This window comes from Hevea brasiliensis, unplaced genomic scaffold, assembly GCF_030052815.1.
Source record: "Hevea brasiliensis isolate MT/VB/25A 57/8 unplaced genomic scaffold, ASM3005281v1 Scaf1, whole genome shotgun sequence".
Classification (NCBI taxonomy): Eukaryota; Viridiplantae; Streptophyta; class Magnoliopsida; order Malpighiales; family Euphorbiaceae; genus Hevea; species Hevea brasiliensis.
Genome location: NW_026614585.1, coordinates 7571413 through 7643501, shown reverse-complemented (window position 1 = coordinate 7643501; position 72089 = coordinate 7571413). Strand labels below are relative to the sequence as shown.

The following is a 72089-nucleotide window of genomic DNA, read 5'->3' as shown; positions in this document are numbered from 1 at the left end:
CTAGAACATTCACCACTTGGGAAAACCTCCCATAAGATTTTCTAGCAAGGTATTTCCCACCTATAAAGACTGCAAAGTTGAGAGTTAAACTCAATACCTTCAGACAAAAGGAAGGTGAATCACTTTATGACACATGGGAGAGGTATAAAGACTTGCAGAGGGAATGTCCACACCATGGCATAGAGGATTGGCTCTTAGTTCAGAATTTTTATAATGGGTTATTGCCTTCCACAAGGAGCACAGTAGATTCAGCTGTAAAAGGTGACCTAATGGAGAAAACGGTAATACAAGCACTTGAACTTCTGGAGAGGGTTGCGTATCACAACTACGAGTGGTCAAATGAAAAGAGAAATACAAAGAGAGCAGCAGGGGTCGTGGAAGTGGATGCCCTAAGCATGATAAATGCTCAATTTGATTAGCTCACAAAGAGGCTTGACAGAATGCAAGCCAACACTATTAGAACAAGCAACCAACACTGCGACAACTGCGGAGGAGGATATATGACTTCGAAATGCAACAACTTCAACAAATCCTCCATAGAATAGATGGACTATGTGAATAATGAAGGAAACTTCAACAAGAGGCAACTCAACAACTCATATTCAAATACTTACAACCCTGGATGGAAGAATCACCCCAATTTCTCATGGACTAACTTGCAGAATCAGCTAATGAATAAACAGCAAGGGTACAGACCACCAGCACCCCCTAGGTTTCATAACAGAGGACAAAACTTTACACAGCCACCACCACCTCCTCAACCTCAACAACCTGAAACGAAGATGACCATGGAATCCATGATGAAAGGCCTCCTGGCAGCTCAACAACAATAGAATGAAATGATCAAGCAGCTAACTTCCAGAATGGACCAACTTGCTACTCACAACAAGATATTTGAAAATCAAATTACTCAGCAAGCAGGTTTTTCAAGCAAAACTGCAGGAAAACTTCCTAGTCAACCAGAGATGAACCCAAAGGAGCATTGTAAAGCAGTTACATTAAGGAGTGGAAGAATTCTAGAACATCCAGAGGAAAAACCAACAGAGGAAACCTTTGATAAATCTGAAAGCCAAGCAAAGAAGAAAGAGGAAAAAGTCAAGAAGGATCAGGAAGAGGAAGCAAGGAAGAAAAAGAAGCTACCAAAGCCATATTAGCCTCCCCTACCTTTTTCTTAGATATTCCAAAAAGCCAAATTGGATAAGAAGTTTGGAAAGTTTTTAGAAGTTTTACAGAAACTCTACATCAATATTCCCTTCACAGAAGCACTTTCTCATATGCTATCCTATACCAAATTCCTTAAGAAAATTCTATCAAAGAAAAGAAAGTTAGAGGACTATGAGACTATTACTCTAACAGAGAATGCAGTGCCATACTGCAAAACAAACTACCTACAAAGCTGAAGGATCTAGGAAACTTCTCCATACCTTATCTCATTGGCGATAAAAAATAGACAAGGCCCTTTGTGATCTTGGGGCAAGTGTGAGTCTAATGCCTCTATCAATATGTCAAAAGCTAGAGATCGGAGAACTGAAATCCACAATAATTTCACTACAATTGACTAACCGATCTGTTAAATATCCCATGGCCATGCTTGAGAACATCCCTATCAAGGTAGGCTAATTCTTCATTCTAGTTGACTTTGTTGTCCTCGAAATGGAAGAAGATGTTCAAATCCCTATCATCTTGGAAAGACCTTTCTTGGCAACCATCGCAGAAATCATAGACGTAAAAAATGAGCAGCTAACTCTCAAGGTAGGAGATGAAGAAGTGGAATTCAACTTATTCAACATGATGAAACACAAATTTGAACCTGATGAATGCTTTAAAATTGATATGGTTGGTAAACAAATTGAAAAGGAATCACGTAAAGCGTATCCTATATATCCTCTTGAAGCATGCTTACTGCACACTCACACTGCAGTTTGCGTACAATATTTAGCGGCTCATCCACCCCTACCCTTGGCTTAAGCTTTCAAGGTGGAGGAGCTAAAGGAGGAACAACCTAAAAGCAAGCCAAAGAACAACACTGAATAGGTAGAACTTAAACCTCTCCCCTCCTCACTAAGGTACGTATTTTTGGACTCAAACTGTAAATATCCTGTTATTATCAATGCTAGCATGTCTGATATAAAAGAGAAAAAATTGCTAAGAGTACTCAGGACCCATAGCAAGGCTATAGGGTATAAAATAGAAGACCTGAAAGGAATTAATCCCTCGATTTGCATGCATAGGATACCTATGGAGAAAAAAATTGTAAACCCACTATTGAATACCAAAGAAGGCTTAACCTAAACATGAAAGAAGTAGTTAAGAAAGAAATTCTAAAACTATTAGACGTAGGTATTATATACCCAATTTCTGATAGTAAATGGATTAGTCCAGTACATATAGTGCCTAAGAAAGGCGGGACAACTGTCATCCAGAATGCAAACAATGAACTGATCCCTACTAGGGTAGTCACTAGTTGGCGCATGTGCATAGACTATAGGAAATGGAATAGTGCCACCAGAAAAGACCATTTTCCTTTAGAAAGGCTAGTAAAACATTCCTACTTTTGTTATCTAGATAGGTATTTGGGATTCTTTCAAATTCCTATTCACCCAGAAGATCAAGAAAAGACCATATTCACATGCCCTTACAAAACCTTTGCATATAAAAGAATGCCTTTTGGTCTTTGTAATGCCCCTGCTACCTTTCAAAGATGCATGATGGCTATTTTTTCAGATTATATTGAAAATATCATAGAAGTCTTTATGGATGATTTTTCTGTCTATAAAACTACTTTTGATGCTTGCTTAGCTAACTTATTCAAAGTGTTACAAAGATGTGAAGAATCGAACCTAGTCCTGAATTGGGCAAATGTCACTTCATGGTAAGAGAAGGCATAGTCTTTAGTCATCTGATATCAGAAAGAGGGATTGAAGTTGATAAGGCGAAAGTTGAGCAAATCGAAAAAATGTCACCACCAACATCAGTCAAAGAAGTGCAAAGTTTTTTGGGACATGCAGGCTTTTACAGAAGATTCATAAAGATTTTTCCAAAATAGCTAAACCATTGACAAATTTATTAAGTCAAGATGTTTCCTTTGATTTTGATAAAAATTATCTTGCTTCTTTCAACAGGATAAAAGAGGCCTTGATCTCAGCACCTATTATACAACTACCTAATTGGGAGCTACCATTCGAAATCATGTGTGATGCAAGTGATTATGCTGTGGGAGCAGTACTCGGACAAAGGAAAGATAGAAAACTCCATGCCATTTACTACGCCAGTAAGACACTTGGAGATGCACAAATTAACTATGCTACCACAGAAAAGGAATTCCTAATAGTAGTGTTTGTAATTGACAAATTTAGATCCTATCTTCTTGGATCAAAAGTCATTGTATACACAGACCATGCTGCTATCAGATACCTTTTGAATAAAAAGGAAGCGAAGCCAAGATTGATTCGATGGATCTTATTACTTCAGGAATTTGACCTTGAAATCAAGGACAAGAAGGGGGTCAAGAACATGGTAGCTGATCATCTCTCAAGGCTGAGACACGAGGACTTAGAAGAAGCTGAAGAGTTGCCAATAGATGACTTATTCCCAGATGATTACCTATTAGCCTTATCCCAAGTTCCATTGTATGTTGATTTTGTGAATTTTCTTGTATGCAGTGTTTTACCACCCAACATGTCTTACCAGCAAAGGAAGAAATTTCTACACAATGTGCGATTCTACACATGGGAGGAACTTCTACTATACAAGAGATGCAAAGACGGGCTAATAAGACGATGCATACTGGAGGAGGATATAGAGAGCATTCTCCAGCATTGCCATTCATCACCATATAGAGGACACTTTGGCACCACAAAAATAGTAGCTAAAATTTTGCAAGTAGGATTTTACTAGCCTAATCTGTTTAAAGATGTGAGATCATTCGTGCTAGCTTGTGATCAATGCCAAAGAACAGGTAACATTTCCAGAAGGAGTGAAATGCCATTACATGGTATACTTGAGGTAGAGCTATTTGATGTGTAGGGATAGACTTCATGGGCCCATTCTCCTCTTCCTTTGGAAACAAGTATATTTTAGTTGGTGTTGATTATGTGTAAAAATGGGTAGAAGTAATAGCCACGCCAACTAATGATGCCAGAGTGACCACAAGGTTCCTTAAGAAGAACATCTTTACAAGATTTGGCATGCCACGAGCAATAATCAGCGATGGAGGAAGTCACTTTCGCAACCAACAATTTGAAACACTATTGAAAAAGTATGGAGTGACTCACAAGGTGGTCACACCTTATCATCCTCAAACCAGTGGTCAAGCAGAAATTTCAAACAAGGAGCTGAAACGAATCCTAGAGAAAATAGTAAACCGCTCAAGGAAGGATTGGTCTGTGAAGTTAGATGATGCATTGTAGGCATACCACACTGCATATAAAACTCCAATTGGAACAACACCCTTTCGACTGATTTATGGGAAATCATGCCACCTCCCTATCGAACTTGAATATAAAGCCTACTGGACAATTCAGACCCTGAATTTTGACCTCAAAGCTGCTAGTGAAAAAAGACTCCTACAGCTCAATGAGTTTGATAAAATAAGGCAGGATGCATATGAGAATGCCAAAATCTTCAAAGATAAAATCAAAAGATGGCATGACAAATGCATAGCAGGAAAAGAAACAAAAGCAGGAGACCTTGTCCTGCTCTTCAACTCTAAGTTAAAACTTTTTCCAGGGAAGCTGAAGTCAAGATGGTCCGGGCCCTTTAAGGTTATGCAAGTCTTCCTGCATGGAGCCATAGAGATTTGGAGTGAAACCTCAAGTGCATTCAAAGTGAACGGGAAAAGGCTGAAGCCATATTTTTAGGGAGAACCCATAGAGAAGGGAGCCAACTGTGCCTTTGAAGGCACAGACCGTGAATAATGAAGGCAGAGTCGAGCTAATGACTATAAACAAGCGCTCTTTGGGAGGCAACCCAAAATTTCTAAATTTCCTTTATACTAGTTCTTATTTTATTCTTGTTTTCTGTTTACTCATGTTCTATTCCATAGGTACCCCAATTCATAACTCTGCAAAAGCAAAGAATCAAAGGCAAAGGAGGAGAGGAGACATCAAAGCACACAAAAAGAGACTGCATAAAATCGAGGAAGTAAACCTGTTGCTACTTTTTACATTCATTTCATTCATAGTGGTAGCATTATATTTTAACACAGGGAGAATTAGAGAGCCAGAAAATTACACGGGTAGTGTAAAAGTTTAACATGCCCCATGTAACCTTCTATTCTGTACAACTCCCAAAAACTTACACAGGATGACCTCGTGTAACATTACACGGGGCGTGCTTCGATAATAGAGAGAAAAATTTTAAGTTTAAGGGAGACAGAAAGTTACACTGGTCCCAAATCCAATTTACACGGGCCGTGTAACTTGGCTAGCAAAGTAACTTAGAGACAGGAAGTTACACGGGTCTCGTAATAGATTTACACGAGCCGTGTAACTTAGCAGAAAAAGGAAAATTTAGGACAGAAAGATACACGGGTCTGATAGTTGGGACCCGTGTAGTGATACACGCCCTGTGTATCATGTCGCAGACGTGATACCTAGGGCACGAAAAGCGCAAAAAGAAAGGTCACAATGACCTTTTAAATCTGCTAAACTCCCATTTAACTTCCCCTCACTCAGAAACTCTTTCTTTCCAAGCTTCCTTCCCTTCGAAAACCCCTCAAATCTCCTTTTTCTCTCACAAAACCCTAGCCTTTCCTTCTCCAAAATCTCCAATGGCACCTACAAAGAGACCAGCTAGACAAATGGGCTCCTCCTCCGAGCAAGAACATGACTCCTCACCTTCTCCTCCTCAGCCATCGCCCCAACACCTACAAACAAGGCAAACCCATCCACCACAACCCCAACCACCACTAGCACCTTAACAGTAACCTCCACAGCCACCACAACCCGAGTTCTCCATTACGTGGACATTCAGCACTTATGCCCACCGAGACTTGTGTGCACGGCTCAACAATCGAAGGATTATTTCTATGAATTATATGGATTTCGGGTTGTTGGAGCAACTCGACCTGCGTGAGGAGATTGATGGGCTACTTGACAGCATTGGGTAGACTAGATTCGCCAAACTTTAGTTTCTAGCCTACAAGGACACCACTTTGGAATTCCTTGGTAGTTTTAAGGCCACACTATTTCCCACACACCGGTAAGACAGGGGGAGGATCGAATTCCCGCTTCTTAGCATTGATCGAGTTATGAACATGGACGAGTTCAACGTGGTGTTTGGTTTTGACAGTATCGAATTCCAAGAGATTCTACAAAACCGAATGATCTACAATAGCATGGACTTTTGGCGCTCCATCGCACCAAACACCAACTTTTATAACTCTAGCAAATCCAAATCTTCCAGCATCACCAGTCCTACCTTGAGGTATATGCACCGACTTGCAGCCCACACCATCACGGGCCGCGGTGACAGCCTAAGCGTGGTAAATGCCAATGAGCTCTTCTTCCTCTGGTGTATGGTCACCGAGCAGTGATGCAGCAAGAGTTTCTTCTTGTGCAACCACCTTCGCGGCATCTCTCACCAGCCGATAGGCGACATAGTGCTTGGCAGACTCATTACAGCTATAGCACTCCACTTTGAATTCATTCCAGGTCATCATAGGCTGCGCTCCATTCCAGACACCTCTAATATTGACCAGACCATCTGCATATCCATGGGGATATGTAAGAAGGTCAGCAACACGTGCTATCTAACAGATGTCGAAGGGAATGTCATCCACAGGAGAGACAAAGCACAAGCAAACCCTGGTGAACCTTCACATCCATAGGAGGAAACCCAAGAGCCACTCCACCATGAGTCCATAGCATGAGTCCTCCCTACACTCCACCATGGATGGGCCCTAGCCTTGTATACCTTCAGCGAATGGAGACCACCATAAACAACAGGATGCAAGCACTTGAGGACAGTCTCCAGGAGGCCCACAACAAGCTTGACATGATCATGGAAAGACTCGATGGAGAGGGACTATCATCCTTATCAGAGGCTTTTTAGAGTTAGGACTACAGGATAGGTTCCTTCATGTAAAACTTTTATGCCTTAGTCCTGCATTACGCTCATAGGTCTCTAATTCTAGCTTTTTGTCCAAACTTTAAATTTTTAATACATAATATGCTTTTTGCTAATTTTGTGTGCTATACCTTAATTTTGTATGCTGTGTTGACATTGAGGACAATGTCAGATTTGAGTTTGGGGGTACAGATGCATTTCATGCACTGCATATCATTGCATTTCATTGCATTGCTTAATTATATTCATATTATACTTGTGTATCAAAATTTTAGAAAATTTTACAAATCTTGAAATTTTGAACTGGCTTTTAACTTAGAATTTTAACCACAAATATTAATAAGCTAATAATTGGACTCTATGGAATTGAGGAATGAATGTATCTGGATAGGCACAAAGGCTTTAATATGTCATTTATGAAAGACTTAATCACCTTAGCGGAGCTAGACTAGTTAAACCCCTTCATAGCTATTAATCTATCACACTGAACTTGCAAAATTGGGAGAAAAATTTTGAAATACAAATAAACCTAAAATTGCCTCACCAACTCTAGAACATGTCTCTTAGACCTATCGAGGTGAAATCCTAGCATATGTTTGAAAAAGAAATGATTAAGGCATTCTTTCATTCAGCCCCATTAAGCCTTAAGCCACCCTTATTTACAATATACCCTTTGCAACCAACTTGAGCCTATATTTTCACCTGTATGATTTTCCTTGTTTAACCACACATGTTTACCTAGCCCCTAGCCTAAACACATACCCTACCCTTTTGTGGAATCTAAACGCATAAGTAAAATGTATATTAGGTGCAAAAATTGAGAAAGGATGTAAAACTCAAGAAAGAGTGCAAGTGTACAATTGAATTAAAAGAAAAATTTGTCTTTCCAACCAAGCAGAAGCAATGAGTTTTGGGGAGAGAACAAAAGGGTGCGACAAAGAAGAAGAAGTCCCAAGATAAATATCATGGAAGCATGCTTGGCACTATAAAAACCAAAAGTCCCTCCTCTCCATACAAAATCAATAGAATAAACTTAGTATACTTAGTATTTTATGCATACATGCTATCCTCATATTTGCATTCCTAAAAACCTTTCATTGGCAACCAAGTCATTATCCTTTTAGCCCCATTACAACCCTTTTAAAGACCTTTTGATCCTTTGAAAGTATGTGCTACATTAGTGGAGATAGGAAATTGAGATATGCCTATGGAGTTTGAATTAAATCAATTTCAGCAATTTCCATAATAGAGGCTAAACTTGAGGTGAGTGAGTATTTTATAAATCTATCCTGGTAAAATAGGTTATTTGTGACTTATTAATAGCCATGCATAGAGGAGCAATTGGTTGAAACACCACAAAGGGGGTGAGGTTTTAAGCAGGTAATTATTGAAACCTTTATGCCTTGAAAGAGGGTATTTGGTATGAAGGTTGAAGGAGTTCAATTATATGCATATTGAACCTATGGTTGTGTTTCTGAGTTTTTCCCCTAAAAAAGTGTTCTAAAAAAGTTTTTTCAATTTGCTTGAGGATAAGCAAAAGTTTGAGTTTGGGGGTATTTGACACACATGTATCATATAGATGTTTTTAAGTACAATTGTATAGTATTTCATAGCATTTAGATAAGTAATCTCATGCATAATCATTGATTTCATCAACTTTTATAAATTCCATTGCCAAGCTCTAAATTCTATGTTTTCTGTATGTTTCCAGGTTTTTCGAAGAAGTTCCAAGGTGTAGGAGTAAAGAAGAAAGCTTAGAAAGATCAAAGGACAGAGAAATGTTGCTGATACACTTTAAATTTCTATTTATTGGATCTGAGTTCTTCCCTTTGATTTAATATTATGTGTTCTTAACGCATGCTATGTGTTGGTACCCACTTAGACATGGTAAAAGATACTAATTGAAGAACTGAAAGGTGAAGGTTAGTATTGGAAAATCAGAATATTAAACTTAGGAAATCTGACCTAGAGATAGGCTAAAATCTTTCGTGGAGTTTCATAATTAATCATAGATCTTAAAGAGTTTTTATAATTTAATCACCACGAAAGTTGGATTTAGGTTAATTAAAATACACCTTGGGTGCCTTGAGAGAGGACCTAGGATATCTTAGGATTAATTTCCATCAAAGCAATGATTCTTAATCTGATGAATAGACAAGATCAAAATCCATAGTAAGGTTGCAGTGTGAAATCTTAATTTTGGAATTACTTTTATAAATAGTTTAATTCAAAATTTACTTTCAGCATGCAAAACAGATTTAACTCACTCTTCATCTATATTCGGTAGCCTAAATAGTTAGAATTGTTGTGTAGCTTGGTGTTTGCTAACTAAATTCCTCATGAGAATGATACTTTACTCACTACTTTATTCCTTGTGCACTTGCGGTGGTTGTAAAACCAGCAAACATGCTCCTGTTTTATTTCTAAGGAAAAAAGATGGGTCATTGAGGTTATGTATAAATTATAAACAACTGAACAAGGTGACAATTAAGAATAAGTATATGTTCCTTCGGATTGATGACCTATTTGATCAACTATAAGGAGCAAGATACTTCTCTAAAATAGACCTATGATCAAGCTATCATCAGCTAAGGATAAGAAGTGAGGATGTGTTAAAAACAACATTCAGGACTAAGTATGGTCATTATGAGTTCTTGGTGATGTCATTTGGACACACTAATGCACCAACAGTCTTTATGGATCTAATGAATAAGGTGTTTAAACCATTTCATTTTTGGGACATGTGATCTCTAATGAAGGCATTCATGTGTATCCCAAGAAGATTGAAGTAGTAACTGATTGGCTGAGGCCTACTACAGTTATCGAGGTGCGAAGTTTTCTAGGCCTAGCAAGTTATTATTGGTGCTTTATACAGAACTTCTCCAGGAGAACAGCTCCTCTAACATGGTTGACTCGAAAGAATATCCCATTTTTCTAGTCAGATGAGTGTGAGGAAAGCTTCTGGAAGCTTAAGGACTGTTTAACTATAGCTCCTGTGTTGATTTTGCCTATGAGTGGAGAAGGATATACAGTGTACTACAATGCTTCTAGAGTTAGGTTGGGGTGTGTCTTGCTACAGCATGGCAAAGTGGTGGCTTGTGCTTTAAGGTAGTTAAAGAAGCACGAATAGAACTACCCCATTCATGATCTAGAAATGGTGGCCGTAGTCTTTGAAGTAAAAATTTGGAGGCACTATCTGTATGGTGAAATGTGTGAGATATACACCGACCATAAAAGTTTAAAGTATGTCTTTCAATAGAAGGATCTAAATTTGAGGCAAAGGAGATAGATGGAGCTTCTGAAGGACTATGATTGCACCATCTAGTACCACCCAGGTAAAGAAAATGTGGTGGCAGATGTTTTAAGCAGAAAGTCTTCTGGTAGCCTGGCACATATATTAGTAGAGAGGAGAACATTGATTCAGGAGTTGCATGAGTTATTGGATCAGGGTTTGATCCTAGAAATAACTGATTTGGGTGCACTTTTGGCACATTTCAGAGTAAGACTAGACCTACGGGACAGGAGTAGAGTTTTCTAGTATAGGAACTCACAATTAATACGGATTGTGGAAAGAGTACAACAAAGAGAAAATTGTGAGTTTGGGTTTGGTGCAGATGTTACCCTTATGCAAGGCTCTAGGGTATGTGTACCAGATGTGGATAACCTCAAAAATGAAATTATGCAGAAGGTGCACTATACACCCTATAGTATCCACTCAGGCTCTACAAAGATGTACCATGATGTAAAAGATAGATACTAGTGGAATGGCATGAAGAGGGACATAGCAGATTTTATGTCCAAGTGCTTAAATTGTCAGAAGGTAAAGTTTGAGTATCAGAGGCTGTCAGGGAAGTTACAGGAGATTCCCATTCTAGAGTGAAAGTGGGAAATGATCACTATAGACTTTGTAACTGGGTTACCTCGTACTACCTACGGGTATGATTCCATACGGGTGATTATGGACCATTTGACTAAGTCGACTCACTTTTTGCCTGTACGGACCACCTATATTATTGCTCTGTATGTAAGGTTAGGCATTCATGAGATAGTCAGATTATGTGGGGTTCCTGCTTTCATAATATCTGACAGAGGGCCCCAATTCACTTCTTAACTCTACAGGAAACTTCAGAAAGCACTTGGCACACAGCTGAATTTTAGTACAGCTTTTCACCCATAGACAGATGGGTAATCTGAGAGGACAATACAAACTTTGGAGGATATGCTTCACATGTGTGTCATGGATTTTGGAGGTCAGTATGATGATCAGTTATCATTGGTGGAATTTTCTTATAACAATAGCTATCATTCCAGTATTAGAACGGCACCCTATGAGGCATTATATGTGTCGCAAGGGATTTTGCGGTCGCCTGAACGAACCCTCACCGAAGTGGGAAAGAGTGAGGAGTCGCCACTTTAATTTTGAGGGAAATTAAAGAAAACCGTTTATGAAGATAAATTGAGATGAAACCATTTCTTGGCAGAGATTCTAGGTTCGGGGTCCGTAAACGGGTGGGGAAGGTGTTAGGCACCCCACCTCGTCCCTTAATAAGGGTAAGTAGATTTAATTTTGCATTAGTTAGGAGGGCTTGAATGGACATGTTAATCCTTTTGACTAAAGGAACATTTGATTTTTCACTAAATTTGGATCACCCAGATACATAAGTAAAGGAGACAACCTTAGTGAGTTACTGTTGTATGTTAATTTTATTTGAAAGAAATATTTTATTAAAATTTAATTTAAGAATTGGATAAGAACTCTTCTCCGAACTCTTTAATATTTATTAAAATTCTGAGTTGAGACCGGATAAGAACTCTCCTCCGATCTCTATTCAATATTTATTAAAATTTTGAGTTGAGACCGGATAAGATAAGAACTCTCCTCCGATCTCTATTTAATATTTATTAAAATTTTGAGTTGAGACCGGATAAGAACTCTCCTCCGATCTCTATTTAATATTTATTAAAATTTTGGGTTGAGACCGGATAAGAACTCTCCTCCGATCTCTATTAAGTATTTATTTTAAATTTTAGATTGAGAACCGGATAAGAACTCTCCTCCGATCTCTTTTAAACTATTTGTTAAAAATTTTGTTTGAGGAACGGATAAAGACTCTCTTCCGACCTCTTCGAAATTTGGACACAGCCATATATCATAGGAGTCTAAGTTTAAGAGTTCTAGTATTTAAAGGTGCCAAAGGTCGAAATAAGACTTCTTTTAACTCGTTAGTACTTTGAGACTAAATAAGGGACGCCGGACTGAATTTTGCTGACCTCCCCTAAGGTCACTTTACCAGTATCCTATCTGTACCCCTTTACTTATCTGAGTTTTGATTTTTTATTCCGCCTTATGGCATTATGCCGGATCGCCTTCCATGTCAGCCTAGTGATTCAATTTTGCTATTTCCCTGACGTGTTATTTAGACCCTCTTTTTTAAAGAGACACTTTAAACACAGTTACCTACATTTTGCCTAACTACTTCTACGTAACTCGGGACTAGATGACTTGCGTTCAGAAATAATAAAGATTAACAAAAGTGTGGGTTAGCCAGCACGGGAGTAAACTAGAGCATATCTTTCCTTTGTATTTTTTTAGCGTGACATGAACTTAAAGAAAACAACAGGCATAAGAAAGAGGACAAAAGGAAATACGTGAAACGAGAACTAGACTTAATAAAATGGCGATATTAACACTGACCTGTAGGGAGTCGAGTCTATTGAACTAACTACAGAATCGCAAAAGTAGCAAGATTGCAGGTTGGCAGCCGGAGGACTATGATTTGCCTCGAAATGAAGTATTCTTTGTTAAAATGTAAACAGGTCAAAATAACCAAGCTTGAGTGGAGTTGAGCTTAGACAATATGAATGGAAATAGAGGATAACAAAGACAGAAAGTGGGAGTGCCACAGGATAATGAACGAACTGAAAATGAAAAATTTCAGTATTCAAGAATCCCTTTTGCAAGAAAACACTTCAGAAAACTAGTTTCAAAAGTTTTTTCCTACGAAAACTCCAAAAAAAATAGCAGAGTAACAAACTGAATTAAGTTTCAGAGTTATTCCACTATAGCCACTGCCTCTTGTCTATATTTTTTCGTCCTTTTGAACAGTTTTCAGGCAGGTATTTATAGGAATCGGGTGCTCCCCATGAAGGGTAAGGATTTATTTTGAGGGAGATGGAGGGTCTGGATTTTGAAGGACATGATCGGATGCTTGAGAATTAAAGAGAACCAAAATGAACGGCTGAGATTATTCTTCAGAATATTCGTCCTTTTCTTCTTTCAATCTGACGGTCTCAAATCCTCTTGTCCGGAGCGATCTGAGGGCTAAGAGCGAAAGACGCTGGTCTTGTCGTATTTTCTCTTGATCCAAGGGTTCCGGGTTTGTCCTTACAAGTGAGATCAACGGTGGAGATTGGGATGTACAGGACTGTCATGACATACCCTGGCACCTGTCAGCATTGCGGGCGATTCTTAGGCGTGCGGTGGAGATCTCGTCTGCCACGCTTTAACTACCTCGGCTCTGATTCGACGGCGGTTATTTGGGATTTGTCTTATTCTTTTTGCCTTCCGATCCCTCCCACGCTCCTATTCCGATCTCTCATGCTGATCTCCCATCTTCCGATCTCTATTATTCCGATCCCTAGAGATCGCCCAAATGATGTAATCCGATCTTTTGGAAATAAAAGTCGATTATCATCTTATTATTATTGCATTGATTATTTTCCGATCTCTGATGTGTTTATCCGATCTGGTTCCTAACTGAACAACCCTTAACTGATCCGCAATTCGAAACATTTATCTTAATATGCCGATCTCTAATTAGCCGTTCTCTTTATGGAATTTGGAGTGTTCGAGAGACGTGTCAGAACAGCTGGCGAATCCCGTTAACCGATGCATTGCCTGGGACATCGTGAGCATTAAATGCTCGGACGAGTATAAATAGGGGTAGGGGTTAGCCAGTTTCTTACTTATGCCATTTTCTGTCTCTCGCAAGCAATTCCAAAACTCTCCCGATTTTCAAGCTCTTCCGACTCCGTTCAAGCTCCGGTAAGGGTTTTAATCCTTCTTTTAGCTTTAAGTTCTTTGTTTTCCTTAAAAATGAGCGGCGCTGAAGGTCAGAGAGCGGCAAGCCCACCTTCCGTCCATGTTTCATGGTCGTCTGATGAAGTAGAGGTGGTTGGGCCAAGCGCACTACCAGAACCTTCTAGGGTCTCCATTCCAGCTCGGGGGCGAACCGCACCATCGAGGCTTGTACCTTCCTCAGGGAGGGAGAATCTTCCTATGGACGAGCTGCCATCGATCTTGCAAGAAACCGATCTGCAGTCGTTTAGCCAGGAGTACAACATTGAGCCCGATTCATATGAACTTATCCGGTGTCACGGCGATCACCGAGCCGATCACTTCTTTGAAGAGAATGACATGGTTATGGTATACGAGGAACAGTTAAAGGCCGGTCTTCGGTTCCCTCTGGACGACTTCTTCAAAGAGGTCCTAAAAATATCACCGAGTGTGCATTGCCCAAATTCACCCTAACTCGTGGCGGATCTTGGTAGCCTTCCAAGGCCTGTGCCGAGCTAAGGGAATCAGACCTATGGCTAAGGTGTTCGCCGAACTGCACAGGCTAACTCGCCGAAAGGACGACGAGCACTGGTTCTTTCAGGCGAAGCCTCATTGTGGGCTCTTTACCGATCTGCCCTCCTCCCTTAAGAATTGGAAGAACCGCTTCTTCATTCTGAGGAGCAAAAATCCGAAATGCTTTGAGGACTTCCCCCGTAGCTGGTGGCACCAGGGGCCCTTGATTCCGAGGCGTATTACCCTGAACAAGGAGGAAGACCTAATAGTGATGGAACTGAAGAATCAAGCTGCCACTCAAAAGTACTCCTGTTTAGATGCGGTGACTGCCGAGCTGCATCATTGGACGATGGAGTTGATCACGGGCGAAAATCGCGGGCTTCAGCTCTCTGATCTTGGCATCGGTATTTTCTATTTCTCAGATCTTTGGACCTTAGCGATCTCACTGACCTCTTTTTTGTGCAGGTATGGCGGGTGGTGAGGGTTCCAGGAAGCGGAAGAAAGAAAGAGAGATTTCCCGGAAGGTGAAAGAGATGAAGCGTTCGGCACTGCTTCAAACACCCGGTCATGAACCTGGGGAGACGCAAGGAGGCCCGCCCCGACCTTCGGGACCGCCGATCGCAGAAGCTGTCCGATCTCCTCCTCAACGAGAAGAGCCGCCTCCACCTCCTCCAGTTGTTCCAAGCACAGAAGGGGGTCGTTCTCGACCTCCTGCGAGGCCCCCTTCTCGTGGCGCTCAAGTGCTGATCGCTTCCCTGGAGAACAACCGGACTGTTCGGGAGAACCCCGATTTTGCCAAAGTCTTGGGGTCTTCTATCTGCCTTCGGGAGGATCGGGACGGTGTCTCGGACAATCTTGACGACATCCTAACCCGATCCATGAGTTCGAATGTAGAGTGCACGTGAACCAAAGACATAGTCCGGGAAAAGGCGCACCGCCTGGGTAAGGAGGTCGAAAAGAAGAGTCAAGAAGTGGCATCCCTCCGATCCCAACTCTCATCTGCTCAGGATTACATATCTCAAATTGAGGGGCGCATGAAGTACTATGAGGATAAGCTGGCCGAACAGACTCATGTTTTGGCTGAAAGGGATCATGCTCTTAGAGAAGTCCAGGCGCTCCGGGCCAACGAAGCTGCTCAGGTCGCTCACCTTGCTGAGGAGCTTAAGGCAAAAGATGAAGAGATGGTGACAGGAATAGCCGGTGCTTATGTGAACGCTCACAAGGATCTCTTGGCCGAGCTCCAGAAGCGTTACCCAGAGGAGGACTTCTCTTGGATGGCCGACCTGGCTCCCGGAGGCAAGGAGGAGAGCGAAGAGGAGGCCGAGGGTGAGAGAGAAAATGAGGAAAATGTAGATCAGGCTGGGGGATCACTTGTACAAATGTTGGTATGAAATGAAATCGCTCTTTGTTCAATGATTGGATGTGATTGGAAAATCTCTCTGAATTGCCTAAGTATTTGATTGTCTGAACATAGCAAAACAAGAACTAAATGCAATTATTAATCTAAGCGTAAGAGATCGGAAAAGCACAATAAGCATGAGATCGGTAGGGAAGAAATGCTGAACGAGACTTGATTAAAATTGGAAATTTGACTTGAACACTTAAGACCGGAATCCTCATTAAACCGGACCAAAACCTTAGCTCTTAGACTTTTGAAAGGGAGATCGGCAATAAAACTGGTAAGAAAAGATCTAGTGTCAGTTCATTTCGTTTGTCAACAGAGATCAGGAATATACTTGATTGGTCCGGAGATTCGACAATGGGTTTGAGAGATCGGTAAGGCTTTGACTGATGTGAGGACTTAGCATTGATTCAATTCTTTGTGAGGAGAGATCGGAAATGTGACTGTCTATCAAAGAGGGATCAGAAATATGATTAGCTGTCACAGGGAGACTTAGTACTGGGGGTTGGTTTCAAAGTTTTATTGATTTTGGGGATCGGCCAAAATATGGTGTCAACAATATGGTAGGAAGTTTATAAACCCTCTGTGTTAGACAGAAGTTGGAGAGGCGAGAGCACATGATTTAGATATGGTGCAGTACACTTTAGAGATGATTCCTTGGGTCAGAAAACGTTTAAAGACAGGTTTCAGTAGGTAGAAGAGTTATACAGATTTGATGCAGAAAGATGTAGAATTTGCAGTGCGTGACTATGTGTTCTTAAAGGTTTCTCCCATGAAAGAGGTTATGAGATTTAAAAAGAAAGGCAAGTTAGAACCCCATTACATAGGACCTTTTGATATCACAGATAGAGTGGGAGCAGTTGTGTATCGATTGGAGTTGCCATTAAAACTTTCTCATGTCCACCTAGTGTTTCATATCTCCATGCTTAGAAAATATATTCTCGATCATTCTCATGTGCTGCAACCAGACACGATGGAATTGAATAAGAACGTGACCTTTGAGGAGTAGCCAGTACCTAAAGTAGACTATCAGATGAGACAGCTTCGGTCAAAACAAATCCCTATGGTTAAAGTTCTATGGAGGAATGCATCTGGGACTTAGAGTCGTATATACACAATAAGTACCCATACTTGTTTAGTATGTAACTTAGTGTTATTATTCTGCCTTATGTAAAATTCGAGAATGAAGTTTTTATAAGGAGGAAACAATGTAACATCTCAAAATTTTTTAAATAAAAATTATATCCTAACTTTTGGTATTGTGGGCTTTGCGTAGGTACCTTTGCTTCGTAGAAATTCTACCAATGCCCAGATCTACATTTTCGGGCTGGACAGACGAGCTACCAGAGCTGCCCCAAAAAAGTTTGAAATTATAGTCCTCGCCACCATTTTCAGATGCTCTGGACACATTCCAAGCATCAAAATTGGTGTAGGTAAACCCGAACTTCGAGTTATTCATTTTTGCCTAATACGGTGTTTAGAAAAAAAAATTCATAAAATATTCATGGGTGGTTAGAAAATTACAATTCCTTTTACAATAGTCTTATAGCATTGTTAAGGACTGCGGAGCAAAAATTTTAGAATTTTTAGAGCTAATTTGAATGACTTTTGTAAAATGTTAATTTTAAGCCTTATAATTGAATTGTCGGATTGTGTGAGATTTTTCTAAATTGGAGGGCTCAGGAGGAGCCAGGTGATGTTGTTAAGTTGACTTGTGACCTTAGAAGTGTAATTCAAGCTAATTTGCAGGTTGGATAGGTCCTAAGTACAGGAAAAACTCTGTCAGATTTTTGGCATAAATTAAAGTATCTTTTAACTCTTTAAAGTCTTATTTTGAGTTAGTGCTGATAAATTTATAATATAATTGTTTAGGTGATCAGGGTCAGCCATCCTCCTCTACTCAGCTGCTACAGTGATTTCCAGTGTACTACTGTGAGTAGATATTGATTTTATTTATGATTTTAATATTGTTATGCATTCAAGGCATGCTCATACATTCACTTATAATTATATGTATATAGCTATTATAGGCACGCTTTGTGTTGCATTATTATTTGATGAAATTGATATGGGTGTCGCCTTAGGGTAATTTAGAGCTGTCTGCGTGTGTCGGCATGTGTGAGGTGTGGTACAAGATATGGATAGGACAGGCAGATCGACTTGAGCTAGTCTCGCTTGGGACCCGATCCTTTTGGTGATAAGTCGGGCTGAGTACGACTTTGAGTTGATCTCGCTGACCCCCACATTTGGATTATTAACAGAAAGTCTGGCTCGAGTTGTTCTCACTGGCAAAGGTTGGAATTAAGAGAGCTGTGTAGGGGATTAGCTCCCATATATATATATATATTTGATTGATGTGACACATGAGTGTGTGAGTGCTTCAAATTATTCTTAGTGCGAATATTGTTTAAACTTGGTTGAATGTGTTGATATATGTTACATTTCATCTTTAGGGATCATTAGCTCTAAATAGCTATAAAAATTATATTTAAAATCAATATCTTACTCTATGAGTCGAACGCTCATTCCTGTTCACCCCTTTTTTTTTCCAGGATACAGGAGAATTTGTTTTGTGATTAACCTGCTTCCTTCCTCACAGGTCTATTAGTAGTAAATATCAGTATTATATAGTATTGATTACAAATCTAGAACTCTACATGTGTTAGAAATATTTTAATTAGTTTGGGACTATAATAATTTATTTAATTTTTAAAATTATAAACCTAATATGTATGCGTGTATGCATATATGAAATGAGCATTTGTCTTTGATGAGAGATCTGAGGTCCCATTTAATTAAATTATTGTGTTGACTATTATAAGGGTGAGCTGAGCTCTCCAAATGGATATATTTTGTGATTACAGGTCGGGTGAGTCAAGAACTCCCTGTTGGAGAGTCCAGGTTATAGCCGGACTCTGTTCGATTAGTTTCTTGAATTGGGACTTAGAGTATAGGTTTCATGGTTGGGCTAGAATAGTTAGGCTTACTGCAAGCTTTGAGGGCTTTATTCTGACCCGAGTCCTAGTGCTGGTCCGGCATATAATTTGGGTTATGAAAAAGTTAGTATCAGAGTTAGGCTCTAGATTCATGGAAAATATTACCTTAGGTTTGTCACATATGGAGAATAGGATCCTGTTTTGTCTTTTCTGTAATTTCTTGCTTCTAATTTTAGCGTTTCTCTTGGTAGTATTTCTTCGTGTGTGTCCAATATATCGGTTCTCATGGGACTAAAAGTAATATAATTAGAGTTAGCGGATGTGCCAATATCTGCGATAGTGATAAGTGCCCTAAGAGATGATGTGATTAGTCAGTATATGGCCATGTGACATGTCTAATTAATGTAAGGCACGAGTACATAGAATGAGTCATAATAGTGTAATTGCCTTAAGCGAGGGTGTGGGTACCAATGTGAACTGCCTAGTTAGGGAAAGTTTATGATATTAATTGAGTGTTCTATCAGGATAATTTTCCATATGATTTTTATGGAGGTGTAAGGGTTTAAAGATTACAGTTTGTTGGGATGTACCATAGTAACTTATGTAGTGCTCTCGTTGTTTATGTTGTAAGCTACATATTACAATAAAGACATGAGATTATTGTGTAAAGCTGTGTACATCCACATGGTGTTTTATGATAAGGTTTTGCAAACAGTTTCTTTTTGGTACAGTTGCGCCATAACGGAATTCTGTTTTTATAGAGGAGTTAGGAAACTCCTAATTGTGGTTTAAAACCCCTAGGATAGAGTATCAGATATTGCTTTTAGGCGACAACTAGAGTTAATGACTTAGTTATCCTAACTTGAGCACAACGTTATAGCTTGAGTTACCACGAGATTGAAAGTTTTAGTATGGTTGTAGTATAATGGACCATCTAGTTTCTTGTATGGGATCTTGGATAATTTTGGCATTATGATGGATGCTTTGCTTAGAGTTTATTAAGGTAGCATCTCCTTAATGCGACAGCGAGGTGTAGAGTATGGCTTTACTCCCTAAAGGAGACCCAAGGTTAGAATAATGTTCATAGCCTATAAAATAACTTTTTAGAAAAGTTTGCAGTATGATAAGAGAGTAGATGGCCTTACATAATTGTGGCAATATGATAAATATAGTACCTCTTTTACAGTCAGTTATCCTTCAGAATATGGTAATGTCTTTTTAAGAGAGACAAAAGGTTACTACTAGTGTAGTGACCTACAGAATGACGTTTTGAATGGGACTATAGTGTGATAGAAAGTTGTTGGCTTGATTACCCAGGGGAGGATACAAGTTCAATTATAGGGTCATAAGTGACCAAATCATGACATATGTGGTTCTTTTGAACTTAGGGATGGGAATTGGGTACCTAGTACCCTAAGTTTTGACTGATTAAGGAGAATGGAAGATGGAACCGATGTAGATCTCTTCCTCAAGGTAGTTAAGGGTATGAATTTTAGGATCAGAATAGACAATGGTTAAAAGTCATTACAAGAAGGGTGCAGGATATTTAAGGTTTAGTTATTGGAGGGTGAAAAGCTAAGTTACTAGTGGGGTACTAATCAACACGGTCAGAGGATCAATTCTAAGTAACATTGAAGCATAGTTGACGCAACAGAGATAGTAAAGAAAAAAAAAACACAAAGAAATACAATAGTCAAAGTGTTAGTGTGGACAAGGTAAACGAGGTGAATTGAACATTAATTAAAAAGCCTAGGATAGGACCACATCAGTGAGAACAGTTGCCAACATATATAACCCAAAATTGCAAGACTCAGAGTAGGTCATAGTTGGGGTAGTGTTAGGAGCCATAATATGGAGCTTGAAGTTATAAGATTGGATCAGCCTCTACTTGTTCCCCATTCCTAAGGTGAAGTGGATAGCAATGGGGCAAGATTCCTTTAACCTGCTAACAGTATTGAAAAGGTTAGGTGAGGAATACAACAATAATAAGAAAAAGCTATAAGGAGTGAGGATGTGCTAAAAACAATATTCAGGACTAGGTATAGTCATTATGAGTTCTTAGTGATATCATTTGGACTCACTAATGCACCAGTAGTCTTTATGGATCTAATGAATAGTGTGTTTAGACCATTCCTGTGTCGCTTTATCATTATTTTCATAGCTGACATTTTGGTATATTCCCAGACTGAAGAAGAACATGCTTGGCATTTAAGGATGGTATTGTAGACCTTAAGGGAGCATCAACTGTATGTTAAGTTTTCAAAGTGTGAGTTTTGCTTGGAGAGTATTTCATTCTTGGGACATGTGGTCTCTAATGAAGGTATTCAAGTGTATCCCAAGAAGATTGAAGTAGTAACTGATTGGCAGAGGTCTACTACAGTCACTGAGGTGTGAAGTTTTCTAAGCCTAGCAAGTTATTATAGGTGCTTTATACAGAACTTCTCTAGTATAGCAGCTCCTCTGACACTGTTGACTCGAAAAAATGTCCCATTTTTCTAGTCAGATGAGTGTGAGGAAAGCTTCTAGAAGCTTAAAGACTGTTTAACTACAGCTCCTGTGTTGACTTTGCCTATGAGTGGAGAAGGATATATGATGCACTGCAATGCTTCTAGAGTTAGGTTAGGGTGTATCTTGATACAACATGGTAAAGTGGTGGCTTATGCTTCAAAGCAGTTAAAGAAGCACAAACAGAACTATCCCACTCATTATCTAGAAATAGTGGCTGTAGTCTTTGCAGTAAAAATTTGAAGGCACTATCTGTATGGTAAAATGTGTGAGATATACACTGACCATAAAAGTTTAAAGTATGTCTTTCAATAGAGGGATCTAAACTTGAGGCAAAGGAGATGGATGGAGCTTTTGAATGACTATGATTGCACCATTTAGCACCACCCAGAGCAAGCAAATGTGGTGGCAATGTTTTAAGCAGGAAGTCTTCTGGTAGCCTGGCACATATATCAGCAGAGACGAAAATATTGATTCAAGAGTTGCATGAGTTATTGGATCAAGTTTTGATCCTGGATATAACTAATTCGGGTGCACTTTTGGCACATTTCAAAGTAAGGCCAGACTTGTGAGACAGGATTAGAGTTTTCTAGTATAGGAACTCACAATTAATGTAGATTGTGGAAAGAGTACAACAAGGAGAAGATTGTGAGTTTGGGTTTGGTGTAGATGGTACCCTTATGCAAGTCTCTAAGGTATGTGTACCAAATGTGGACAACTTTAGAAATGAAATTATGTAGGAGGCACACTATACACCCTACAGAGTCCACCCAGGCTCTAAGAAGATGTACCATGATGTAAAAGATAGATACTGGTGGAATGGCATGAAAAGGGACATGACAGATTTTATGTCCAAGTGCTTAACTTATCAGAAGGTAAAGTTTGAGCATCAGAGGCAGTAAGGGAAGTTGCAGGAGATTCTCATTCCATAGTGAAAGTGGGAAATGATCGCTATAGACTTTGTGATTGGGTTACCTCATACTACCTGAGGGTATGATTCCATATGGGTGGTTATGGACCATTTAACCAAGTCGACTCACTTTTTTCCTTTACGGACCACCTATATTATTGCTCAGTATGTAAGGTTAAACATCCATGAGATAGTCAGATTATATGGGATTCCTGCTTTCATAATATCTGACAGAGGGCCCCTATTCACTTCTGAACTTTGGAGGAAGCTTCAAAAAGCACTTAGCACACAGCTAAATTTTAGTACAGCTTTCCACCCACAGAAAGATGGGCAATCTGAGAGGACAATACAAACTTTGGAGGATAAGCTTTGCATATGTGTCATGGATTTTGGAGGTCAGTACAATGATCAGTTATCATTGGTGGAATTTGCTTATAACAATAGCTATCATTCCAGTATTAGAATGGCACCCTATGAGGCATTATATGGCAAGAAGTGTATAACCCCTCTGCATTGGATAGAAGTTGGAAAGGCGAGAGCACATGATTTAGATCTGGTGCAGTACACTTTAGAGATGATTCCTTGGGTCAGAAAACATTTAAAGATAGGTTTCAGTAGGTAGAAGAGTTATACAGATCTGATGCAGAAAGATGTGGAATTTGCAGTGGGTAACTATGTGTTCTTAAAGGTTTCTCCCATGAAAGGAGTTATGAGATTTGAAAAGAAAGGCAAGTTGGAACCCCATTACTTAGGACCTTTTGATATCACAGATAGAGTGAGAGCAGTTGTATATCGGTTGGAGTTGCCATTAAACCTTTCTTATGTCCACCTAGTATTTCATATCTCCATGCTTAGGAAATATATTCCCGATCCTTCTCATGTGCTACAACCAGACATGGTGGAATTGAATGAGAACTTGACCTTTGAGGAGCAGCCAGTACCTATAGTAGACTATTAGATGAGATAGCTTCAGTTAAAATAAATCCCTACGGTTAAAGTTCTGTGGAGGAATACATCTTGGAGTCAGAGCTGTATATGCACAATAAGTACCCATACTTGTTTAGTATGTAACTTAGTGTTATTATTCTGCCTTATGTAAAATTCAAGAATGAAGTTTCTATAAGGAGGAAATAATGTAACATCTCGAATTTTTTTAAATAAAAATCATATCATAACTTCTGGTATTGCGGGCTTCACGTAGATACGTTCATTTCGTAGAAATTTCACAAGTGCCCAGATCTGCATTTTCGGGCCAGATAGACAAGATATCGGAGTTGCCCAAAAAATGGTTTGAAATTATAGTCCTCACCACCATTTTCAGACTCTGGACACATTCCAAGCATCAGAATTGGCGTAAGTAAACCCAAACTTCGAGTTGTTCATTTTTGCCTAATATGGAGTCTAGAAAAAAAAAATCATAAATTATTCATGGGTGGTTAGAAAACTATGATTCCTTTTGCAATAGTCTTATAGCATTATTAAGGATCGCGGAGCAAAAATTTTAAAATTTTTAGAGCTAGTTTGAATGACTTTTGTAAAATGTCAATTTTAAGCCTTATAATTGAATTGGAGGGCCCAGGAGGAGCCAGGTGATATTGTTGAGTTGACTTGTGACTTTAGAAGTGTAATTCGAGCTACTTTGCAGGTTGGGTAGGTCCCAAGTACAAGAGAAACTCTGTCGAATTTCTAGCATAAATTAGGGTATCTTTTGACTCTTTAAAGTCTTATTTTGAGTTAGTACTAATAAATTTATAATATAATTGTTTAGGTGATCAAGGTCAGCCATCCTCCTCCACTCAGCCGCTACAGTGATTTCCAATGTACGGTGTGTAGATATTAATTTTATTTATAATTTTAATATTGTTATACATACAAGGCATACTCATACATTTACTTATAATTATATGTATATAGCTATTATAGGTGTGCTTTGTGTTGCATTATTATTTGATGAAATTGATGTGGGTGTCGCCTTAGACTAATTTGGAGTTGTGTGCGTGTGTTAGCGTGTATGAGGTGTGGTACTAGATATGGATAGGACAGGCAGATCGACTTGAGCTAGTCTCGCTTGGGGCCCAATCCTTTTGGTGATAAGTCGGGCTGAGTACGGCTTTGAGTTGATCTCGCTGACCCCCACATTTGGATTATTAACAGAAAGTCTGGCTCGAGTTGATCTCACTGGCAAAGGTTGGAATTAAGAGAGTTGTGTAGGGGATCAGCTCCCATATATATATATATATATATATATATATATATATATATATATATATATATATATTTGATTGATGTGACACACGAATGTGTGAGTACTCTAAATTATTCTTAGTGCAAATATTGTTTGAACTTGGTTGAATGTGTTGATATATGTTACATTTCATCCTTAGGGATGCATTGGCTCTAGATAATTATATAAATTGTATTTAAAATTAATATTTTACTCTATGAGTCTAACACTTACCCTTGTTCACCCCTTTTTTTCTAGGATACCGGAGAATTCATTCGGTGATTAATTTGCTTCCTTCCTTGCAGGTTTATTAGCAGCATATATCAGTATTATATAGTATTGATTACAAATCTAGAACTTTGCATATGTTAGAAGTATTTTAATTGGTTTGAGACTGTAATATTTTATTTATTTTTGAAATTGTAAACCTAATATTTATGCGTGTATGGATATATGGAATGGGCATTTGTCTTGGATAAGGGAGCTGAGCTCCCATTTAATTAAATTACTATGTTGAGTATTATGAGGGTGAGCTGAGCTCCCCAAATGGATATAATAGGTCGGGTGAGTTAAGAACTCCTCGTTGGATAGTCCAGGTTATGGCCAGACTCTGTCCGGTTAGTTTCTTAAATTGGGCTTAGAGTATGGGCTTAGAGTATGGGCTTCATGGTTAGGCCAGAACAGTTAGGCTTACTACAGGCTTTGGGGGCTTTATACTGATCCAAGTCTTAGTGCCAATCTGGCCCATAATTTGGATCGTGACATTAGCGCTGTGCACATTTCTTGGAGTTTTGAATTGAATTGAAAAATTATATTAAACTAATTTTGATATTTTGATTCAATTTTAATTTTTTTTATTAAGAATCAAATCAGAATTGTATCAAAATTGAACTAAATTAAAATAGAGTCGAGAATCAATTTTTACATATTTTTTTTTTATAATTTTTTCATATATATTATATATTTTTAATATAATTATATATTTACATGTTAGATTGTAATTATATATATATATATATATATATATATATATATATATATATATATATATATAATTCATAATTATATTTGTATCTTATAATTAAATATTATATAATTAATAAATAGTTAAAATGTTTATTATATAATATACTTATACTATTATGTTATTATATAAGATATTGTATATTAATGACACACTTCAAAATTTAAACATTAATTTAAGTATGATTTTTTATGAAAATAATTATATAAAATTATTTTATAAATTGAGAACTGAATCAAATTAGAATTGTACTAAAATTAATTCGATTTCAATTCCTAAATAGACCCTAAATTAAAATTGGAAGCAAAAGCCACAAACCTCTAACTATCACTATTTAAAGCTTGAAGATAGACGGATATAATTAGTCACAAATTTATGATATCATTATCATCCTTTTTTTTACTGAATATCAGTATCATCATCTATTATTATTATTATTATTATTATTATTATTATTATTATTATTATTATTATTATTTCAAAAGACATAATTAATATAATGTTGCCAGTTAGCTAGAGATTTAGACTATTGCAAACCTGCACACAACAGAAACACATTTATTAATACCCCTTTATTTCTACTAATCAACATCCTTAATCTTGATTTGATTTTCTCAAGAAAGTTATGACAAGCTCCATCGATCCCTTTGTTCTTTCATACGTGCAGCATATGTTGCTTTCTTGTAATTGGGATATGTATTTTAGGGTAAAACTATGAGATTTGATAAAATTTATAATTTAGGTTTTATATTTTCAAAATCAAGTAATTTAGTCTTTGAGATTTGATAAAATCTGCAACTTTGACTCTGTCATTAAAATTCCATTAAGTTACTATTATTTTAGTAAAAATGACCTAATTGCCTTTATTTTATTTTCTTAGTAATTTAGTTTTTAAAGTTTTGGTTTATTAATAATTTAGTCTCTATATTTTTAAAATGTGGATTCTATTAAATTAAAAATTTTAAATTTAAATTATTAAAATAGATTAATTACTCTAAGATCCTTAAAAATTTTAGTTGGTTACAAAATCGTCCATTTATTTTACAAATGGATTATTTAATAGTATAACTATTTATACATAAGCTTTTATAATTTGCAAAATTCTATTTATGACTATTATTTTAATATATATATATATATATATATATATATATATATATATATATCAATCTATAATATTTTGATATATTATATTATATTATTATATATTAAAAAAGAAAAAATTATGAATATGGACGTAAATTATTATTAAAAGAAAATTTTAAGAACTAAATTATTTAAATTGAAAATAGAATTAAAAACACTTTTATATTTTTACTAAATTTAATGATGAATTAACCATAATTCTAATCATAAGAACTAACTTGTAAGTTTATTAAGATGTTAATGACTAAGATGCTTGGTTTCAAAACTACAATGACTAAATTATAAGTTTAACCAAATCTCAAAAATTAAATTGACAATAAAATAAAATTTCAATGATTAAATTATTTTTAGATTGAAAATAAAATTAAAAATATTTTAATCATTTCACACTTAACCGAAATTCTAACAGTATAGATTAAGTTGTAAGTTTTGTTAAATTTTAGAAACTAAATAATTCAATTTTAAAAATATAAAAATTAAATGGTAAGTTTTGTCAAATTTCATAAATTGAATTATAATATATCTTATTTTTTGATACCATTCACTCTAATTAAAATTTAAATTCGTAGGTCCTACTGCCCTAAACACAATTTCAGTACCCCTAAACTTGTAATCAGGATATCTTGATTCCTTATCAACAAATTATTTGATTTTTGACCAAGAAAAATAGCTCCTCTAAACATTTTGCTTTAATGTAAAGCTAATGAATCCAATATTCTTCCATGCGTCAGTGCCAAATATCAGAATTTTACAGGTATGGAGATTAATTTCTGGGAAGATCTAAAGTTGTGAAGCCCATCGATCATGCATGCAGATTGCAGACATGGATTAACCAATAACCTCAGCTGGTCTGCCTCACATGAACAGCTACTTTTATCTACCTACCCAATGCAACAAAAAATGAAGTTAACATTAATTTTAATATCATTACACAATCAACAATGATTATAACACTATTATTAAAAAAATAACTTTTAGGTGCATAGATTTAATTTATATAAGAAGTTACATCTGCTGTTAATTTTTTTAATTTCAAAATTTTACTTTCTTAACAATAAATAAAAGTCACAATTAAATGTCCTTGTTATCGTAGCAACTCTCAATGCATGACAAAATTAGCTGCCTTTGATGATTATATATATATATATATATGTTGGATTCATGTGAAAGTGTTTTGAGCCTCACCTCAACACTATAATTTATCTTTATTCTTCAAGATCCTTCAAATATATTGACTTTGAGGTTAGACAACAACAGAAGAATTTTCTTTTTTTACAATCCTAATCCCAACATAATATAGTACAAAAGAAAAGTTAATTAGAATGATCGATGTTTGCATCTGTTCTTGCCCTCAAGTATGAGCATTTCTTGGTTGAGGCAAAGTATTAATAAGGAGATGATAAGTAGGTTTAAACAGGTGGAGAGAGCAGAGAAGATCTAGCTGTGCACAGTTGAAAACTCATTGAATGAAAGATAACGCTTCCATTGATTTGCAAAAGCTGGTATAAACAATGCTTATCTCAGAGGGTCCATAACCATAGCATCATCATGTGAGCCTCTTAATTGGGTGTCGGTGTGTGCCAAATCACTTCCCTTAAGCTCAGTATATAACAAAACTCCACTTTCATGCCTTAGATCAACACAAAATAGAAGCTCTAAGCTTCTAACAAGTTTGCCTTTTTTTTTTTTGTGTGTGGTGTTCTTGATTTTCTTACTTTGAGGAGCCATTGGGTGTGGTTCCCAATGAGGATTCTCCTCCTCTTTCGAGGAGCATTTATGTGCTTCTACCTATTTTTATTTTTTTTCTATACTTTCTGCTATGGTGATGATGATAATAGTACAATTGAGGTAGTTGGGATCGAAGAATGTGCAGATAATGTAGAGAGCAACATTAAGGCCAACCAGGTACTTTGAGGTACGTGCATTTTCATTATGGAGATAGGCAAGTGGTATAGTATTATTTGGCCAAGCATTATATAATTCTTAGCATGGTTTTGCACTATTTTGAAAGATGAAATCTTATGCGCTATCGATTTGTGCAAGGCTTCACGTAACAATAGATTGCAAACTAGAAATTGGAGAGTTCAAAACAAAAGGAACTGGCGAGCTGGACGAAGAAGGAAAGTTCATTGTCAACCTTCCTATTGATATGGTAAATGAAGGAAAACTAAAGGAAGAATGCTATGCTCAACTTCACAGTGCCTTAGCCACACCATGCCCTGCCCACAGTGGCCTAGAGTCTTCCAAGATTATCTTCAAGTCCAAAAGCAATGGTAAACACACATTTGGGCTTGTAGGGAAACTGAAAATTTCACCCGTAACCTGCACTTCAGCTTTCTTATGGCATCATCACTTCAAACACTCACCATTACCCAAATTGCCACCATTGAAAAGCTTTGGCCATGGCCATCCATATCTATTTCCTCCGAAGGTGTTTCCTCCATTACCTCCTAAGGTGTTTCCTCAACTCCCACCAAAGTTCTTCCCTCCAAAGCCTTTCCCTCCACCAATACCAGTCTATAAGCCTCCACCTAAACTGCCAGTTTTCAAGTCCCCTCCTCCTCCTGGCCCAATCTACAAACCAAAACCAAAGCCACCTCCTCCTCCTATCCCAATCTACAAACCAAAACTAAAGCCACCAGTTTTCAAACCTCCTCCTGTACCAATCTATAAGCCAAAACCAAAGCCACCTCCTCCTCCTGTCCCAGTCTACAAACCAAAACCAAAGCCACCTCCTCCTCTTATCCCAATCTACAAACCAAAACCAAAGTCAACTCCTCCTCCTGTCCCAATCTACAAACCAAAACCAAAACTGCCAGTCTTCAAGCCTCCTCCTGTAACAATCTATAAGCCAAAACCAAAGCCACCAGTCTTCAAGCCGCCTCCTCCTGTCCCAATCTACAAATCAAAATCAAAACCACCAGTCTTCAAGCCTCCTCCTTCTGTCCCAATTTACAAACCAAAACCAAAGCCACCAGTCTTCAAGCCTCCTCCTGTTCTTATCTATAAGCCAAAACCAAAGCCACCTATCTTCAAGCCTCCCCCTGTTCCAATCTATAAGCCAAAACCAAAGCCACTTGTATTCAAGCCTCCTCCTGTTCCCATCTACAAGCCAAAAACAAAGCCACTAGTTTTCAAGCCTTCTCCTCCTATCCCAATCTACAAACTAAAACCAAAGCCACTAGTCTTCAAGCCTCCTCCTATACTAATCTATAAGCCAAAACCAAAGCCACTGGTCTTCAAGCCTCCTTCTGTTCCTATCTATAAGCCAAAATCAAAGTCACCTGTCTTCAAGCCTCCTCCTGTTCCCATCTATAAGCCAAAAACAAAGCCACCAGTCTTCAAGTTGAAGGAGCGGAAGCATGAAAAACACAAGTTTATATCATTGAATTCAAAAATTTTTCACCTAGGGTCACATGCATCATGCAAGATTCATTTTTATCTATTTGATTTCAATGATAAACAGCATATTAAAAATCTTTTAATATGTTTTGGATCTAGATTTTCCATTTAATATTTTAGAATTAATCAGATTAATTCATTAGAACTCTAGATTAGATCAAGAACAAGTGCACTAACATTTTGATGCACTGCAGTGTGTTTGGCACTTTTGGGATGCGTCTTAGGACACCAGATGTTGTCCCTCTAGCTTGTCTACACCAAGATCACCTATGGCAGGCCTTGAACAGCTTCTAAAGCTTTTTCTATGAATTAGAAAATCAAGTTTTGCCTTTTGAGAGATTACAGATATAAATAGGACACTAGAAATAATTTTTAGTATTTTTAATTCAAGAGATTGTTTGCTAATCTCTTTGAATTAATGAGAGGTGAAGAAGAAGAGAAGGGAATGGCAGCCAAGGGTGGCGGCACAAAGAGAATGAGCAGCTTGTGTAATTTGTTGTTTCATCTTTACACTTATATAGCTAGGTTACCACTTAAAACCTTTGCCACATGTCACATTTTGATTAGCTCTAGGTTTAATTGACCCAATCACATTGTGCCAAGTGTTAAACCTATATTTAATCTTGACTTTAATCAGCTTACATGATTAAAAGACATATGGGAAGCTTATGTGTAATGCCATGTGTCACCATCTCATGTTGCAACATGTCACCCTGTGAAATGACCAAAATACCCATGTGTCTTAATTTTAAATTCTCAACCAAAAATAATTATTTCTCTTCTTCTAATCAATTTATATCAAATATAAATTAATTAATTAATCTCTATTAATTAATTTCTCATTAATTAAATTCATATTTAAACACTTTAAATATAAATTCAACTTATACTATACATCCAATAACTTAGATTTGGTTTAAAGTTATGCTAGGGACTTTGTAATCTAATTGCAAACCAAACCTATTTAATTAATCAATTAAACTCTTTAATTAATTAATTAAATCATATTTAATTTGGTGATTACTTGTGTATGTGTGTGACTTACTAGGCTCATCACTAATTGGCAATGAGACATGATATCAACTCTTAATATCATCAGAACTCTTTCTTACCATAAATGATTTCTCTAAATCATTTTATGCACCTCATAGACCATGGTTAACACCTAGCATAGCATGCCATAGCCACCCAATTAGTAATAAGGTTTACCTTAAATGAACCTATAATCATATGTTACCATGCACTAGAATCTCTCTGTTACAAAATCCCAATTTGAGCTGGAGTCATGGTTTATGTCAAACACCATTTACTATGAATATTATGTTCTCTTTTAATTCCAGTTCTTGATTAAAAAGATTTTCTTATCAAAAACTCTTTTCTGATTAAATCTATCTGTCCTGGCCAGGAACTTGAAATATCAAGAACAATTAAATGAACATAGGATTTTATCCCTATTTACTTAGAGGAACAGATTCCATCTTGATCAACACCTACCTCCATATATAACTAGTAGGAGCCAACACATGCCCATATACCCATGCACAGTACAAGTATGAAAGCAGTATCAAACTCAAACCACCTATATACAAGATAACTGTGCTATCTCAGGTCTAAAGATTATATACGCTAATATGATTTATGACAATGCATTGACAAGAGTAAACTCTGTGTGCTTGTCATAAATGTCACTTGTTCGACCTACTTATCATGTGTAAGTGCCTATCATGTTTGTTATATGGCATGAGACTCACCATTCCATCTTATTTACATCTCATATAAATAACTTGGGAACAAACATGATTACAATCTTTTTGGATAAGTCATGTCCTTATTGTGAAGTATCCTCGATTGTGAACTTATTTATGATACTTTGTGCTAGAAATACTGTCACTCAAATTCTTAACAACTTAAGAATAGAATTTCTAACAAAATATCAATGGACCTTTTTTATTATACATAAATATATTATGTAAACGGAAAAGTGAAAATGCCTTTTATTAATAAAAACATGTACAAGATACATACTAAATGATATGCTATAAGACATACTACTAACAATCTCCCACTAGCACTAGAGCCATTCATTACAATACCTTAGACCCATCTTCTCAAGATATTGGTCTAAGTGAGCTTGTGACAAAGGCTTGGTGAATGGATCAGCTGGATTTTTCAGCTGATGCTATTTTCTGCATGGCTATATCGCCTTGCCTAACTATCTCTCTGATAATGCGGTAGCGCCTTTCTATGTGTTTGGATTTCTAGTGAGACCGGGGTTCCTTATATCCAAACAGCTTCTTTTGCAGCATCTGATACAACAATATTCTCGACCTCTGTAGTGGAATCTGCAGTCGTGCTCTGTTTAGAACTCTTCCACCTGACTGCACCTCCATTACAAATGAACACATATCCAGAGGTAGACTTTCCATCATTTATATCTGATTGGAAATCAGAATCAGTATAACCATCCAATTGTAAGTCACCACCTCCATATATCAAAAATAAATCATTAGTTCTTCTCAAGTACTTAAGGATATTCTTGACAGCTATCCAATGTTTCAAACCTGGATTGGATTGATACCTGCTAGTCAAACTAACAGCATATGCGATATCCGGCCTAGTACACAATATTGCATACATCAAACTTCCAATAGCTGAATCATATGGAATCCTAGCCATTTTATCTCTTTTTTCAAGTGTCTTTGGAGACATTTCTTTAGAAAGGTGGATACCATGTCTCACTGGTAACAATCCTCTCTTGGAATCAAGCATGTTAAACCTCTTTAACATCTTTTCCAAGTATAGACTTTGGGATAAACTAATTATTCTTTTCGCTCAATCTCTATAGATGTGAATCCCAAGAATATATGTTGCTTCCCCTAAGTCTTTCATGGAGAATGTATTTGACAACCATACCTTTACAGTTGTTAATATACCTGTGCCATTACCCATCAACAGAATATCATCCATATATAAGACAAGGAAAGTGATAGCACTGTCACTAACCTTCGTATATACACATGGCTCATCCTCATTTTTTATAAAACCAAATGACTTAATGACTTCATCAAAACAGATGTTCCAACTCCTCGAAGCTTGTTTTAACTCATAAATGAATCGCTTTAGCTTGCACACTTTGGAACCATCTTGGGATTCAAAACTCCTAGGTTGTTCCATGAAAATATTTTCTTCAATGCATACATTGAGAAAAGATGTTTTGACATCCATCTGCCAAATCTCATAATCATAGTATGCAGCTATTGCTAATAGAATCCTAATTGATTTAAGCATGGCAACAAGCGAGAAAATCTCCTCATAGTCGATTTCTTACCTTTGGCGAAACCCTTTCACTACTAGCCTTGCCTTATAGGTCTCTACCTTTCTATCAAAACCAATTTTCTTCTTGAAAATCCATTTGTTCCCTATAGGTACAATACCTTCAGGTGGGTCAATAAGATCCCAAACTTGATTTTTATACATGAAATCAATCTCGAATTTCATAGCATCAATTCATTTTGAAGAGTCTATATCTGATATAGCTTCTTCATAGGTAAGTGGATCGTCTCCATGTTCAACTTTTTCATGAGTAGACAACTCTTGTTCTTCTTCATGAAGGAAACCATATCTCACTGGTGGGTGAGATACCTTGGTTGTTCTACGAGGAATAGCTGTAGATGTTTCATTAATAGGTGTAGGTTGACTAGATGGATCTATATCCATCTGATCTGTTGGTTGGTCAGAATTCTCCAATTCTAACTCTATTTGCCTTCCTTTGCCTCCTTCTTGAACAAACTGTTGTTCAAGAAATGTAGCATCTCTACTTACCACAAGCTTTTGTGATGTAGGCAAATAAAAATAATATCCAAAACTATCTTTTGGATATCTAACAAATCTACCATTTTCTGATTTGGTTTCCAATTTATCAGTGTTCAGCTTTTTGATATAAGCTGGACAACCCCAAATCTTAACATGCTTAAGACTTGATTTTCTTCCATGCCATATCTCATAAGGTGTGGAAGATACTGATTTTGATGGAATCCTATTCAGAATAGGCAAAGCTGATTCTAATGCAAATCTCCAAAAGGAGATTGGCATATCAGTATAGCTCATCATACTACGTACCATATCTAATAGGGTATGATTTCTCCTTTCAGATACACCATTCAGCTGTGGTGTTCCTGGAGGAGTCAGCTGGGAAACAATGCCATGCTCTCTTAAGTATTCATCAAATTTAGTACTCAAGTATTCACCTCCACGATTTGATTGAAGAGCTTTAATACTCTTTCCTATTTGATTTTCTACTTCAAATTTAAATTCTTTGAACTTTTCAAAGGATTTATGTTTGTATTTCATCAAATACAAATACCCAAACCTGTATTTATCATCAGTAAAGGTAATAAAGTAATGAAAACTACCTCTAGCCATTTTTTTAAATGGGCCACATACATCACTATGTATTAGCTCCAAAATATTTTCAGCTCTTAGCCCTTGTCCTACAAAGGGTGATCTAGTCATTTTGCCTTGAAGGCAAGATTCACAAGTTGGAGTAGGCTCAGAGCCCAATGAAGATAAAATCTCCATTTTCTCCAGTTTTGTAATCCTATCTTCTACAACATGACCTAACCTTAAGTGCCAAATATATTTTGAACTTGAGTTGATTTTCACTATGGCATTGCATTCATTTAGATCACTTGCATTCATTTTGTGTTTGTCATTATTATCCAAATAATAAAGACCGTCATTCATATAACCCGAACCAACATATTTATTTCCAAAATAAATATTGCAAACACCATCTCTTAATTGAAATTCATAGCCATTTCTAGTCAAACTAGATATAAAAATGATGTTCTTAAAAGCATCAGGTACATATAAAATATTATTCAAACACAAAAACATGTCCAAACATGTAAAAAGATTTAGATCTTATGGCTAAGGCTTCAACAGTTGAGCCATTGCCAATCCAGAGTCTAATATCTCGTTACTACAAGCTTCTATTATTGGCTATACTCTGGGCAGTTCCTATTCTAGTGCCCATCCTACTGGCAGTGGAAACACTTTCCCTTGCCTCCATCAGCTTTAATCTTCCCTTTCTGTTTAGCTATTTTCTTGGAAGGACCAGAAATTTAAGGTTTCTTTTTCTTATTGTCCTTCTTTTTGTTGGACTTTCTAGCAGAAGAAGATGCAATCAAAGCTACCTCTTTTCCTTTATTGCCCGGCATATTCTTTTGGACAATAACCAGCATATTGAGTAAACCAGCTAAGGTGCATTCCTGTTTAGTCATATGAAAATTTGTCACAAAATTACCAAATGACTCAGGAAGGGACTGAAGGATCAAATGCATTTGCAGTTGGAAATCCATGTTAAAGTCAAGATGTTTCAACTACTCAATCAGCCGAATCATCTTATGGACATGATCCCCAACATTCTGTCCCTCAGACATCCTCATGTGGAATAGCTGTCTAGATATCTCATACCTAGCATTCCTGCTGTACTCACCATACAACTCTTGTAGGTGAAGAAGGATCTCACTCACACTTTGCATGTTCTCATGCTGCTTCTGTAACTCATTACTCATGGAAGTAAGCATGTAACACTTAGCTCTCATATCATGCTCCTTCCATTTGTCCAAAGTTTTATGTTCCTCTTGAATGGCCTCTGGAGGTAAGGGACCAGGAACATTTGAGTCTAGAACATATCCTATATGTTCAAGGTTCAGAACAAGTTTCAAATTTCTTAGCCAATCAGATAAATTAGGTCCTGTCAACCTATTGCGATCAAGTATACTTGCAAGGATATTGGATGGTGGTGGTTGTTCTGTGCTCATTATTATCAGAAAATTAACTGTAGAAAATAACCGGATTAATTAGTAAATGTATCATGTATTTAACCAAAATGATTATGGTCTTTTAATCAAATTGGTCCTCCCACTAACTTAGCGAATCCTACACTTTCAAAGTAGAAAATGGAAATCCTAGTTGGATAGATTTTTAGTGGGTGATTAAACTCTTATAATCCTATTGATCATCCTCAGGCACATCCATTATTGGAATTACAATAAACTATAAGTGAGCAACTCCTTGTCCATCACATCTCATGTGAGGTTCAATCCTTTACCTAGCCCCTAATGCTCAAAATCTCAGGCACATCCATTATTAACTTATCTTGCATTAGTTAAATTGATCCCATTGTGCCAGTAAACATGAAAATAATTTTAATGTCCTCAAGTACATTCATTATTGGCCACCAAACCATTTATATATTTACAACATCTCATGCTTAACAATTATTCTTAAGAAAATCTCTTAAATTAATTGCATCATATGCAACTATTTAAAATTTCTTAAAATAATTGCCCCAATGGAGGACCCATGTTATAATTACTTTAATTATAGCATATCCAACTTAATCATTTGTTTGGAAGATTTTGTGGTCGTCTTAATTACTATTATGGTCTCACTTTGCACATTATCCAATTAACATGCATATATCATATAATTGCATACATTCCCATACATCTCATGCATTCATGGATAATAATAAATATGGTATAATCATGGACTTTCTAAGGGATTCAATTCTGAGCCACCAAGAATTGAATCAGGGCATTCCTAGGTGCATTTCATTCATTCATTTTACAAGAGCTGCTGAAGGAGTACATAATCAACACTTGATCTTGAATTCCTCCCACTGGTCCTACTAATGCTCTTGACCTCCTTGATCTTCTTGCAATCCAATTACATAGTAATCCTTGGCATACCAAGGCGAATTTATAAGAACTAAATAAATGAAATTACAACCCAAAATTATTATAACCTTAATAATATATGCCCAAAAATAAATTAAAATAAAATAAATTAATTTACAACCCAAAGAAACATAAAAGAAATAAATCCAATCACATTGGTCTTTTATAGTCCATGATCATCCATCATGCATATCACTATTTAACAATTAAATAAAACATACATACTTAAATTAAATTGAATATCTCATATTCAACTTAAAAATCCAGATTTAAATATGATTCAAACAAATTTAAAAATTCAGATTTGAATCTCATTCAAACAAATTTAAAAATTCATATTTGAATCATATTCAAACAAATTTAAAAATTCAGATTTGAATAACATTCAAACAAATTTAAAAAATTCAAATTTGAATCATATTCAAACAACTTTAAAAATTCAGATTTGAATAACATTTAAATAATTTTTAAAATTCAGATTTGAATTAAAATTTAATTGTGTGATTAAAACACCTAATTAAACACTTTAATTAGTCATAGGCCTAATTATGGGCCTTTGAAACCAAGCCCACAAACAAGCCCAAAGCCATGCGCATGGTTGGATGCACCAAACCATGCGCATGAATGGAGTTCATCTCCATGCCGCCACCTTGACCTTGCAAACAGCAATAAATTAACCATCTCATGATCAAATCACACAATTAAATCATATAATCAAAAATCTAAATGGCAAATATAGTGGCTCTGATATCAATTGAAGGAGCGGAAGCATGAAAAATACAAGTTTATATCATTGAATTCAAAATTTTTCACCTAGGGTCACATACATCATGCAAGATTCATTTTTATCTATTTGATTTCAATGATAAACAGCATATTAAAACTCTTTTAATATGTTTTGGATCTAGATTTGCTATTTAAGATTTTAGAATTAATCAGATTAATTCATTAGAATCCTAGATTAGATCAAGAACAAGTACACTAACCTTTTGATGCACTAAAGTGTATTTGGCACCTTTGGGATGCGTCTTAGGATACCAGATGTTGTCCCTCTAGCTTGTCCATACCAAGATCACCTATGGCAGCCCTTGAACAGCTTCTAAAGCTTTTTCTATGAATTAGAAAATCAAGTTTTTCCTTTTGAGAGATTACAGATGTAAACAGGACACTAGAAGCAATTTCTAGTATTTTTAATTCAAGAGATTGTTTGCTAATCTCTTTGAATTGATGAGAGATAAAGAAGAAGTGAAGGAAATGGCAGCCAAGGGTGGCGGCACAAAGAGAATGAGCAGCTTGTGTAATTTGTTCTTTCATCCTTACACTTATATAGCTAGGTCACCACTTAAAACCTTTGCCACATGTCACCTTTTGATTAGCACTAGGTTTAATTGACCCAATTACATTGTGCCAAGTGTCAAACCTATATTTAATCTTGACTTTAATCAGCTTACATGATTAAAAGACATATGGGAAGCTTATGTGTAATGCCATGTGTCACCATCTCATGTTGCAACATGTCACCCTGTGAAATGACCAAAATACCCATGTGTCTTAATTTTAAATTCTCAACCAAAAATAATTATTTCTCTTCTTCTAATCAATTTATATCAAATATAAATTAATTAATTAATCTCTATTAATTAATTTCTCATTAATTAAATTCATATTTAAACACTTTAAATATAAATTTAACTTATACTATACATCCAATAACTTAGATTTGGTTTAAAGCCATGCTAGGGACTTTGTAATCTAATTGCAAACCAAACCTATTTAATTAATCAATTAAACTCTTTAATTAATTAATTAAATCATATTTAATTTGGTGATTACTTGTGTATGTGTGTGACTTACTAGGCTCATCACTAATTGGCAATGAGACATGATATCAACTCTTAATATTATCAGAACTCTTTCTTACCATAAATGATTTCTCTAAATCATTTTATGCACCTCATAAACCATGTTTAACACCTAGCATAGCATGCCATGGCCACCCAATTAGTAATAAGGTTTACCTTAAATGAACTTATAATCATATGTTACCATGCACTAGAATCTCTCTATTACAAAATTCCAATTCGAGCTGGAGTCATGATTTATGTCAAACCCCATTTGCTTTGAATATTATGTTCTCTTTTAATTCCAGTTCTTGATTAAAAAGATTTTCTCATCAGAAACTCTTTTCTGATTAAATCTATCTGTCGTGGCCAGGAACTTTAAACATCAAGAACAATTAAATGAACATAGGATTTTATCCCTATTTACTTAGAGGAACAGATTCCATCTTGATCAACACCTACCTCTATATATAACTAGTAGGACCCAACACATGCCCATATACCCATACACAGTACAAGTATGAAAGCAGTATCAAACTCAAACTACCTATATACAAGATAACTGTGCTATCTCAGGTCTAAAGATTATATGCACTGATATGATTTATGACAATGCATTGACAAGAGTAAACTCCATGTGCTTGTCATAATTGTCACTGGTTCGACCTACTTATCATGTATAAGTGCCTATCATGTTTGTTATATGACATGAGACTCACCATTCCATCTTATTTACATCTCATATAAATAACTTGGGAACAAACATGATTACAATCTTTTTGGATAAGTCATGTCCTTATTGTGAAGTATCCTCGATTGTGAACCTATTTATGATGCTTTGTGCTAGAAATACTGTCACTCATATTCTTAACAACTTAAGAATACAATTTCTAAGAAAATATCAATGGCCATTTTCTATTACACATAAATATATTATGTAAACGGAAAAGTCAAAATGCTTTTTATTAATAAAAACAGGTACAAGATACATACTAAATGATATGCTCTAGGGCACACTACTAACACAAGTTTCCTCCTGTTCCCATCTATAAGCCAAAACTAAAATCTAAACCACTAGTCTATAAGCCTCCTCAAGTTCCCATCTACAAGCCAAAACCAAAATCACCAGTCTACAAGCCTCCTCCAATTCCCATCTATAACCCAAAACCAAAGCCACCAATCTTTAAGCTTCCTCCTGTTCCAATCTACAAACCAAAACCATCAATCTTTAAGCTTCCTCCTGTTCCAATCTACAAACCAAAGCCACCAATTTTTAAACCTCCTCTTGTTCCAATCTACAAACCAAAACCACCAATCTTTTGTAAGCCTCACCCTCTAATCCCAAAGATCCCTCCATTTAAGAAGAAGCCATACCCTCCTCTTCCTAAGCTTCCTCCTTTTCCAAAGATTCCTCCAAAGCCCTACCATCACCCCATATTTGGAAAATGGCCTACAATGCCACCATTTTCTCCTATTCATTAGGCTCTCTATATATTATTAATGTAGTACACCTATAAGGTTGATATTTACGACCCTTTAGTGTGAAGTTATCAGTATCAAAAATAAAACATTTAAGGTAGTCGAAGAAAGTTTGAGTTATTAATAATTTCATGCATATTTATTGCCAAGAATGTGTTTTAATTAATTCTTTTCTTTACATTTGTAAATGTTGCATCTTTAATTTGTATGCCTTTCACTATTTTTAATTAATAATTTATTTTCATTGAAATTTCTTAATTAAGAAAAATATTATTTATCACTATCTAAAATTTATTCGTAAAATTTATTTTTAATTTTAAAAAATAAAAAAAATTATAATAGATGAGTTAGATTTATAATTTTGTTAAAAGTCTGAAGAGCTCAAAACATTTAGAAAAAAAAATCTTTCTTAACAAATTTTATTAAAAAGTACACTCATAAATTTTTTTCAAAATAACTTTGTCAAAAATAAACTTATGGCCTCTATAACTATCATTTTTTACATTTATTATTACAAAATTTATTATTTTTATAATAAAAAGTTATTAAATAAAAATGATTATGTATCAATGTGTAATTTATTAATATATTGTTAATTAGTCTACTACCTCCTTCAAATTGAAAAAAAAAAACTTTTGGGCGATGAATATAAGGGAAGAAGAAACACCACCACAAAAGAAAATTGCCTAGCATTAATATCTTAGGTTTGTTGAGTTTCAATAAATGCAGGAGTGGACCTTTTCTTCATTCTGAATGCGACAGTCATCGTTCATTACGATACTGCTCAAAAGTTTATATATATCGGAATTGGATAGAGGTGAACAGATTTCAATTCGAACTGAAAAACGAATCGAACTGAATCAATTCTGTTCAATCAGTTTAATTCGATTTTATATTATAAAAATTTCGATTATTTCGGTTTGGTTCGACTTTAAAGAGAAAAAAATCGATTAAATCAAACCGAATTAAATAGTAATTTTATATATTCAAATCAAACTAAATCGAACTGAATCAAATTTTGAATTGATTTATTTTTATGGAGAATTTATGAATTATATTTAATTATATATATATGAATTGTTTAATTTTATTGATTAGTTGTTATTAGGTTCAAACCAAAGTCAAAATTAGATCAAATAACTTGAAAATGAAGTCTAAATTAAAAAATTAATCAAAAATAAAACCGATCGATTTGAACCGAACAGAACCAAAATAGAGTGATTCTGTTCGATTTGATTTTTCATCTATTTCAGTTCGGTTCAGTTTTTAAAATATATAATTTGATTTTCATAATTTAATTCGGTTCGTTCAGTTTGAACCGAATGCTCACTCCTAAAATTAAGTTGCCAGCAAGGAAGAAAACACATAGATAGGGATGGCAGCGAATCCATAAAAATTACTTTACTCGAACCGAATTCGATTAATATTTATTATTAACCATTTGAATTCATTCTAGATTCGATTATTATTACTCAAAAAATACTTAAATTATTTTAAATTAATATATTTTTTATTAATAATATACATAATAATTATTTTTATTAATAATTTATATTTTAAAATCTAATAATTTCATAAAATATTTAAATTTTATTTTATTTAAATAAAATAAATAAAAATTTTATAAATATTATTATAAAAAAATATAATAAAAAATATTTTTACTCGAAAAATATAATATATAAATATTATAAAAAGGGAGGTGCTGGCGTTGCCTCGAAGAACCACCAACAAGAGCCGAATTCCCTGTTGGCACCAACACCTCAAAACCCAAATGAGCAGAACCAGGGATCATGGTTTTGGAAGGGTGGCTTAAGTAGGGCTCATTCTCAATCTATCTTACCCTTAATAGTCAGCCGTTCGAGAGGCAAACCGGCTGTGTAATCCTGGAAGGCATATGCAAAGAACATAAATATATTTAGCTCACTTCCTATTTAAGTGCTTCTTCAAATTTGTTCAACCTTAATAAAATTTTCACCTCTGGTTTAAAATGGCTAATGGAAATAATGAAATTAATATTTTATATAATTTCATATTTTCTTATAATATAGAGGAAAATTTAAAAATAAATTTAATAAATATAATGCAGTGCTAATAAATTATTTGTAAATAATAAATTTATAACTTTTTTTTATATGATGCCCTCTCTGATGGTTTGTTCCTTTCTTTTGTTAAAAGGGAGGGCAATGATGTTGCCCATCTTCTTGCTTCCCATGCTCATCGTGTTACTGATGTCATGGCTTTTGAGGGTGCTTTGCCGCCCCATATTACTGTTGCTGAAGCTGCTGATTTAGCAGCTTTGTTAATGAATTTCTATTTCCATTAAAAAAAAATTAATTACATGTACATGTTAAATTTTAAATACAATTGTGTTTCGCCTATTTTAGAACTAATGTAGAAATTTAAATATACAAATACTAAGGATTTTCGTTGGATAATTTCAAGTTTGGTAGCGTACTAACACTTACAATTGCCTTATTATATTGGTAAATTTATTAATTTTTAATATTTATGTTTTTAATATATTATATTTAAAATTAATATTAACTAATTATAATAGAAAATATAAATTTGATATTACATAAATTATTAAAAGGAATATATAATATATTAAAAAAATCATTATTAGCATAATTTTATATTAATATTTCTAATAATTATAACAAATATATAAATTAAAACCAAAATAAAACAAAAAATATATATGTTTTCATTTAAAAAATTGAAATCATTTCATTTAAAATATGATACTATTAAATAAAACATCTTACTATTTTTTTATTTTCATATTTAAAGTTAGATTGTAAAAATTTTAAGAGTTAAATATTTAAATCTAATATTATCAATTAATACACTTTATTATTTTATGATTTGCATATTTAAAGCTAATTTTAAAAATTTTTAGAACTAAATAAGTAATTAAATAATATTTTCAAGTAAAATAAATTAGGATTATTTAATGTATAAATAAGTTTAATAAATGAGATATTAAGAAGATAATGTTGTAATAATGTTGCAAAATTTTCTTCAAAGTCAAGGCATGTCTGAAAGGGTAACAATTATTTAATTAATATAAAATAAATTATAATAATTAAATTTTTTATAAAAAAAAAAAAGAAAGATATTTCATCAAATGAAAATAAATATAAATCAACATATTACATTTTTACATAAATAAAATTTTTAATAAAAATAATAATATAACATAAAGTAAAGTAAATTAAAATTTATTAAATATATAAAAAGAAAAAGATGGATAAAACTTTTAAATACTCCATATATAATCTTTTTTGAATATCACATGACAGATTCTTTAAAAGTTTAGTCTACTTTATATATATAGATAGACTATTTTTTATTCAGAATTTTCTCTTAATTCATTTAAATGATTTTTCTTCTATTATAATGGTAATTTTTAAATTAATTTGTGGCTTAATTAATTAAAGATAACTTATTTTTTTAATACATAAATTAGTTGTAGTTTCTATAATTTTTTTAAATAAATGGTGGTTTCTATAATTATATTATTTAAAATATAGTCTAATTAAGTTATTCATAAAAATAATTTAAACTTTATTAATGCTATCCGTTAAAATAATCGGGTCACACTAAATTATTTTTTGAAATTTAATTCATCGTTCCAATTTATTTTTCTGAATTTAATAACAATGATACTTATTATTAAAATAATGAATTTAGTCTCAGGTAATTGTCCGTGCTTTTGCATTGTAATTTTTTAGTACATAAATAATTTTAGTTTATATATTTATTTTTCAATTTTAATATATAAAAATAATATTTTAAATTTATCATTAATTACTTTATTAAATTAAAAAAAAAAAAAAAAAAATTTTTTTTTTCAATTTATATTAAAAAAAAAATATATATTATTTTAATTAAAAAAAAAAATATAAAAAAAAAAATTTATTATTAGGTTGTTTTTTTTAAAACAAATTACTAAACAGATTTTTAGCAAAAAAAAATGCTTTTTGAAATATAAAAAAAAATATCAACTAATTTTTATGTCGTAAGCATTATGTGGTAGCACCAAAGATAAGTACCATTTGGTTACTCCATAGTAAATTTTGCCAGATAAGGTTTTCAAAGCGTAAACTTGGATTGGATTATAATTTATTATTTTTACTTTGTTTGATAAATAAAAATATTTTTTATTTTTATTTATATTTGATTGGACAAAATTAAATTATAATAAATTTGACCTAGTTAAAAAATTTTAAAAAATCTAAATCAATAAAGAATAAAATTGTAAATCAATAAAAGATATAAAAAATCATCATCACACCTATTTTATTTAAGATTCTAGATCTAAGTAGGTTTATAAATAAAATTTTAATTAATTTTGGATTACTTATTAAATTAAAATTACTTATTAACTTTAAAATATTAAAATTTAAGTGAAATTATTCTTTTTAATGTTACGATAAATCTATAATAATACATAAATGCATGAGGAGGGATATTAGTATTGCCAGCAATATCTTTCATGATTTACATTATTTACAATTATATTTTTTTATTATTTAAATTAATAAAAAATTAAAATTAATTGGCAATTAAAAAATAACATATTTAAAAAAAAGTTAAAATTTCAACTCTAATTCAATTATAACTTAAGAGCAATATTAAAATTTTAAATATAATAATATAAAATTATATTATATAAAAAAAATTAACATAAAAGGTACTAAAAAAATGGATTAGCAACTAATCGAATTTGTTGCTAATCTATTAAAATTGATTGTTAATTGATTTAACAATTGATTTTATCAGTTGAATGAGGCAAATTGCTAAATCATGTTGCAACCGACTAATAAATCGGTTGCAATTAGTAACCGAAAACATAATCGATTGCTAAAATAGACAAGTTTTTTTGAAAAATAAAATTTTTGGTTAAAAAATATTGATTGCTAGTAACAACCTATTTATCAAATGAGATCGGTTGCTAATAGCCACCATACATAATCGGTTGCAAAAAATTTGATTCCTTTAAATTAATAATTTTGCAATCGGTTGCTATTCGGAACCGATTTGGGAACCAATTTTTTTATTGTTAATTTAAAAAATTCTAAAAAAAATTCTAAAAATTAGTAAAATAATAATTTATTAATATAAAATTAGTGTTATACAAATTACTAATAATAATTATTAATCAAAATAATAAAAAAAAATTAAATGTCAAAAATTTATTTATAAGACAAATTAATAAAACATTGACGTATATATATTATAACAAAAAATTAATAAAAAATTAATTAGTACTAAAAATTAGTATTAAAAATAATTTACTAACAAAAATTATTTGTATAAAAAATAAATTATAATAAAAAAATTAAATAAAAAAGATAAAAATGAAAAAGAAGATAACAAGGAAAATAAATGAGAAAGAAAAAGAAGATAAAGAAGAAAAATGTGAAAGAGAAAGTATATGAAGAACAAAAAAGATAAAAAAAAAAAGATGATGACCAAGAAAATAAATAAGAAAAAAATAATAAAAAATAGATTAAAAAGAGAAGATAATGAATAAAATAGATGAAAATAAAAAATTAATAAAACAAATGAAAGAAAAGAAAAAAAATAGAAAAAGAAAATGAATAGTGGTTTATATAAAATAATTAGCAATTAATTTTAGCAATCGATTTAATTAGTTTCTAATTTTTTTAAAAAAATTAAAAGAAATTTTTTGGAGAAAATTTTACAATCGATTTAATTTTCAGTTGTAAAGTCGATTGCTAATAGCAACCGATTTCATTCAATTCTAAAAATCAATTGCTGTTAGCAACCTCGTGAATCAATTGTAAATTAAAAAAACAAAAAAAAAATGAAGCAAGAATTTTTGAGAGAAAGATTTTGCAATTGATTCGCAATTAGTTGTTAACAGTAATCGATTTCATTTGATTTCAATAGCAACCGATTCACAAATCTATTGTAAATTAAAAAAAAATTGAGTGAGAATTTTCCCCTAAAATTTTGCAACCGAAAACCGAATCAATTGTAAAATTCAGTTGCTAAATTTAAAGTCTTCTATAAAAGGCTCTCAATTTTTCAACCGATTCGCAATCGGTTGTTGCTAAACAACTAATTTTTGTAACCGACTTAAATTGATTGATAATAGTAATTGATTTTTATAATCAATTACGAATCCGTTACTAAAATTTTGAAGCCAATTGGAAAAACTCTATAATTTAACAACTGATTTAAAAATAAGTTGCTAATAGCAATTAATTTTAATAATTAATTTTTTAATCAGTTACTAATAGTAACCAATTCTAATTGTATCTTTAAGGTTTTTCTAATATCAATTAATAACTGATTTAATAATCAATTATAATTCGGTTGCTAAATTTTTTAAAAATAATTATTTTATTAAAAAAATTAAATTTATAAATTAATTATAAAGTCGATTACTAATAGTAACCGATTTCAGTCAATTGCAAAAATCAGTTGCTAATCAATTTGTTGTTTTAGTGGTAAAAAGAAAAGCATTTAATTTTTAATAATTTTATTATAATACAAATAAACTCTTGCAATGAATCCTAAGTTAAACAAAAGAAAAAAAAAATAATTAGATGATCATATGATTCCATATATTAAATTTGCAATACAAATTTTTTATGTTAAATATATAATTAATTAATAGTATAATATAAAAAAATCTTATTTTTATAAAAAAAAAACTAAATACAATCTGTTAAAAAGCTTTAAATTTATTAATGCATTGTCTCGAAATAATAAGAATTAATAAAAATAAATGAGATTAAAAAAAAAGTTTAGCCAAATTGAATGTAAATTTGCATTACTTGCATTTAGCTAATTTAAGGTTTGATTTGATTTGTGAGATTGATTTCCTATTTATCAAAATTTTATAATATGATTCTATAAATAATTTTTTTAATTTAATTGAAAATTAAATCAATTCAAATTAAATATTAATCATTTTCTTTATTAACACTAAAATTTAATTAATTTTGAAGATAAATTTGAGAAATCCCATAGAAAAAAGAAAAAAAAAAGAAATATATATAATTTTGACTTTCTAAAATTAATTATTAGATATAATAACAAGAATTAATCAGTTTAATATATTAAAAATCTCAAATAAATTATGAAATTGCATGAGGGTAGTACTCTACTCGAAGAAGAATTCCTATTCATACACTGGCTATACGTCTTTTATTTTGTTGTACAAATAGCTAGCTATATTTTAGTGTAACTATTTTTCTAGCACATGTGTCTTATTATTTTTAATATATTTGTTTTTATTATTTTAATCAAAATTTATAAAATTTTAATTTTAATTTAAAATATAATTATTTTAATTTATATAATTTAGTTTTTGTATGCAACACAAGTGATTTTATATCATTTTTATAAATAAATAAATAGATAAATATAATTATCATGTTAATTTTTTCAAAAAATCAATTAGAAAAAATAAAAAATTTTTAATCATTATAAAAGCATATGATTTTAACTATTATAATTTTTCACTTGTATATATGTAAAAAATAATAATAATAATAATAAGGTAAGAGAATGCTATAAATACTTTCTTGAGAATGCTATAAATACTTTATTTTGAATGTTAAAATATTTTTAATAACTAATTTGTATTATTATAAGCCAATTGGACATAAAAAAATTAAACGTCTATACTAATTGACAATTATTCTCAAGAGATTAAAATTATTATATCTTTAATTATATTATATTGTTTAAAAAATTATGTTATAATTCATCTAATTATTAATATATGATATTGATATAATTACTTAATACAATTAAATAATATAAAAATTATGATATAATCTGTATTACATTTTTAAAAGTATGAATGTCACGACCCAACCTATGGGCCGGACCGGCACTAGGACCTGGGCCGGCATAAAGCCCCCGAGACCCGTAGTAAGCCTTACTGTTCTCAAATCCATAACCAAGCCCACAATTTAGGCCCAATATGCGTATAAAATAATTTAAATCAAACTGTTATAATTTCATTTCGGGCCAACTTAATCCAGTAATTATCAGAAACTGAAATTAGGGGAGCCCAGCTCAACCCTGTTACATCATTTATAAACTATTTAAAACTCATAAAAATTTTTCATTTATTAATATAAAAGCTTAAATTCACGCAGTCCCTGACAGGATTAATACTACTACTAGTACATGCGGAGTCCTAAACTGCAAATTTAGAGAATAATAATACAATCAAGTAATCTTTTCATAACCTGAGAGGAAAGGGACAGGTTATTCTGAAAAATGTCTCCTCCTGTAGCCTGGAAAAATATGGTGAACAGGAGTGAGCGTTCGACTCAGAGAGTAAAATATCAATTTTAACCATAATCTCTATAACTATCTAAAACTAATGCACCCTGTAGAGTGAAATGCAACACCAGCAATAATTTCACATCATAACATCAAAAAGGTAATTTGGAGCACTCACACACCTAGTAATATCAATTATAATAAATGGAGCTGATTCCCTATACAGCTCTCTTAAATCCAATCTGTGCCAGCGAAGAACTCAGCTCGGACTTCCACTTAATAACCAAATCGAGGTCCCAGCGAAGAACTCAAGCCGTGTCTACCCCGAAGGACCGGGTTGCAGCGAAGATCTCAAGCCGTGTCTACCCGTCCTATCCATAGTCCACACCACATCACACGCACGCCAACACACGCACACTGCTCCAAATTACCACAACAACATCCAAGGCACTTTAACAGTTATGAATGCAACATAAAACGTGCCTAGAGTTTAACTACATAGATACATACATATAAGTGATGCATGGGCATGCTTGAACATATAATAATAGTGAAATTACAATTAAAATTAATATTTTACTCACAGTACACCGATGACTATTGTGGCTGCTGGATGCAGAAAAATAGCTGACCTCGATCACCTAATAATTAAATTATAAATTTATTAGTACTAAGTTAAGATAAAACTCTAAAGAGGCAATAGACAGCTTAATTCATGCCGAAAATCCGGCAGAGTTTCCCCTATACCTGGGACCTACCCAACCTGCAAAAAGGCTCAAATAATACTTCTAAATTCAACCCATATCTCATTATCATTACATGGCCTCTCCTGGGCCCTCCAAACCAAGCAATACTCAAAACCTTAAAAATTACGTTTTAGTCCCTATAATTGACATTTTGTAAAAATCCACTCAAACAAGCTCTAAAAATTCTAAACGTCATGAATAATATTATAAGGCTATTGCAAAATAAATTATAATTTTCTAATCACCCATGAATATTTTATTCAAGAATTTTACTCAATTCCATAAGTTTCCAACAGCTAACATATTCTTAATTCAACCAAATTCAATATTCACATATTTAAACCTCCACCCTCAAACTTCAACCAATCATATAAAATTTAAATATCTTAATTTCAAATAATCTTATATGCCCATATGCTAAAAATCTAACTAAAATCCATCTATATTTTTTCAAAAATATTCTACAATCACTCAAAAATTCAACAAATAACATAGAATATCTCCAAATAATTTTACTTTCATCATATATTTTTCTTAGAATTTTTCTCCAATTTTTCCTGTCTAAGAAACACTGTATTTATGCTTCACAGACAGAGAAATAATGAAAATAGTCTAACCAGAAGTTTATCTGTGTCTTAAATATTCTAAAAATTTATGAGGAAGCCTCTGGAAGTTGAATCATCTCCATGGCCCATCGGAGCCACCGGCGGAACCGCCGGAACCACCGCGCACGGTGGCCGGCAGCAGATCGCCAGCGACATTTGCCAGATCTGATCATACCATCATGTTCCTCCCCTCTTCCTCAGTCCATATGTGGTCTCAGATCGTCGATCCAACGGTTGGATCGTTCTAGATCTGACGAAAAAGCTTGAAAAACCCGAAACTTCTCTCCTCCATATCTCACTCATCCAACCTCCATTTGCTACAAAATTGGTATCAAAAGAAAGCTCTCGGAACAAGCTTTCCAACGCCACCTGAATCGCCTCGATCGGACGTCGGATGAAGCCGGAATCGTGCCGGAAAGCCGCTGCCCATTGTGTGCATGTTTTCTCTCTCTTATCCCTCTCTTGCCGCCGTTTCTAGTGGTTCTGGCCGTCGCCAAAGGGTCGTCGGCCAGATCGGGAGCCTCTTGGGAGGTCGCCGGCCAGTCACTGGAGAAAGAAAGAAGAAGAAGAGAGGGGAGGAGAAGAGAGAAGGGAAAATGGGGGGGGGGGGTTGTCCTCCTCCCGTTTTTGAATTTTTTTTTTTTTATAAAAAGTTGGCAGTGACAGTGGAAATCCACTGTCACACGCCAAAGTCAAATCATTTTTTTTTTCTGGTTGTTACATTCTTCCCCCCTTAAGAAAAATTCATCCTCGAATTTTCGAATAAACAAAGAAATAAGGAAAAGAAGATTATTAGAACAAGTGCAATCATTACTCCTCCAGCTATGCAGAGATTGGTAAAACATTTATTCTTCAAACTCTTCGTATATTATATATGACATTCTACCGCTCTTTGATTCTACTATAGTGTCCTATTTGTCATCATCTCTTTCTAGAGGGCTTTTATCTTGTAACTATTCATTGACCATTTTTTTTTTGACATTTCAAGTATTCGCTATACCTCACTGTTCTTGACTTGATGTCTCATAACTTCAATCAACTTTGGTGCTTACCTCACTTTTATTACGCCCCAACATGTCTCTTGGTGACTTCAGTCATCATTCCTTTGTTTTAATAATCTCTGTTTCCCCAATGACATAACTTATGTTCCTTATTCCATGGTATCCTATGAGTAGCTTTCCTGTAGCACCTAATCTAGGCATCTTGTTCGAGATCTTCACTCTTCTTATGACCTCAGTGGTCAACACCTATAAATCTTCTCACTCCCATGCTACTTCAAATTTTTAATCTCTTTTGTGTCATTACTAAGGTACTTAGACCAACCTCTATCCATCTTATGTAACTAGTCAGGTAGAGTCTCCTCCAAGGGCCAAGTGTATCATTTATCAACATTGGAAAGTAAACTGGGTCTCTCCTTCTAGGTAACAAAAGTGTTTATATTCCCTGACAACTCAATCCATGCGACTTTATCAATTCTCACTCCTCATTTGGAATGAGAATATCTAGACTTTTTCCTAAAGCTTCTTAGTATGTGGCCTACTTCTGACACATTGGCACTTAGATCGAGGCTCTACTACTCCTTTAATCTATCATCTCATAATAACTTGTTTTAAACATCTTTTAGTGTGTTCCTAGCACACCTATTCCTTCTTATCCTCATCATTATAACTGGCTCTATCGAGCTTTCTTCCTGTCCTTTATATCTTATCCACTTCCCTTTTCCTATTTCTGGTATTGTTGATATCTTTTCAACCTGCAGTACTTATTTCTTAATTTTAATCCTATCTCACCCTTACACCTTTTCCTTCAAAGATGTCTATCCCATCATCAACTTTAACTTTCTTTTTATTTCTTAGTCTTATCTTGATTACTAGTTCTATTACTTCGAGAATTCTAACCTTACGATTTACTCCTACCAGCACATTCTTCACCTTATGTAACACTTATAATTACCCATAGAAATTTCTTTTTGTATCCCCTTTCCCAACTTAACTATCAGAACATTATCATTCCCCACCAGCCTCAGTAGGAAATTGCTCATCCTGGATGGATAGGAGCCCTTGAAACTATAAGTTCCATCTGAACTAACACGGCCGTGGGAAATGTGTGTCATGCCTTACTTCCAAACAAGATACTCCACGTGTTCATTCTCCTTAATATAATCACATATACTGCCCATAGCTTTCCAAACTTCAGCCTCAACTTTTCCTATTAGCAACAATCTCATTCGCTGTAACTCATTCACAATTAGTATTCTCTCCAGCTCATAGTTTAAAACAGTTGCAAGCCTTAGTAGCTAACTCAATTTAACTTCTGTCACTACTCTGATCGTCCTTTTATACTTAACACTAGGTATGTACTTACTGTCATTCTCATATCAAGAAATTGTGTATGAATTGGTGCCTACCAAACTCTCAAATAACTTGGTCTCCTTGACTCAGTCTCTGTTCCTTATATAACCCTCTAGAACCAATAGCACAAACTAAACTTGAAAAGAAAGAAAAATATCCTCTTATATTCAACTACGCCCGATTGTCCATATAATAACGTTTAACCTATGTTTCTTAGTCTTTCTCTTCAAATTTCATCATCTCCTAGCACAATTGTGCTCTACCCATAATGCATCATCTGCATGAACCCTTTACCGTACCATTGTCCTTCCTGATATAATATTTTATAATTTATTAACTTTACTTATACTCGACCTATGATTCATATCTATCATCGTTTATATTGTGCCCTTAACTTTTGTTGATTCCTGAAAGATTTCTCTTACTAATAGATTCTTCCAACACTAATTCCACCCTTATCTATGGTCATTAATTTGATGCTTGAACTTTCTAGTGATTTATAACCACCCAGACTTGTCACTTCTCGTTCTACCGCTACTGTTGTTCTGTCGTTATTGCTTCACTGCAAAGTGATTCTGTTTGTCACACTAAAAATGTTTGCCTGACATTTATAATGAACCTCAACTACCTTTTCACTATCTCAAAAGTCTAACCTAAAGCCTCTGTGTCATTATCTATCATTCTTTTCCTCTCATCATACCTATTTGATCCCTTAGATTGACTTTTATTCAACTTACTGCTTACTAACTTCTCTTTCTCTACCTAATTAGGTAGTCCGCAATACCATCGCACACCTTCTAGCATTTACTCATTATTATTGTATTCCATACCTCCATCACTATTCTCACTAATGTGGTCCCATTTTGGGTTTTCCATCCTTGTCATTCTCCTTGCCAAGAATAACACTTAGTCTACCCTATATCTTAACTTTGTTCCTTTTGTTACGCGCCCTTCAGGTTGTCCTTTCATTTATTTCCTTTGTCTTATCCAAAATAGAACTTGACTATTATATCCCTGGTTCCATTCCTCTTCCTAACATGACAGCTGTACTTGCTGACTATATCTTTCAGAGTCTCTACCGCGTTATCACATATCTGTGCTACTCAAATTTGGTCATTTGACCACTCTAGCTAGTACTTCCACTGGCATTTAGATTATATTGCATTTGCAATCAATTGTCCAAACCTTCATCCTGCACTTTCTCTATCCATTGGCCTTCTATAACTTATCTTCGCTAATTTATTTCTCTTAACACTATTATAATTAGATTATACTATTGTTTTAAACAATATAAAGTTAGAAAGGAACTCAGGAAATTACAGTCATACCTTTATCGTATGATTTCTATTCTTATCCTTTAGTTTACATAATACCCTTACTACCTCGAGAACTGATTCTGCAGTAATTTTATTTATTTGCTATTATTATTATTATTATTATTATTATTATTATTATTATTATTATTATTATTATTATTATTATTATTATTATTATTATTATTATTATTGCCAAAACTTAAGATTCCGGGCACCCAAACCCGTCATCCAATTCAAAGGATTTACATCCATCGTGATCTGATTATATATGATTTCTATAATGAAACTTGTATCCTCTGCAGGATACCCGAGCCAACTACTCTCTACCACACTCTACAGTCCCATCTGGGGCACTATTTTGTTGGTCACCATTATTAGTAATAACTTTCGATCCCTTCTGAAAAGATAGGACTATACCCTAACTTGCTGCAACAAAGGTACTACATTTACCACCTTGCCCAAAACCATGTCAAATTAATATCTCCTTTATCATATCATAGCTTTGTAAATCATCAATTCATAATTTCGACCTTCTCTAGGTAGTAGGGTTGTACTTTATTCCATACTGATACACACAAGGTATACTATTCTCACTAAGCTCTAAGCAAAATGTTTGTCATACTACAAAAACCATCCAAAATTCCATACCGAAGACTAGATAGTCTCACTCTATAGGTGTCACCTTTACTTTGCCACTAGTCCGAAACCTCTGGTCTGATGGCAACTCTTAATGCAACTCTAGCTCATGCTAGGGTAACTGAGTCACTGACTCTAGTTACCACCCAACTGTGATCTTTCGATATTCTAGCTCTAGATCCCTAACTAGGAGTTCCCAACTCCTCTGCAGATATAGAACTCTGTTCTGGTATTACTGTACCAAAACAGAGGCCATCCGCAAACACTCTCATTATGAAGCACCACGGGGATGCACGCAGCTCTACACAATAATCTCATGTCGGTACTGTAATCTGCAGCTTACAGAGCAGACATTGAGAACATTGTATAGTTACTACGATACGTCCTGACAGACTAGGTCTCTTAATCTCTTATCTCTCTTGAATTTTCTATTATCATAAACTTATTCTGACTAGGTCATCCACTGATGACTGCCAACAGTGGTATCCTCATCTTTATCTAGGGCAACTGTACTTTCAAGACTCACCTTTAAGTACTCGTGCCTTGCACGAAATGGGCACACCATTTAAACCCATACTGACAAAAATATAGTATTTATTAGAATATGTGTTTCCATGGCAGACCTCAATAAGTTTGCTAAATCTATTTCATGTTTCTATGTACTCCACGAAAATCAAGACACTAACTGAGGTACTCTTGTATTTCCCGAGGTATAACGCAGAATCTAGAAACAAAGAATTACAGAAAAAAGACGAAACAGAATCCTATACTCCGCATGTAACATCCTAACAAGACTCCTTTTACACTCCCAATTATATTATTTCCCATGAATCTAGAGCCTAGGCTCTGATACCAACTTTGTCACGACCCAACCTATGGGCCGGACCGGCACTAGGACCTGGGCCGGCATAAAGCCCCCGAGGCCCGTAGTAAGCCTTACTGTTCTCAAATCCATAACCAAGCCCACAATTTAGGCCCAATATGCGTATAAAATAATTTAAATCAAACTGTTATAATTTCATTTCGGGCCAACTTAATCCAGTAATTATCAGAAACTGAAATTAGGGGAGCCCAGCTCAACCCTGTTACATCATTTATAAACTATTTAAAACTCATAAAATTTTTTTATTTATTAATATAAAAGCTTAAATTCACGCAGTCCTTGACAGGATTAATCCTACTACTAGTACATGCGGAGTCCTAAACTACAAATTTAGAGAATAATAATACAATCAAGTAATCTTTTCATAACCTGAGAGGAAAGGGACAGGTTATTCTGAAAAATGTCTCCTCCTGTAGCCTGGAAAAATATGGTGAACAGGAATGAGTGTTCGACTCAGAGAGTAAAATATCAATTTTAACCATAATCTCTATAACTATCTAAAACTAATGCATCCTGTAGAGTGAAATGCAACACCAGCAATAATTTCACATCATAATATCAAAAAGGTAATTTGGAGCACTCACACACCCAGTAATATCAATCATAATATATGGGAGCTGATCCCCTATACAGCTCTCTTAAATCCAATCTGTGCCGAAGAACTCAACTCGGACTTTCACTTAATAACCAAATCAGGGTCTCGCAAAGAACTCAAGCCGTGTCTACCCCGAAGGACCAGGTTCCAGCGAAGATCTCAAGCCGTATCTACCCATCCTATCCATAGTCCACACCACATCACACGCACGCCAACGCACGCACACTGCTCCAAATTACCACAACAACATCCAAGGCGCTTTAACAGTTATGAATGCAACATAAAACGTGCCTAGAGTTTAACTACATAGATACATACATATAAGTGATGCATGGGCATGCTTGAACATATAATAATAGTAAAATTACAATTAAAATTAATATTTTACTCACAGTACACCGATGACTATTGTGGCTGCTGGATGCAGAAAAATAGCTGACCTCGATCACCTAATAATTAAATTATAAATTTATTAGTACTAAGTTAAGATAAAACTCTAAAGAGGCAATAGACAGCCTAATTCATGCCGAAAATCCGGCAGAGTTTCCCCTATACCTGGGACCTACCCAACCTGCAAAAAGGCTCAAATAATACTTCTAAATTCAACCCATATCTCATTATCATTACATGGCCTCTCCTGGGCCCTTCAAACCAAGCAATACTCAAAACCTTAAAAATTACGTTTTAGTCCCTATAATTGACATTTTGTAAAAATCCACTCAAACAAGCTCTAAAAATTCTAAAATTTTGCCCCGCGGTCCTTAATAATATTATAAGGCTATTGCAAAATAAATTATAATTTTCTAATCACCCATGAATATTTTATTCAAGAATTTTACTCAATTCCATAAGTTTCCAACAGCTAACATATTCTTAATTCAACCCAATTCAATATTCACATATTTAAACCTCCACCCTCAAGCTTCAACCAATCATATAAAATTTAAATATCTTAATTTCAAATAATCTTATATGCCCATATGCTAAAAATCTAACTAAAATCCATCTATATTTTTTCAAAAATATTCTACAATCACTCAAAAATTCAACAAACACCATAGAATATCTCCAAATAATTTTACTTTCATCATATATTTTTCTTAGAATTTTTCTCCAATTTTTCCTGTCTAAGAAACACTGTATTTATGCTCCACAGACAGAGAAATAATGAAAATAGTCTAACCTGAAGTTTATCTGTGTCTCAAAAATTCCAAAAATTTATGAGGAAGCCTCTGGAAGTTGAATCATCTCCATAGCCCACCGGAGCCACCGCCGGAACCACCGCGCACGGTGGCCGGCCGCCGGTGACATTTGCCGGATCTGATCATACCATCATGTTCCTCCCCTCTTCCTCAGTCCATATGTGGTCTCGGATCGTCGATCCAACGGTCGGATCGTCCTAGATCTGATGAAAAAGCTTGAAAAACCCGAAACTTCTCTCCTCCATATCTCACTCATCCGACCTCCATTTGCTGCAAAATTGGTATCAAAAGAAAGCTCTCGGAACAAGCTTTCCAACGCCACCTGAATCGCCTCGATCGGACGTCGGATGAAGCCGAAATCGCGCCGGAAAGCCACTGCCCACTGTGCGCGCGTTTTCTCTCTCTTCTCCCTCTCTTGCCGCCGTTTCTGGTGGTTCTGGCCGTCGCCGGAGGGTCGGCGGCCGGATGGGGAGCCGCTTGGGAGGTCGCCGGCCGGTCACCGGAGAAAGAAAGAAGAAGAAGAGAGGGGAGGAGAAGAGAGAAGGGAAAATTGGGGGGGTGTCCTCCTCCCGTTTTTTAATTTTTTTTTTTTTTTTTTATAAAAAGTTGGCAGTGACAGTGGAAATCCACTGTCACACGCCAAAGTCAAATCTTTTTTTTTTCTGGTTGTTACAATGAATGTATAAATATATTACTTAGAATTTAAAATGATTATTTAATTTTATATTTATGTTAAATTATATTATTAAAATTTTTTAAATAAATATTTTTTAATTCTATAATATTTTTATTATATATATATTTATTTATTTCAAAATACATTATATATACTTATAAACCTAAAATAGAATTTTAGCAGAAAAAGAATTTTTTTAAATGATTTTATTTTTTTAATTATTTAATATTATAAATAATATAAAGAGAATCTTACTCATTTTAAAATTAATTTTAATTTTTATTACTCAATTAAATTTAGTTATTTATCATTATAATTAATTTTAAATTACATAACCAATTAAATTTATTCATTATGGATATTTTTGAAAATTCTATTGTTTCGCCTTCTCCATTCACACACACATATATAGTTAAATTACATTTAAGTTATTTTTATATATAACTTGTAACTTTCATAAAAATATGATCTAATAAAAAATATAATAATTTTATATTAATAAATATTTTTATCTATATAATTAATTAAAAAACATTACAATTAATATTTTAATTTAAATAATTTAATATAATATTTATAATATTATGATAATATTATAATAAATATAAAAATTAATGAAAATTTATAAATAAAAAATTAAATAATAAGTATATATGATAAGAATAATAATTAATAACATACAATGTACGTTATAAAAAAATTAGTTATATAAAAAGATAAAATATTTTTATTTATTGAAATGTTGGTTTTTCATATATATATATATATATATATATATATATGCTTTTTCAATTAAAATAAAAGACTTTTATTTAAATTTAATTTTAAATTCAATTAAGATGGGAGTTGTTTTAATAATAAAATTTATAAATAAAAATAGCATTTATTCTATATAAATTTAGGACTTTAAATTATTATAGAATTTAGTTCTATAGTACAACAAAATCTTATAATTAAGAAGAAAAAGTAGGATTTAAAATTTTTAATTTATAAAAATTTATAAATTAATTAATTTAAATAATAAAAAATAATATAATTAAATTAAAAATATTTTTATTCGTTCAAATGTTTCGGAGTGTGGCATTCGTGCGCTCGTACTGTAACCACGTAGACTTTCTAGCAGCAGACAATGCCCGCATCCACCAATTTCACCTTTTTTTTTTTTGTTGAGGGCGTTAATTGTTCGTGGCAAAGGATAAATTATAATATTACATTTTTTCAATTTTAAAATATAATATTAAATTTTTAAATTTTTAAATTTTATATAATAAATTTTTTTAATTTTTAATTATTAATTTTTTAATACTTAATATATATTTTTCTCTTTTTTTATATATACAATATAAATTATAATAGTATTTTTAAGATTTTTTTAATATCAATTAATAATCAATTTAATAATTAATTGAAATTTGATTATTAAATTTTTTAAAATAATTATTTTATTAAAAATTTAAAATTATAAATTAATCATAAAATTAATTACTAATAGCAATTAATTTCAGTTAGTTACAAAAATCAATTGCTAACTGATTTATTGTTTTAATAGTAAAAAGAAAAGCATTTAATTTTTAATAATTTTATTATAATACAAATAAACTCTTGCAATGAATCTAAGTTAAAAAAAGAAAAAAATAATTCGATGATCATATGATTCCATATATTAAATTTGCAATAAATAATATATATGATTTTTTATGATTCCATATATTCCAAATTTTTTATGTTAAATATATAATTAATTAATAATATAATATAAAAAATCTTATTTATATAAAAAAATTAAATACAATCCATTAACTCAACTCAACTCAATTTTTTATTTTAATTTTCGATTTTTTCTATTAAATCTATTTTCGATATTATCCTTAATTAAGTCTTCTCTCTTTCTTTTAGGTCTCTCTCTTTTTCTTTCTCTCTTCTAACTTCTGTCCTCTTACTTAACCTGGCTCCCCTCTCTTTTCTACTCTTTCTCCTACCTACTCAACCACCTCTTCCTGTCTAATCTCTTCTCCTCTTCCTCACTCTCATTACCACTTTTCTCTTCTTTCTTCTTATCTCTTCACCACTTCTTTCTTTCTCATCTCTCTTCCACTTCTCACTCAACTCCTTCTCATTTCACTCCTCACTAACATGATCAACCCACTACACCGACCACTTCTCACTCACATCATACTTACATGCATACAATTTTTCCAAAATTTTCATTTTAAATTTTTCCTTTTATTTTAAATCTTATCTCGTATCACACTCTCTCCGTAACACTCTCCCTTCACTAACATTACATACATCCCACTTACATCCATCATCCTCCATCCCCTCATACTTGAAGGACTAAGCCTAGATATAAAAAAGTCCCCTTTCATTTAAACTAACTCTTAAATAACTAACTCCCTTCACACTCACCGAACTGCGCATTGCTTCCTTCTTCTGCCTGCACTCTCTCTAACTTAACCAAACTTCTAACTTACTTGACTTCTAGCTTCCTTACTACTCCTTCTAAAACTCTCATCTCTCCTATCTCATCATCTTAAAATATCAATGCCATCAGCTAATACTATACTCTCTTGTATATGTTTATCATCAAAAACTAATGTAAAAAGTAAAAGGGTGCTGGGCATGGGTGTAACTAATGAAGATAATCAAAAATCTCTTGTGTCTTTGTGTCCTCCTAACTGTCTCACCAATCACTCATATCTTCACACACATTGTATGTATGTACTATATCACCCTAATTTCATCTATCTTTTTTCAACAACACTCTCCTCTCACACTATCTTAACTTCAATATCCCTTCTCCAAAAAAATAAATCAATTGCATTCTTCTCATCTTTCATCTCTATATTTCATCTTCAAATTTCTAAGATAATTCTATTCTATATATGAAACGATCTAAATTGAAAGAGCAAAGAGATGGAGAAGTAGAATCATGACGAAGTGAGTGTCAACTCTCTCATAACCACAATGATGACTGCTCTCCACATAGTATCATACTGAGGCCCATTCAGTTGTTTGAATATATTTAATAAAAAAATAATTTTTAAAAGTTTTTTAAAAATCATCTTTTTTCCATCTTATTTTTTCATTTTCTTTTTTTTTAAAGTTTTATTAATATCTCCCCAATATTACCCACACCATATCTCCCAAATCCTTCCACATAATTTGGGGTCTTTCATTCTCTATCTCTCTTTACTTTCTTTTTCTTCTCTTTTTCTTAACTTCTCCTTCTTCTTTCCTAATTTTCTATTATCTATCTTCTACTATCTTTTCTATTTTATTTTTATTTATTTTATATTTCTTTATTTATTATTATTATATTTTCTTTTTTCTTCTATCTTCTTTTCTCTATCTTTCTCTTTCTTATCTTTTTCTTTCTTTCTCCTTAATTCTCTCTTTCTTTATTTCCTTTCTCTTTTTTCCTCTTCTCATCTCTTCTTATCTTCTTAAATCTTTCTCCCCTTTCTTCTCTTCTTTTTTTCATCCATTTTTTTCTTTCTCTTTCTTGCCTCCTTTTCTTTCTTTGCTCTACTTTTTTTTCTTTGCTTTCTTTGCTATCTTATCTTCATCATTATTATTACATTTATTTAATTTTTTCTTTCTTTTCTTTTTTCTTTTTCATCCTTTTGCCTTCTTTTCTCTTTCCTCATTCTCCCCTGTCTCTTTTTTTTCCTGGTTTTTTCTCTTCTCTACTTACTTAATCTTCTCTACTCTCTACTTATCCACATATCATTGGCCTTCACATATTTTTTCATCATATCTTCTTCCATACTTTCCATACTATTTTTTTTACTCCTTTGACTTCTTTTTGAACCACATTTTTTTGTTCGAGCTACTTACCTTTCTTGAATTGTTCTTAAATTGTTCCTCCTATACTGACCCACAACACCATGACAAGCCTACTTTTCTCTGACCCTGCCTCCCTTCTATTTTTTGCTCTCCATTATCTCTGTTTCTCGTTGATTTCTCATTTTGAAATTTATTTTTTATTTTTTTCTTTTTGAAAAAGTAAAAATGACTTTCTTTTTCTAAGTAGGTATTTGTATGTATTAGGATGCTCGTATGCCCTCATAAATTGCTTTTTTTGCCCTCCTCATTTCAATTCCAAAACAAAACCCTCCCAAACATTCTCTTATATAACCCTCTCTCCTACTTCCTACATGTCCATTTCAAATCTTCAAAAATAAAAATTCAAATTTTAATTGTATTTGCATTAAATGCATCCAATCTTCATATCTTTTCTTTTCCTTTGTTTTTTCTTTCTTTCTAGTTTTTTATTTTTCACTAACTATACTTTTTTTACTTCTATTTACTCTCTTACTATTATAATTCTTATTCCTACTCTTTTTTTTTTTACTCTTTACTCTTTTCTATGCGTCTTAATATTGTCTGTTTATTTCTTCTTTCTCTGGTTCTTGTTTGTTCACCACTTTTACTACCCAGTATTACTACCTTCCTTACTTTTCTCTCCTACCCTTTTTCTCTCACGCACAAGCTTTCAATTCCATTCCATTCTCTCCATCCATTCTCCATTTAATTAATTTTTCCATTAAAGATCCCAATCATCATCCACCTCCACTAATCCTCCTCCTAATCCCTCTCCTCCTTCCTCTCTCCTTATTCTATTCTTCTATTTCTTTGATATCTTCATCTTTTTTTTTTTTTTCTACTTTTCTCATACTACTACTATCTTCCTACACCACTACCCACACCACACCCATGAGTGGAACCCTCCCACACACACACACACTGCGCGCGGCTGCGGGCGCGGCTTCGGTGGCAACGCTACACCTTTGCCCACCTTTATTACACATACACCTAGCGTGCGCGAGCGTAGTTGAGAGCCTAGACGCCTTATATCTTTATAATCCATATCATCAGTGTGTGGAAATTTTTTTATTTGGTGGTTCTACACCACAACCCTCCTCCTCTCCTTTATCTTGGGACCGACTAAGTGCAAACTACTTAGGCAGAGTTATTAACAAATTAAATCAAGATATTAATATAATTATTAAATTAAAGGTAATGTAGATTGTTATTCCTTTTTTTATAACTTATCATTATCGACATTTGTTAGAAACTTAACACATTACAATCCATTTTATATATTAATTAAAAGAAATTATTCTATTTAATATAAGCCATAAAATTAATAAAAAAACAACTATTATAATTATAATATAAAAAAAATTCCAATCAATATAAGTCATATAATCAATAAAAAATAATTTTACTATATAAAATTTTAAAATTTAGAAAGTTTTATATTATAATTTTTAAATTAAAAAAATATAGTGTTATAATTATATAACTTCAGAAATAGTTATTAAAATTTAACTTCATGGTAAATAATTAAATAAAATCATATTAAATTAAATTAAATAATTTAATTTAATTTGACTTTTATAAAAATAATTTAATTAAAATATTTAAAAATAAATAACAATTAAGTTTCAATTTTCCTTTTTTAATGGAGAGTTTATTATTTTATTTTCCTTATGTCAAGTGAATTAAATACTTATATAATTTCGTTAGCATTTAAAAATAAATTCAGATGATTGTACTAGTATTTATTTATTTTATTTATAACTATCGGATAAATAGTGATTTAAATTGGTCCCGTACACTGTTCTTCAATTTATGATTGTGGTGGATACCATAAGAGGTTGGAAAAATATCAAAATTGATAGACCAAGTATCATTTGGTCCCCACCCTTCATCACGTTCTGTTAAATGGAATATCAAGGTCAAGGGAATCCTGGTTTAAATGGCATTGGGGTGTGTACATAGAGCACAATGATTTTTTTTTTCTTGTCCTATTTAGCAAAAATATATTAAAAAGGTTTATTGATTATTTCAATTTTTTCTATTTTTATATTATAATAAATAATTTTGATTGCTAATAAAAAAATTAGTGATTTAAATTTAAAATTAACTATTTTGACAAATTCAACATTTAGTGCATGCCCTTTTAAAAAAGAAACCAAATCGTATTAATTTAATTTTATAACTAAAATAATTTAGTTTCAGATTTAAAAATTGACAAATCATAATTTTAATTTTATTTGAAAATTTTCATAAATTGTCACCTACCAATTGTAATCTTGCATTATTCAAACTTGATGTCTCGTATCCTCCGAGAGTGGGCTACAGTCACATCCAACCTTTATTTGAGCTGGATTTAGCTGTATACCAATTCCTTGAGTAATTATTCTCACGTATCGCCATGAAAAATTAATTTAAAGAAATGAATTATTTATAAAAATTAATGGGGAAGTGTTATGAGTTTTTCTCCAAAATACCAATTCCAATTGCTTTATTAGAAACATAGGGTAGGAAAGTCTTGCAATCCATCTCCATTTTCTGAGGCTATCAAGCAATACTTTTCAAAATTCATGGAGAAAAATTGTAAATTTAAAATTATTGCAAGAATTTATTATTTATAAAATTATTTTTTTACTTAATTATTATTAAATATCAGAAATTTACATGTATTATTGTTTTTTTTAATAAATAATTTATTATTATATATAATATTTTTTTAAATTAAATTAAATGTAAATTTATTAACCCATTAACTCAATTTTCTGGCTTGACTTGATCATAAGTGAGAATGAGTTCTTTATTAATTCAATTATGTAAGATATGTGGTCCTATTTCTTATTCGTATTGTACTTAAATAAACATTGCTCAGCCAAAGAACTATTAATTGGGCAAAGTGCATCCCTCTTCATTTATGTCCTTGACTATAAGGTATTTACAATGCCAAAATCAGATGAAACCATTATGAATATACAAAGAAACCGCCAGATTAGGAAAATGTTATACATTATGTTTGCTTTTGGATTAAATTCTCACTTGTTTCCAGAATTTTGAGGCCTTTATTAATTGCAGTTGAGCCTCCCCTATTATTTGCTTAAAACATATTACTATATAATAAGGTATTTGGGTCCATCAATTCCCTCAGTCTTGTGGTGTTCTTGATTTTCTTCAAGCTAGGAATTAAGCCATAAGATAGGTTCCTAATGAGGATTCTCACTCTTCTTAAAGAAGCACTTTTGTGCTTATATGTTTCTTTGCTGTTTGCTGCCACTTTCTGCTATAGTAGGGATAATAAAACAAAGGATGTAATTAATAATCCATTGCTTTTTGATACTAAGGCGTTTCCTCCTCCGCGCCCAAAAATTTTCCACCCACTACCACCAAAGATGTTTCCTCCGAAATCTTTCCCTCTACTGTTTAAGAAGCTGACTCTTCCGCCCAATGCCAACTTTTAAGAAACCACTTCCCCCACCAATACTGTTTTATAAGAAGACACTTCACCACTTATTCCAATATCTAAGATATCTAAGAAGACCTTGCCTACACCAATACCAATATATCGGAAACCACTTCCACCATTACATAAATTCAAAAAGCCACTTCCACCGCCGATTCCAATAGTTAAGAACCTGCTTCCTCCGCATATTCCAATATTCAAGAAACCTAAACCACCAATCTTCTATATATAAGCCTCTCCCTCCCATCCCAAAGATCCCTCCATTTCATAATAAGAAGCCATTCCCTCCACTTCCCAAGTTTCCTAGTCTAGAGAACTACTTCTTTCGCCACCATTTCTTCTGTTTATTAAGTTATTCTGCAGTATCGTTGCAAGGCATAAGTTGGATGGATATCACTCTGCATCTTAGACTGCTAGTGTAAACTATCAGTAGCGTAATGAAGCCTTCAAGGTAAAGAATTAATAGTTGTTATTAGCTAGCAAGGTTCTGTGTGTTAATTATTGTTTTCTTATTTCATTTTGGCTTGTAAATGTTGTCCTTGAATAAAAGTTCGCACTGAAATAAATATAATAGCAATTTTACTTTATCCCTGTAATAACTAAAAGAGTAAATTGCTATATATGATCTGGTAAAGAGAGTAGTGCTCAATTGAGTATGAGCTGCATCTATCAACTGATGTATATAAGTTTTACAGGCCCTGCTTCAGCCTTCTGGTTCTGGATTAATTGCTACCTACATGATCTCCACTTAAAGTTAGTGGGATGCCTCTCCTTTGAAAACGTTTTATTTTTGTCTATATCATATAATATTTCACCAGGATAAGGCAAGAAAGTTGATCGTGAAATCAAATCATTGAGGCTGTAGAACCGAAAGTAGTCCAAATTAATAAATGGTAGTGGTAAAATATATAAAAATAAAATAAAATAAAATACAAGCATAGACATCTAATGGATAATATATATATATATATATATATATATATATATATATATATATATATATATAATCACACGTGCATATATATCTTTTCGATATTTTTTGGTACTGCAGAAATTTTGAAGGAATGAAAAGATTTGAACGGTTAAACTACCAAATATTCAACTACTAAATTATTGAACAGCGATATATGTACTAGAGCACAACTTAAATTGCTGCATGGCCAAGTAAGCAATGCCCACGGCTTGGGCACCAATAAGTCTTTTTTTTTTTTTACCTGAAATATAAAATTTCGTTAATTTCAGAAGAGGGAACACAAGAGGTGGGCTACCAAGGGCCCAAGCCCATCTCAAACAACAAACAAAAACTGAACTTAAAGTCTAGAGATAGACTTGGCCCATTAGGTGGTTCCTCGGAAAAAATTCCATAAGCTTCTTAGGGAAGGAGCTTCCAACGATCTCCATTGCAATTATGCCGCAAAGCACCGCTGGCAACCATGACGAAAACACCTCACAGGTGCAAATTCACAACCGCCGACACCGTCCTTATTAGAACAAAAGCTAAAACAATCAAGCCCCAGTCAAAGTCAAAAACACAGAGAGAACAACACAGCAAAACTCAAGAGCTTGAGAGGAGCACTCTATTAGCTTCATTGGTACCTCCATCCAATAAATTCAGCTTTTAGTTTCTTATTTTTAATATTATTTTCAACATTTGGTATCAAAACAGTCCAAAATATCAACAAGAAGAGGCTGTCATTTTGGCAATTAGTATGAATGTACATAATGCCATTATTAAAACTGATTTTAAAGAAGCTGTTGTCTCTGATTCTTCTGAAATTAAATGGGAAATAGAGGCTTTAGTGCTGTAAATTAATTTTTGTTTTCTTAATGCAGCAGATCCTCATAATCAAGGAACTTGTGTTAGAAGAGGTTGTAATCATGCAGTAGATTTCGTTGGATTTCGTTGTTGTTCTTGGGAATGCTGATCTTAAAAGCTTATTGAAAATTATAAAGAATGATGAGGGAAATTTTCAATTTCCTTTATGGTTGTTGAAGCACATAAGAGCAAAAACCTTAATTATTTGTCATTGTCTAATAGTTCAAGTTACTCTTATGCGTTAATAACTCTCCCATGGCCCTTTCCATACGTACGAATTTTTAAGGGAGGTGTTATGAAGAGCTGTTACTGGTACCAAAATGAGTATATCAATCATTAAATTAAATTTTTATATATAAATTTTTATATTATATATATATATATATTTATTAATTATATATATATATATATATATATTAATGCAAATATATAATCTAACGGTTGTTAAACTCTTTTTTATATTAGCTCAAACTTATATTAGATACGCTTATTTTTATTTTGTATAACTATTATACATATAACGATTTAATTATAATAATTGATCATAGAATCACTACAATTAATATTATAATAAAAATGTTATACATACAACATCTCACTTTTTTTCAAAACATTTGAAGTATTAATATTGATATGAAAATGTGGCTTTCAAAATCAGGTTGAAAATCAAATGGAAAGTGATAGCATGCTAGAATAAACATAGGCACAGTCAGGATAGGGTCTGCAGTGGGATCGAATTGGTCCGGTTACATTCAGAATTGGAATTGATTAATAGTTTACGGGTCTAAACTAGACCGAAATATATTAAAATTATCATAATTTCAATTTGGAAAAGTTTTAATACAAATAATAGAAATATATTATATATTTTAATAAATGATATATAAAAATTAGCACGTATTTAATGGCAACATAACAAAATTTGCCAAAAAAATAGTATAAAAAAAACAACAAAATATGAGTACTGCAAGAAGCTATCCTTTATAAATATTTAAAATAGAGATTTTTCATATTTAAATTTAATTTGCTGTGAATATAAAATATAAAATAAATGATGAAATCTACTTATTAAATATGTGGATGCTAAATATTTATATTTTAAATTTATAATACATTAATTTAAGTAAAAATTTTTCATAAAAGGAATGCTTTGCTTTTTCACCTTCTTGTTATGCGTCAAAGCCCAAACTTTGCACTGTCTTGTTTCTCCAACATATTTCTCAGACATGGTTGCCTTGCAGATCCATGGAATTGTATTTGTGCTGTTGAAATTTCTCTGTTCAGAAGCAGAGGGTGCTCTCGGAAGGTCAGAGGAAATGCGATTTATTGATATTACTTATATTCCTAAGCTTCCAATGCCTGAGATATCACATGGCTTCCAAGTGAAATCTGCTTATGCTTTGTCCAATTCTATGGATATGGCTGAAAGCTTTTTCTTCTCTTTTTTTGAGAGAACAATCCACATAACAGGCACGGCGCACACCCTTTAATAAAATTACGATAATTTTATAAATTATGTATCCTATATATATATATTTTTCAGAAGTAATATGAAATTCTAAAAATTCAATCTCCATATATCAAAATACCCAAAAAAAAAAAAAAAACGATACAGAGAAGACACATTCAAGATTTGATTACGCGGTATTTGATTGTTGGTACTTCCTAACTTGCTTGATAAATAAGCGATAAATTTATTATTATTATTATTATTATTATTATTATTATTTTTCATTAATAATAGAAATCATATTTGTCAGCTAGCTAAAAAGCAAGTAAATAGTAATGCATGTGATCAGAGAAAGTAGATCACAATGAGTGGGTTTTGAATTCGATTTAACATCAGTGTTTTATCATCTTTATTTATGACAACAAATATTCTAATCTTCATCATTAACTTAAATGAAAAGAAAATAGTAAAATACTTTAAATTGTTTTCTTTATTCTATTTTCCCAGATCCGCGTTATTCGCGTGAAAGTGGATCTAGTGATCCTACATCGTTTACCAGAGGTTGGGACTCCACGGATTTTTTTAAAAGGGAAAATGCGTATTTGAATTTTAAAATTATGTTAAATAGTTATATTAATTTTTAAAATATTTTTAGAGTTCAATTTAATTCTTTAATTTTTTAAAATATCAAATAATTATGTTTTTTAAATTTTTTAAAAAATATTAAATAAGTCATTAGAGATAAATAAGAATATTTAACTTTTAAAAATAGATATAAAAAGATTGAACTATAATTTGTTTTTAATATAAATTGAATAAAAGACGTGTATGAAAATTTTCTAATGCATGTGTTCCTGATTAGCAATGCCGCACATTTATTTTGCAACATCTCAATGAATATTTGTTACATCCTGGAGTATATTGATAAGTTGCTCTTTGTCAAATGATTTAAGAAATTTTTCTATAGATTCATTATCTTCTCATAATTTTTATAGAGAAACTTCTTGGATTATTTGGTAAATGACAACTTATCATATGCTATAGAATGCAGCAGATATCCACTAAAATATTACAAATTAAATACGCAAGATTACTGATAAAGACTCACACATTAGTAGATCTTCTTGCATGGTGCTGGATTTATATTAGAGGCAAATTAGTTTTTTTATATATTTTTAAAAGTTAAATAACTTATTTATTCCCAAACTAGTGAAAAGGATTATTTAATATATTTTTAAAATTTAGAAGATTCATTTAATCTTTTTGAAATTTGAAGAGCTTATTTGGACTTCAAAACACTTTAATGACTTATATGACTATTGACTAATATTTTTAGGATCAAAATAGATCTTTTGTCTTTTTAGAAAAAGAAATTTATTTTTTTTATATATATTCTTATTAATTTACTTTATGAAATCTTGCAAATGAATATTCAAAATAAAATTGTTTTGTACAAAATGAAATTTATATTTTTTGCTATTATATTTTTAAAAATTAAAATTATTATATTTTTGACTCAAAATCTTAGGGAGATTTGGAGATAGGCATTTTTCAAATTAGAGTGTGACAAATATTACTCAATAGGATGAAAGATTATTTTTTATATTATAACTCATATTATAGTGTTTTTCCTATATTGAGTTAGATTTCTAATTAGATTAAGATTGAAAAACTAGCATTATAAATAAGAGTGTGGCGAACAGTTTATTCGGCTTTCACCCATTGCAAAGAGAGGCTTTTGCCAATGCAAGGAATGGTGTTTGCCCAAGGAAAAAAAAATGGTTTTCACCCCTCTTGCCCTTTGAAAGGAGTTTCAACCTAAGGTAAAGAAAAGACATAGTATAAGAGAAAGGAACTATTATCCATTGTAGTTGAAGATACCTTTTTGGTATATAAGGTATTTAAAGTTCTAAATATATTAAGTTGTATCTAGAAGGGACTGAGAGTGATTAATTAATATATTTACTATGAATACTTTTTGTGAAGGTTTTTTGGTTGTAATTAGGATGATAGGTAGATAGCTTTGAACTTGTAATTAATGATTACTTTGATAATAGTGAAAGAAGGCAAGCCGGCGTAGCCCTATGTGGAAAGTATGATGAACCACAAAAATGTTTGTTGTTGTGATTTGTTTGCTTTTATTTCTTTGTGATTTACACACTTATGCAGTGCACAATAATTGGTATCAAAGCTTGGAGATGATCTTGTTGAGTTTAGTTGAAGGTGGAATTACTGCGACAAGTTCATATTCACGTCGAGACATGGTGATGCAAGCTCAAGGTGGTGGAGAGTTGAAATTACTATGAAACTCTTGATGCAAAATCAAGAAATTTAAAGATAGTAAGATTTTTTGAAGAAGAAAACAAACTAAGTTACACCCAAGATGAAGATTGAAGCATTGAAGATTTGAAAGGTTTAAACTCAAGCTTAAGCATGGAGATTTGAGAATTGAAGACACCTAAGAATTTTGAGGTATGTAATGATTGATAGATTTTTATAAAAGTGGAGATGGTTAGATTTGTAACTTAAAAATCCTAGTAAGGTTTAGAATATAGAGAGAGACCTTTTACAAATTAGAGTGGAAGAATTATTTTTGAATAAGATGGAGGATTATTTCTTATACTAAATATAACTCTTATTATAGTGTTATTCCTAATTTGAGTTAGATTCCTAATTAGATTAGGATTGAAGAAACTAACACTATAAATAGAAATATTGTAGAAAGATTATTCAGCTTTCACCCATTGTGGAGAGCTCTTGCCTATTGAGAGAGGTTTCAACTTAAGGTGGAGAAAGACACTTAAAGGAAGAAACTATTATCCATTGTAGTTGAAGAAATCCTTTATAGTGTATAAAATGGTTAAAATAGTAAATGTATTGAGTTATGTCTAGAGAAGACTGAGAGAGACTACCGAATTATTTAATATAAACAATTTTTGTTAGGGTTCTCTTGAGTATAATTGAGATGATGGGTAGATAGCTTTGAACTTGTAATTGATGACTATTTTGATGATAGTGGAAAAGACATGCCCATGAATGTAATTCTATATAGAAAGGGTAAAGCACGCAAATATTATTATTGTGGTTTATTTGCTTTATTTCTTTATATTTTACATGTTTTTGTAGTTTACAACAAAAATTATACAAGTTATTTTTTTTTTTTTATCATTATGAGCATTGACCATTGTTTTTTCTCTTTTTGTTTTTAGTTCCATTTTAGTGTTGTTCTTCAATAGGATGCCTGTGTCTTCATCAGAGGGATAGATAGGATTGAAGATGTTATAACCTAAATTTTTAAAATATAAATTTTATAATTTTTTACAGTATTTAAATATTATTTTAATATTATTTAATTAATTTATAATTTTGTAATTCTTTAAATTGCATATATTATGTTAATATTATTTTATTCCTAAACATATTTTATGAATTAGTTAATAGTTTCATTTTTTTTATTTAAATGATTAGTTTTAAAGATTTATATTAAATCAAGCAACAAAGTATATTAACTTAGTATTGTTAATTTTAGTTCTAAGATTTGAGGTTGTTGTTGTTGTTGTTGTTATTATTATTATTATTATTAAAAGAATAAAATTGTCATGAAGTACATCATTATTTTATAATATTTAATGGAGATATTTTAAATATATGTGTGTGTGTGTGATCGCGCGCATGTATGTATGTATGTATGTGTAGGAGCGGAAGCATGAAAGTTGTTCATTAGAGCATTGAATTTTAAAATTTTTTTTCTAGGGTTACATGCATCATACCATATCTGTTATGTGAATAATTAATTTCAATGCTCAATTGTATATTAAAACACTTTTAATATGTATTAGGAACTATATTTTCCATTCAAGATTGTGAATTAACAAATTAATTCATTTAAACTCTAGTTTAAAAGAGGAGTTAGAGCACTAACCTCTTTGATGCACTATGGATGTGATTGATACCTTTAGGAAGCACCTAGGACCCCAAGTGTTGTCCCTCTAGCTTATCCA

The 72089-nt window shown here is 32.9% G+C and overlaps 1 protein-coding gene, 1 long non-coding RNA gene and 1 other non-coding gene across 3 annotated transcripts; 1 reads left to right on the top strand and 2 right to left on the bottom strand.

Moving 5' to 3' along the window:
* Positions 1–74: 74 nt before the first annotated feature.
* LOC131176386 (small nucleolar RNA R71) lies at positions 75–181 on the bottom strand. Its single transcript, XR_009146478.1, has one exon. It is a non-coding gene; the product is annotated as a small nucleolar RNA R71 (small nucleolar RNA).
* A 27933-nt stretch (positions 182–28114) lies between these two features.
* On the top strand, positions 28115–42579 carry LOC131176362 (proline-rich protein 4-like). The gene is made up of 4 exons (XM_058141457.1): positions 28115–28167; positions 28624–28690; positions 28797–30130; positions 42432–42579. The coding sequence occupies exons 1-4, from the start codon at positions 28115–28117 to the stop codon at positions 42577–42579; spliced, it is 1602 nt and encodes a 533-aa protein (XP_057997440.1).
* A 12774-nt stretch (positions 42580–55353) lies between these two features.
* LOC131176319 (uncharacterized) lies at positions 55354–57408 on the bottom strand. The gene is made up of 3 exons (XR_009146423.1): positions 56852–57408; positions 56061–56117; positions 55354–55490 (listed from the first exon to the last, which is right to left on the bottom strand). It is a non-coding gene; the product is annotated as an uncharacterized LOC131176319 (long non-coding RNA).
* Positions 57409–72089: the final 14681 nt, after the last annotated feature.

Bases quoted from the DNA above. Each gene is read 5' to 3' on its own strand.
- LOC131176362 (XM_058141457.1), top strand. From the start codon at position 28,115: ATGTTTGCATCTGTTCTTGCCCTCAAGTATGAGCATTTCTTGGTTGAG. The intron at 28,168-28,623 runs GTATTAATAAGG...TGATGATAATAG, and splicing joins CATTTCTTGGTTGAGGCAAA to TACAATTGAGGTAGTTGGGA. The intron at 28,691-28,796 runs GTACTTTGAGGT...CTATTTTGAAAG, and splicing joins GCAACATTAAGGCCAACCAG to ATGAAATCTTATGCGCTATC.